The sequence below is a fragment of the Chenopodium quinoa genome, unplaced genomic scaffold, assembly GCF_001683475.1.
Source record: "Chenopodium quinoa cultivar QQ74 unplaced genomic scaffold, ASM168347v1, whole genome shotgun sequence".
Lineage (NCBI taxonomy): Eukaryota > Viridiplantae > Streptophyta > Magnoliopsida > Caryophyllales > Amaranthaceae > Chenopodium > Chenopodium quinoa.
In genome coordinates this window covers 2,717,017-2,771,929 of record NW_018743175.1, presented here as the reverse complement: position 1 = coordinate 2,771,929, position 54,913 = coordinate 2,717,017, and the positions used below count along the sequence as shown (strand labels likewise).

The following is a 54,913-nucleotide window of genomic DNA, read 5'->3' as shown; positions in this document are numbered from 1 at the left end:
GTCAATTCTATGAACTTCATCAATCAATGGCTTTTTTAAAGTTTGTGAGAATGAAAATGAAATTTTCTCATCTCCCACATTCAAAGTCAATCTTCCTTCCTTCATATCAATCACCACTCCCGCGGTGTTCAAAAATGGTCTCCCCAAAATGAGGGGTACTCTTGAATCTTCTTCCATCTCCATTACTACAAAATCACATGGCACAAATACTCTTCCAACTTGAACCGTCACATCTTCAAGAATCCCCAAAGGTATCCTAACCGTGCGGTCGGCTAGTTGTAAGGACATTCTTGTTGGTTTCAAGTCTCCAACTTTCAAGGTCTTTGCAATAGAATAGGGCATCAAGCTCACACTCGCCCCAATATCACATAAAGCATCCATAGCTTCCAAATCTCCAATCTTCACCGGTATTGCATAGCTACCGGGGTCACCAAGCTTTTGGGGAAGCTTGTTTTGAATGATTGCACTCACCTCCTTAGGAAGGGAGATGGTTGCACTCTCTTCAAGCCTACTCTTGTTGGATAGAAGATCCTTCAAAAATTTTGCATAGGTAGGAATTTGTGACATAGCATGAAGAAAGAGGATGTTCACTTGAAGTCCTCTCATGACTTCAAGAAATTTTGAAAACTTCTCATTCAACTTCTTCTCTACAATTCTTTGAGGAAACGGAATGGGGGGCTTATATACTCTCATAGGGGGCTTTTCTATTCTTTCTTCATCTCCCTCTTCTTTCTTTGTGGCTCCCTCATTACTCTTTTGCTCTTTTCTCTCAACTTCAACTACTTCATTTTCAAAATCATCCTCACTTCTCACCACAACTCCCTCATCTCTCTTTTGTGGATCCTCTTCACTCATAACCGGGCCCTCATAACCCCTTCCCGATCTCAAAGTGATAGCCTTAGCTTGCTCCTTTGGGTTCACTACCGTTGAGCTTGGAAAGTGACCACTAGGATTAGAGGATGAACTTCTAACTTGTTGTGCAATTTGAGCCAATTGGCCCTCCATTATCTTATTATGTGCTTGGAGTTGTTGGATGTTTGCATTCATCTCCGCATTGTTCCTTATTTGTTGAGTCATGAAAGTTTCAAGAACGGACTCAAGGCTAGTCTTTTGAGGAGGTGGAGGAGGAGGAGCGGGTTGGTTATATTGTGATCTTTGGTGGTTTTGATCCCTTTGGTTGGGATGGCGGTATGGAGCTTGTTGGTTTTGTGATTGAGGTTGGTTGTAGTGGTTTTGAGGTTGGGGTTGATTTTGGTTGTAGTTATTTTGTGGGGGGCCTTGGTTGTATTGCTTCCATCCCGTGTTATGTTGGGGCTTCCAACTTTGATTGTGGGATTGGGAGTATTGTTCATTCCTTTGCCCAATTGCCGCCGCTTGCTCTTGATTCGTTGAGTTGCAATAAGAGGACAAGTGATCATTTCCTCCACAAGTCTCACAAGACATGACTTGCGAGGAAGAGCTTGAGGGTGTGAGGGTGGCTTGATCTAGCTTGTGAGCTAGCATATCAAACTTTGATGCAATAAGATCTATTGCACTAAGATCATGAATTCCGCCCTTCTTTGTTTGGGGTTGCCTTCTATCACCTCCATATGCATAATGCTTGGCCACTTCTTCAATCATCTTGTATGCATCGTCCACCGATAGCTTTTTGAGGCTACCACCGGCCCCGGAATCAAGGTTGGCCCTTGAAATAGGAGTAAGACCGTCATAGAAGCTTTGTACAATGATCCATGATGTAAAACCATGGTGGGGGCATTTCCTTGTGTAATCTTTGAAACGTTCCCAAGCTTCACTCAATGTTTCATCAATGTCTTGATTGAAATTGGTGATCTTTATTCTTAATTCGGCGGTCTTTTCCGGAGGACAATACTTTCCAAGAAAGGCTCTAGTGACTTCGTCCCATGTACTCAATGATCCCTCTTCAACCGTTCTCAACCAATGTTTTGCTTTATCACGGAGGGAGAATTGAAACATGTGCATACGGATGAACTCTTCCGAAATGTTGTTTTGCTTGATGGTTGTACACAACTCAAGAAAGTTGTCCAAATGAGCGAAAGGACACTCATGAGGGCTACCTCCGAATTGATCGCTTTGAATCATACGGATGAGTTGAGGTGAAAGTTCAAAGTTGTTTGCATTTGTGGTAGGAAGACGTATGCCACTCCGAAGTTGGAATGCGTTGGGGTGGTCATAGTCTCTTAACAATGGTTGAGGAGGATTCTCTTCCATGTTATCTTCTTCGTTAGTTCCAAAAACCTCTTCCGGATCGGAATCCGAATATACAATGGAAAACTCGGGTGTGCCTTGCAAGAGTCTCCTCACGTTTCTCAAAGTCCTATTTAGCTCTGGATCAACGGGAATAAGCGGTGATTGCTTACTCTTTCGTGTCATGCAAAGACAAATAAAGCTAAGAAAAACGTTAGCAATGACTATCACAAGTTAAACACACATAAACAAAAATTAAGGTAAGAAAACTACTATACATATACACACATCTAGTCTCATTCAACAATAATACATTCAATGTGACTTTGCCTCCCCGGCAACGGCGCCAAATTTTGATAGGCCGTCGTCGAGCCTACCAAAGATAAAGATTCCTATCTTGGTCTCACTAACAATAGTAAGGGTAAGAAAGGGTCGAACCCAAGAGAGGCGTTGAATCAACCACCGAGTACTACCGTTTAAATAAGCTAAACGAATTCTAAATTGGGTTGGTTTTGAGTAACTTCTTCTAACACAATTCAACTAAGCTAAGAGGAGGTTAACAATATTTAGAGGAATCTAGGGCTTGGGTTATACCACTCAACTTCATCACAAATCACAATTAGCATGCAACAATCAAGGTAAATTAATGGGATAAATTAGGGGAAGTCATCTAAAGCACCCAACTACTCTCTCAAGCTAGAGGGATTACTTGAATCATGAATACAACCTACTCTCGTGGTTACATAGCATAAAACAAGTGTTAAAGCATAATCACGATGACATAAACATTCCCTTGACCGGTAATCCCTATTCTCATGGCATTTCGGGTCAATCAAGCATAAGGGAGCTAACTCAAGTTCATCTCTCGATCCTTCGTTGAGAAAGCTTGGATAAATAGTTCTAGCAATGGCCATATACAAGAACTAAGCAATTAAACCACTTAAGCTCAACTAATTAACATCCCACAACAACCAAATTAGCACATGCAACAAGTAATTAGTGACTACATTGAGGGTTTTGCCCAAACCCTAGAATTTAGACTACTCACAATCCATGGGGTTAAAGCAATTAAAGATTTCAAGCAATTCATGAACAAATTCAAACTAAGGATTAAGCTAATTAACAATCCAAAACATGCAAGAACTAGCAAATAATCAACAACAAAGTAAAGAGAAGTAGAAAAGATGGGTAAGAAATGGTTACTATGAAGCTTCAAGGTGAGCAACAATGGTGGATTTTGTCTTCTACAATGATTGAATTTGAATAATTCCAAGCTAATAATTGAGAGCTAACTAATGATTTGAGAAATTAATGTTCTAAGACTACAAACTAAGAGAAAAGCTCTGAAAAACTGCCTCTCCTTCAAATGAGCTCTAAAGGGGTATTTATATGACCCCCAAATAAAAAGGACGGAGAAAACAAGGAAGAAGCTCGACTGCAGGTCTGCACGGACGTGCCAGATTTGGCACGGACGTGCAAGGCTAAGCACGGCCGTGCCAAGTTCGGCACGGACGTGCAGAGGGGGCAGAATTGAGGCAGAACGTACTGCTAAGAATTGAGCAGTTCTGCACGGACGTGCAGATATTGGCACGGACGTGCAGCTACATCTGCACGGACGTGCTTAATTTGGCACGTCCGTGCAGGCCTTGGCAGAATGTTCTGAGTTTCTGGAGCACCCTGCACGGACGTGCAAAGTCTGGCACGGCCGTGCACCCTCTTCTGCACGGGCGTGCAGGCCTTGGCAGCTTGCTGAAGCTTTCTGGAACCTCCTGCACGGACGTGCAAGGGCTGGCACGGCCGTGCAGGGTCTTCTAAGCCCCTCTTTTTCATCTTTTCTTCTATAATGCTCCTTTCCTTGGCTTCTTTCATCCATCTTCTTGCTTCTAACCTCGGCTTTGTATCCATGGGCTCCATTTGGTCGTTCTTTTGAACCTAAAATCTCAACAAAAACACCAACAACCCGTGAAGCAAAGGATACACAAAAATTGCATAATAATAGAGTAAAAATGAACCAAAACGCAATTTATATCAAGTAATCTAGGTTCAAAACACCCTAAAATCGTATCAAATAGCAAGTTATCAGATACTTATCAGATCCTCAAAATGCCAAGTCACAAAATGGATATGTGTTCACTTATGGCAGCACTGCAATATCATGGAAATCAACAAAGCAGACATTGACCGCGACATCATCAAATCATGCAGAGTTGATAGCCCTCTATGAAGCAGGACGGGAATGTGTGTGGCTGAGGTCGATGACCAGTAATATCCAAAAGGAGTGTGGAATGAACACAATAACAGAAGACCCAACCATCATCTTTGAAGACAATACAGAATGTATCGCTCAAGTAACTGAAGGATATATTAAGGGAGATAAAACGAAACATATTGCCCCAAAACTGTTCTTCACACATGATCTGCAAAAGGACAAGGAAATAAATATCCAGCAAATTCAGTCTTGTGAAAATCTTGCCGACCTTTTCACCAAATCACTTCCTTCGAAGAAATTTGAACAGTTAGTTCACAAAATCGGAATGCGACATCTTCGTGAACTATGCTGAGATCAGGGGGAGTATTATATGTACTGCACTCTTTTTCCCTTCGATCAGGTTTTTATCCCACCGGGTTTTTCCTGACAAGGTTTTTAACGAGGCAGTATACCAAAGCATATAATACTATATCGTTGTACTCTTTTTCCCTAGCTATGGTATTTACCCCACAAGGGTTTTACCTAGCAAGGTTTTTAATGAGACAACTTGTACCCCATTCCATGTGAACGTTCAAAGGGGGAGTGTTGAGAAACATGATTGAATTGAACTTCACATGTGACTAAGTACAATAATTTGTATAAAGTACAATAATGTATATTATTGTATTCAATTATTTTGGCTATATAAATGAAAGTTCACGTATTGTGAACTTAAGTTGAAAAACAAGAAAAGAGTTTTCCTACCATTCTACTACTTACTTCCTATCTTCATCCCTTCACTGATAAATATCTTACCATCAGTAAAATATTTTTAACACTCCAATATTTTTTTCAACCCCTATGTGACAATTTATAATTGGGCCTAGTGTAAGACATTAGCATAACAAGAAAAAAACCTAATTTTAATTGCCCACACACAAATTTGTTGAACACAAAAAGCCCACTTTTCTCATACACTACTCTTTCTCATCTCACCTCCTCCTGAAGAGAGAGAAAATTACATCACTCAGAAAACACAAATTTCAGAGATAGTCGCCATTTCCAAATTTCAACCTTTTTCAGAAGAATAATGTATCGTCAAGCCACCGCCCGCCTCCTCCGATCCGCCAAATCAAAGGCTTTTTCAACGTCGGCGGAAGTTCCGGCGGAAACACCAGCAGGTGTGACAACATTTCTGGAAAAATGGAAGAAAAATGTTCCAAACATGGATCCTCCCAGTACCCCTTCTTCTTACATGAAGCTTCGTCCTCCTACTCCTTCTACTATCCCTTCTAAGCTCACTATTAATCTCGCTCTTCCTTACTCCACCTCGCTTTCTACTAAAGAGGTTCGCTTTTTTTGGTTTTCTCTGTTTTTTGGATTTGATTGTGGTTTAATTTGATGGTGTTTTGATGAAATTGGGATTATTGGGATCTGGGTTTTTTTGGATTTGACGTTAATTTTTCTGGGATGATTTTGTTTTTGGTGGATTTGTGATTTTTTTTATGGTCAATGTAATTAGGGTTTGTGTTGATTTGTTTGCTAATTGTTGGTAGATGTTAGTTGCATTTGTATTTTTGATGAATTAATATGGAATGGATTGTGAACTTTATCAAAATTATCTTTGTGTGGAAGGAGATAGTTGACATTCAATTTGAGTGGATTCTTCTAATTAGGATATGGGTAACTGGCCTAATATTCTTAATGCTAATGGTATAATTTTCCTTAATTTTTGCGTACATTGAGAAGTTGACATGAATTTCCATAAGCTTTAGCTCACTTATTGCTGCAAGAACTTGTTGCCTGTGCCTATCAATTATTGGTCAGCTTTCCTGCCTTCTCTCTAATGGTTATTTATAGGGGATTCTGCTTGTTTGGAGGAAATAGGTCCGTTGCCGAGAGGGTTAGTGTGTGGTGATCTTATAGCAGTACTTGGTAGAGAAGATAGTGTGACAGACTCTTGAGGAGGGTCGCAAATGAGAGATAGTTGCCGGTGCTGAAAAAAATAATTAAACTGCTTTTTTCTTAGGGTGCAATGGGTGAGTTCGTGCTAATGTACACTATAGATGAACTGATTATATTTCAATCAGATAGAGTCCTAAATCGCCAAATGCTTATTAAAGTTAAGTAATGATGGGGAAATAGAGAAAGGGGTTTTTGTGGATTTTGGTTAATTTTGGTTGATTTTGGATTTTAGGGTAATACGAAATATATACTTTGGATTGTGCCCATTTCGTGATTCAACACCTATTTTACTACTCCCTATAAAAAGATCCATTAAAAATCGTTGTATCTTTATTGTTTTTTTTTACATGGATTCACAAGCTAGAGTTTGCATGTTGATGAATGCTGTCAAAAGGAACTCACCAGATATTGTAATCATGTCCGAAGATTCACTGTACTTGAACCTTTGGATTATTTATTCATGATGAACTAAATAAAAATGGCCCATTAAAGTGTCTGTACTTATAATTAATTATGCTGAAGTAATTGACGGTTGTTGCATATTGGATGAAGGCTCAATTGGAAACAACCTTAGTGTTATTACAGGAGTGTGGCTTCAGGCACCTTAACCCTACCCAGGGTGGAATCTTTTTTTTAAGAAATTGGAAGTAATGTTGATAGTGGTGGATTTTTCTTTTGAATGGACATCACATATCAATGATATCATAGAAGCACCCTTATGAAATTCTTTATACTGATTACTTACTGAGATACAGATGATGTGAATCATATAATTTTTGAATGGTTCCAACAGAATTCGAAAGTGCAAAAACATGGGTAGTTGGCTAACTCTCTTTGATCTTTCAAACCTTCATGTTAGAATTTATCAAATTTTGTGTTTGGTTTCATTAGCCTTATACATATATAGACAATTTCTAATTTCTGAAATCTGCTGGACATTTTCCCCTCCTTGGTAGTTTATGCCCTGACATTATCACTTAATTAATTTATGTTGAGGCTCCAATGTGACTGTGTGGGAGTGTGTTTTTGCACTTTTGACATTTATTTTCTCCTTTGGGGTTGAGGTGGGAAAATTGATCTGTCTTTTCCCTGTATTGGAGAACTTTCTTATGAAAAGTGTGAAAGTAGAAAGACAAGAAACACAAATCACACTGCTCAACGCTTCTATTTATTAACACCCTCCCCCCCCCCCCCCTATCCTCATCCTACACTTGAACTAGTTTGTATTTGGTCTGCTTTCAGGTTGATATGATCATAGTACCTGCAACCACTGGTCAAATGGGTGTGCTTCCTGGTCATGTTGCAACAATCGCTGAGTTGAAGCCCGGGGTCATGTCAGTTCATGAAGGGAATGATGTGTCAAAATACTTTATAAGCAGTGGGTTTGCATTCATCCATGCAAATTCATATGCTGATATTATTGCTGTTGAGGCTGTACCTGTTGATCAAATTGACCCTGCTGCTGTTCAGAAGGGCCTTGCAGAATTCACTCAAAAGCTCAATTCTGCATCCACTGATTTGGAAAAAGCTGAAGCCCAAGTTGGAGTTGATGTCCACAGTGCTCTTAATGCTGCCCTCACTGGCTGATATTTAAGCTGAATGTGATTTTTCTTCCATTTTGATTTACTCTTATAAAGGCATGTTGAATGTTTAGGATCATTATACTGTGCAGCTCTCTATGGATGTTGCTGTGTTGGCCTGGAAAGCTTAATAAATTTTATGTGAAACAAGAGCCCTCCTGCCTTTCTTGTTGCAAACTCACAGAAGCGTTGTTTTTTATGCTCCGACTATTTTTTTTGTTTGTATGGCCAATCTTAAGGTCAATAGAAAAGTTGCATCATTTGACATGTATCCTAAATTGTTGGAGTTATTAGCTTTGAATGCTAAAGTATCTTTCTATTGTAACAAATAACATCACCAAGCTGTCCTGTCAAACGCCAAGAATGTTTTTGTTCAATTCATTTTATTGTTCCAAGAATTGTTTTTTTTTTTTTTTTTTTTTTTTTTTTTTCCGTTTTTTGTAAAACATATAATTTCCTTATCCTTCTTCATCAACTTTAAAGGATACTTTGAAAATTTTGATTTCATGATGTTTAGTTTCAAAGCAAATTAGTCCGAGAAGAAATTTAAGGAAATTATTATTGTTGCAGTTTTATATTCTGTTGGAGGCTTCTTTAAAGGTTCTCAGACATGTCCACTTAAATGATTTTCAGTAGCAAACTTGTGCGAAAAAGCATAAATCAAAGACATACTTCGTATAAACTTCATTAATCAAAAGCTGCCAAGTATAGCTTATACTAAAATTTACAAGGTAAAGCTTTAGAGCTGTAATTATGAGACGGTACAGGGCTTCTGTACAATTTACAAGACTAATAATTATAGCTTTCAAAGGTAAATAGAGCAAAAGGAATGATCTAACTCATCATCTCTACTACATGTAGCACTCACTGGTCTTTGTCACGAAGTTCTCGTCTTCATAGACAAAAACCACAGATGAATACACTTAAGCCTTGCAACCCCTCTGCTAGACTGGAATGCCTGACCGGTCACAGTTTGCAAGATAAATAAATCTTTTGGTTCTGTCATAACCTTGAGCGTTGTCTCCATGGGCATCCACCTTCAAAAGCCTGTTCTAATACGTCTTCCATTCGCTTGGCATAAATTATCTGTTGGTTGAGAGAAGTGAAACCATTAGAGAACAAAATCAATGGGCTCCTTTACATCAGACACCCACATTTTACTTCAAGTTATTCTAATTGTGTAAGGCAATAGATTTAGAACTTCAAAAAAAAGACATTACTTCAAGATTAGAAAGAACTGCTGAAGGCACTTCAACCAAATCTTTTGAATTCCTCTGAGGCAATATGATTCTCTTTATACCATATCGATGTGCCGCCAATACCTGTTACATAGCAGACAAAGAAAACTAACAATTAAGATAACCCAACTCCTACACCAAAGACCTTATGCCAAACAATATGCTAAAATTTTTAATGAGTGTCACTTCAATATAGTCATGTAACAGATTCACTTGACAGACAGATAGAAGTTCGGTTTTTGAGCAGAAATTAAGTCATAGACTTAAATTCCACTAATACAATCTAATTATCTACATTAGAACATATGCACTGGTGGATTAGCAGTACTCTGGTTATTCTACTGTTCATGATTAGAGTTTCACAAATTTAGACTAATGCAGCTCCCATAAACAAAGTGAAGAGCTGATACAAATAAAGGGAACACATATCAAGTTTAAAATTGAAGAATCCAACACATGTGATACAAAAGCAAGGGCACATACGTGGATTGGTCTCTCAGATTCTCACATAATGACAGTTGGCAGTTTAGGCACTCAGTAACCAAGACCCGTGATGAAGACATGTAATGATCAAACAAGTCCCAATGATTCAAATATAAGGACCAATATAAAAACTGCTGAAAGGAAGTGGTATGAAAATTGGGGGGGTGAGGGGTGGGGAACATTGCAAGCCAACCTTATCCTTAATACCACCAACAGGCAACACAAGGCCCCTCAAAGTCATCTCCCCAGTCATAGCCGTATCTGCTCTCATTCTCTTTTGACTTAACAGGGAGACGAGTGCTGTCACCAATGTTACGCCAGCTGACGGACCATCCTTGGGAACAGCCCCAGCAGGAAAGTGTATATGAATGTCCCTTCCCTCCATTAAGCTGATTTCACCAGTAGCAACTAAGCTCAGCTCCATGGCCCTCGCTCTCACCTATTTACATTTAGATTGTAAAAATTATGTCAAGTGCCATTATTGATTCAAAGATCTTGAACTCGTAGAGAAAAAAACATTCTTACCCTCTATATAAATTTACAAAACCTGGAAGTCAACAAAATTGAAATATAGTACTCTCAACATTCTATAATCTATAGTACTACACATATCTAACAGTAGCAGCTAGCTATACAATGAGAAAATTTACCCAAGTAAGAGCTATTTGTGCAGACTCCTTAATAACATCGCCAAGCTGTCCTGTCAAACGCAGTTCACCTTTTCCCGCCATTGTAGTAGCCTCAACAAACTGAACCTCACCACCAAAAGCTGTCCACACCAGACCAACAGAGACCCCAGGATTTGAAACCCGTTCTGCAGTTTCTCTATCATCATACTTTGGTGGCTGCAATCACAAGGAACCCTTTCTGAGAACCTTCGAAAGATTAGTGTGATTCGAAGTAAATCATGTGTTACTACCAAAGCAAGATGCTTTTAGTATCTAAAACTAATTCTTGATGTAAAACACAACACTCTTGAAGATAGAAATGGCGTTCATGCTTTATAAATTCAGCCAAAACCAAAACCAAAACTGATTAAAAAAAAAAAACCTAAAAACACCACAATCTCTTTCCCACTAGGATGACATGCTGCCGTGACAAAATCAACCAAGAAATTATGGTGACATTCACTAGGAAGCTGAAGACCAGTTCCACCTCATCTGAAAACTCCAGATTTCCTTAACCCAATCTTTTAATTCTCTTAATCTAGTCCTGGCAAGAGAAATCAATTTTAAAAAATACTGGCATTTTCCTCTAAAAATCTAATACGAAGTAGTTGTTTAAAAAAATCACAGAAATACATTGCTGTGAACACATGATGAAACCAATTGACTAAGCAGAAGCTAAGAGACTGTACATCAGAAGAAGCTCATCAACATTGTCAAATCAAAGGTAGCAATGAAAGACAAAAGGCACCCTAGATACTTACTCCCAGAACATTTTCAAGCATAGTTTCATCCACAATCAGAGGCGATATAACCTGCAATGCATTTGAAATTTCTCGATTGTTAACGCCCATTGGAATAACCTCCATTTCAACTTCAGCACCTTCAGCAAGTCTGCTTTCCTCTACTGGCGAAGAAAACTGATGGAAATCTTTACTAACAGCTGAAAAATTATCTTGCTCAGCAACTTTTACAGCTGCTGCACGAGCTAAGGCAGACAAATTCCTTTCCAAACTTCGTACACCAGCTTCTCTAGTATATCTTTGGATGATGAGTTTCACCATACCCTGCCAGAATTTAGACCCCTCATATCATAAAAGCTCATGTATGTAAAATTCATAATATGATCGACTTAAGTCCCAGGTAAACATGACCATAACACAGAAGCAGAAAAGAAATTATTTTATTTTCAAAAACCCAGAACTGAACTGAAACTTATTTTTTAGGGGACACTTGGATTAGGGGTAATATATAAAGAAAGATGAGTAGATTAGGTTGTGATAGATTAGGTGGTGATATAAGTAATTATGTAGTTAATCGAATGAGAAGGGAGGAGAAATATTGATTAACCATTACCCTTGTGTGGTGATGGGTAACTATTGCCTTCAAAATGATGGTAATAATTTCCTCGTTCCTCTCTCCTCATACAATCACTAACTCATTTCTTCTACAACCACCTTCATCCACCTCCATTTTCTTTATTTTTCATTCCATTGCCCTCTTGAATTATCTTTTATCCAAGCATGCCTATATGGTGGAACCGAGCCTAGGTCACCCCAAATCCCATATGTTCATAGGCAGTTGGTAGTTAAGATATAATGTCTCCAAAATACACTTTAAACTTAATTGTCAGCTACTGATTCATTTTAGCAGTTAAACGATTAGTTTAAATTCTTTCATGCATGCATGCGCCTATATATAGAATGAAGTATCAGAACAGTAAGGTTAACTAACTACCTCCGGAATCTGAAGGAACTCAGAACTCAATCCATGTTGGTCCATGACTCTGGGTATAAGATACTGCATAGCAATTTTGGCCTTCTCTTCAGGTGTATACCCAGGCAGCTCAATGACTTCCATCCTATCCAAAAGTGGAGGAGGGATAGGCTGCAACTTATTCGCAGTTGCCACAAAAATAACTTCGGATAGATCATATGGAACATTCAAATAGCTGTATAACTTTGGTTAGGGATGACATCAAATTCAAATCTATAGTCATGAGATTAGAGTGACTTGCTAATGTATACAAAAAATCTAACTTCAAATGCTGCTTCATACTAGCATAGCATTTGTAATCCAAGAGGATGCGGTAGCCTGTGGTCAAAAGCTTCCCAACCCTAATCAAAGCCTGTCCCTCCACTTTGTCACTTTTGATTGAAAAATTTACTGGGATAAGACTTGGAGATATATTTTGAAAGAAAGAATAAAGTCTTGCTCCTGTTCAATAGAATGAAAAGGAGAAGAGCAAGGGTGGATATAGCTTATATAGGAGATAGGAATAAAAAGAAAAAAAGTCAATCTGTCACTTTACCCCCTCCATCATTGACCTATCCACTCTTCATCAACCCCCTAGGCCCCTAACAAAACTTATAATAAAATTTAATTGGATCAAATATTCCCAAATAAAAAATTACTATAATTAAACAATGACATTTGGAGACACTGAGAAACCAAAGCCCCCTACCCCCAAACAATAAAGTTACACAAAGAAAAAAAAAAACTAAAAAGGAGCATTAAACCCCTCTTGTTTCCCTTCTTTCAAAGAGGTTGCGAGGAATGAACAATGGGCAATACGATGAGATAAACCATATAAATGTACCATATTAGAAGATCGGGAACGACCACAAGAAGTTACTGTTTAAAGAGACAAAACTTCTGGGGATATTATAAGTCATAAAGGATACTGGTCATTGAAACTCTTGTTCTGTTCAGGATCAAGGACTTCTAGCAATGCTGAAGCAGGATCTCCACGGACATCAGAGCCAGTTTTGTCAATCTCATCCAACAGCATAACAGGATTGGAGACACCCACTCTCTGGATACCCACAAAAGAACGTGATAACGACATTAGATAGCAAGCAAAAACAATAAACAATTGAAATCAGCATGCAGATGTGACTTTCAACGATGGAAAATGTGATTCCAAGAGAAGCAACCACTATTTCCAAATGAAAGTAACATCAAGGGAACAGAAAGCATTTGATTTTGTATTACTCATACAAATTGTTCAACGATACAATTATACAAGTAGTTATATTCTAGACAAGATAAGAAAATATGCATAAGAAACGCAGCAAAGGAACACCCTCTCTATATAGCAAAGAAGTATTTCCTCCAATTCTCAACTGATTATGTGCATAATTACTAACTTACCCTCAACTTTAGGTGGGGAACAAACTCCACCATTTGTGCTTAAAGCCCTTAAAGGTTAGCACGTGGGCTTTTTTGTCAATTACTCCACTCTCCCTACTTATCCGCAAGAAAGCGGGTGTGGCAGGCATTGCAAATAAACTAAGGGAAAATCACCTACGTTGGTTCAGGCATGTAAGACGAAGACCACAGGGTGCACCGGTACGAAGAGTGGAAGAGTGGGATCATGGAGTGGTTAAACAAGGTAGAGAGAGACCGAAAATGACTTGGTTGGAAGGAGTTAGGAAGGATATGAAGCATATGGATTTGCATGAGGTATTTAATCGTAAGGGATGGAGGAGGAAGATTTTTGTGAATGACTACACGGAATAATCATTTTTGGTTCATGTAGTCGACCCCACTTATGGGATTAAGGCTTTGATTGATTGACTCCACTCTTCCCCATTTATTAGTTTGTGACTTTGGGTGCCATTTACAAAGGATGCAAAAATTGAGAAACGGAGGAAGTATTTTATAATTAATCTATTAGAGGTATACTTTACTCGATTATTGTCTAACAGCGTCAGATATGGTTCCAGTTAGTATAGAAAGCCATCATATATCAATATAAATACACAAAATAGGATGAATACACCTGAAACACTTGTAAGGGGATAATAAAACAGCTATTGCCAATGAAAATAATATAGCCATGAGTATTCTACAAAGTCAAAATAAACAAATAAAATAGATAAGACGTATCTACCTTGATTCCATCAATAAGACGACCTGGCATACTCCCAATGTATGTCCTCCTATGCCCTCTAATATCAGCTTCATCCTTTACACCTCCAAGAGATATTCGTATGAATTTTCTGCCTAGAGCAGCAGCAATAGAAGCGGCCAAGGATGTTTTCCCAACACCAGGTGGGCCAACAAAGCACAAAACAGGACCTTTTGCATCTGGTTTAAGCTGCAATGCATACAAATCCTATTATTATACTGCTATTACCACCAATGAGAGAAAGAAAAGGAAGATAATCTACCTTACGAACAGCCAAATATTCGATGATACGTTGCTTGATCTTGGCCAATCCATAATGGTCACTATCCAAACGCTCTTTTGCAGCTCTAAGATCTAGTTTCTGCTCTTCAGTAGCCTTCTGCCAAGGGAGATCAGCAAGAAGCTCCAAGTAGACACGAGAACTGTTATATCCAGGCTGCTGAGGCTGCATCTTTTTAAGTCTCCTGAATTAAGAAATTAAATTTAACTATAAGGAAGCTGCAACATAGTAATAAGAATACAAATCATGCATAAAAAAAACTTGATTTAAGAAATACAAGGTGATCAAATTTAATAAATTTCTTAGAACAGCTACAGAGCTACTCCCTCCGTTTACTTAAGTTCTACTTACTTTCTGTTTTCATCCGCTTTACTAAGTTCTAGTTGCTGTTACTTATGTCAACCTTTTATTCATATTTTATCATCACCCATCCCCCTTTTTGTGACCCAATTATATTTAATAATTCTCTCTCTCTTCCTAAAAGCAAAAGTACCACATGAGTGATCTCCCTTTTTGAGTTATCCTTGGTTTCTGTTGCTAAGTAATTGAGTAGAACTAAGGTAAACGGAGATATTACAAAATTTCAATAGGGATAATTGACTACTGCTGATGAAAAGAGAACAAGATTTAGGGACTTGCATTTAAAAATTAAGCAAAAAAAGGGTAAATAAAAAAATTCAGAGAGTTACACACAACTCAATGCACATCAGATCATACCTCAACTCCCTCTGTGCATGTTTCCAAATATTTGCTGGCATTCCCGCACTTTGCATTTTCCGTTCAAGAACGGCAACATCATCCTCATCATCATCATTGTCTCCAAGCTCTTCTTTTATAGCTCTCATCTAAGTACAATTTACGCAAGAACATAGAAAGCAACATACATAAATTTCAGCACATAAAAAGTGGCAGAAAAATTATAGTCAGGCGCCCAGATGTAATTTCAGATACCATATTAATGATAATCAGACAGAAATACTTGAGTTTAGCAACAGTGAGCTCATAATCTAGGGTCAAAGAAAAACAAAAGGCTACAGGTGCGCAGTTTATTATGGATCCTGCCTCACGTAAGCTTTAGAAAGGGAGAGGTGCACAAATACCTTACTATTAAATTTAGAAGGTGGAACACAAAGGATAGAAATCTATCTTTTACAAATACAGGGAAGATAAACGTAAACATGTCTGTGGTCAATTGAGTCCCAATACGCTTTTTCCCTTTTAATTGAAGCAAAAAGGTGTAATGCTCCTGTCAAAACCCTTATCCAACAACAAAAGGGGAGCAAAATGCCAAGATAAATTTAGTTTGCTCTTGCTACAGAAAATATTTCATTTCAACTTTTGGGATCCAATGAGCAGGGGATTTTACCCTTTATGAAATGGATAATAAAAATGTGTTGCATTCACCTGAGATCTGATTCTCACAACTAAATCTTCAGTAGAGGAATGGAATATACCTGTTGCCTCAGAAGGAATTCTCTCTGTGATTTTGACAATTGTCCCTCAACTTTTTGCGTGATCTTCTCAGCTACACGAATTGACTAGTAAGACAATGCCATTCAAAGAATAAGGTAATAAGCACATGAAATATTAAAAGACATATATGACTTGATTATACAGACCACCATAGGACATACCTGCAAATGCCTGTCAACCAATTCAGTGGCTTTTGATAGCCTAACTTTTAGATCAATGGAATCCAACATACATAGCTGCTCCTCGAAGCTTATTTCAAAGCTTGCAACAAATATATCTGCCAGTTTGTGTACAGGGACAGTCTCCAAAAGAACTTTTGTCCTCCCACCAGTCTTTTGTTTCTGTCATCATGAAAGTGTAAGTTTAGATTTAAAAAAAAAAAAAAAAGAAAAATAAAGATAATAAGACAGCAAAGCTCTCCATGATCTCATTCATCCCATATAATATGAAAATCGAAGAGCCAAGGACCAATCTATCTAAACTTTCAGATAATATTATGATGCTTTATATTCTAAATTTGAACGACCAAAATATACCATAGCCAATTAACCATATACTTCACCTGCTCAAGAACTGAGATGAGCTCCATGGCAGTCACTTTGAACTGTCGAGCTAATGAGACAAAATCAGGGTCCTGCTCTGCTTGGTCCATATCTGAACCAGATTGAAAACATATAATTCAACATCCATCATAGACAAGATATGAAAAGATCGAAAGCTATACCTCTACATATAAAATTGAATTAGACTCATACAAACGCATATGTTATGTAGGGAAGAAAAAAAAAAGCAAGTGTAATATCATGTTACGAAGTCAGTAACAGCTAATATGGAGACATCACAACTACTCTTTTGGTTTTTTTGTTCTTCGATTTGTTTCTTGGTGTCTTACATCAATACAAGTTATTTATCCTAATACACTACCAAAACAATATGCAATTCTAAATACTGGATAAGTATAGAACTTATGAGTTCTAAGAAGCAATGCAAAAGTTGACAAAGACGAGACACACATAATTAAGTTAATAAAATATTATAAGAAAAATAGTAATCTCGTAATATAAGTCAAGAAAGAAGTACTACTCCATATGAGAACGCTCCCGTACAAAACAATATCCTCTTAAATCTACCCTACACATATTTTGATATAAATATTTCAAGCACAGATACAACTGCTTTTCTTCACAATTTTTTGATCCAGATTATCCTCTGAGAAAGAAGTAGCAAAGAAAAACTAAACAATAAAAAAATAATCTCAACCACAATTGCAGTACCTAAAAAATTTTGCCTTAAAGAAACCTTACCAAACACTTTGTAACAGAGAACTAGAGAAGTGTATCTAGCAGTTGGGATGAAGGAAGGGAAATAAACACAGGCTGATCATAATATATGAATTAGATTAGGTAAAATCTGTTCAAAGCCCCCCAATATATAAAATAAAAGAAACTGCCATTAACCAACCCACAAGCAACAACAAACAGATCATAGTGATGATGCAAAACCTTAATCACCTAACCTATGTTAATGATACGGCTAAAATTGCGGAGTGTCTGTGTGACACGACAAGGACACGGGATCCGTGTCCGACCCTTCACTATGCACTCGGACACTTCCATTAAGAGTGGAGAGGAAAAACGAGGAGAAGCATGAAAGAAAAACACATCTTGTTCAAAGTCCACCATTGATATAAAGAAGATGGAGAGAAGAAGACTGCCATTTATTGGGAGAGCTTACCGAGGAAAGAATTAAAATTTAATAAAAAATAAAAAATAAAAAAAAGGGGTGGACATAATGAAAAATTTAAAGCTTTTGTAATATATTATGTATTGACGTGTCCCCATACCCGTGTCCGAATAACGGAAAGAGTCCCCGTGTCTAAAATTTTGGACACTTGGACATGTGTCCGTGTCCGACCCGTTCCAGAGTCCATGTAACATAGCACTTAACTGCAACCCTATAATTTAATCGAAAGCCCAACAATGTGATTTCTTCAGTTCCAAATGAGATAATTGAAATTTTGGACACTTGGACATGTGTCAGTGTCCGACCCGTTCCAGAGTCCATGTAACATAGCACTTAACTGCAACCCTATAATCTAATCGAAAGCCCAACAATGTGATTTCTTCAGTTCCAAATGAGATAATTGAAATCCCCCTCTTTCACTTGATCATTAAATGAAGTCCTACCTGTTGGCCTACAGAATACAATAGTGTATACTCTGTCTTCAACGCACACAGATATTAGTTAAACTGCAGTTTGACAGCCATCATCTTTGCTAGGCATGCTGCTATACAAAACAAATTGTATAATTCCTTGTCGATTAACATAAAGAACTTTTGATGTTCATCCCTCCCATTTAAGTTAGCACAAGTTAGGCCACATACTGCAGACTATTTCTCTAGAGAAAAAAAAGCTTTAAAGGTCATATATCAGCGTGAGGAACAAAGGGAGCTCAAAGGTTGGATATCAACCTTAAATTTCCCAAAGATCGCTCCAAAGGTCACTTACAATAAGACTAAAAAAGTTTCCAAGACATGACAAATACGTAAACTTGCTTTAGGCGATATACATGCAGATGATTTACCTGCTTTTGTGATGTCAAGTGGAGAAATTCTTGCAGTATAATAATTCCCTCTGCTATTAAGTTCCAGCACACTGAAGCGGCACAAGCCTTCCAATACTACAGTGTAAGTAACCCTCCCACTTGGTTTCTCCACCCCTCTTGAAAGGTGTAAGGCTCGAGCAGCCACTCCCCTAGTGATATCACATATTTGCTAATGTTAAATACTCACATAATTGATAATGTTAAATATTTTAACACATTTGCCACCAGGGTCCGAATACCAAGCAAGCAGAATCATTCAAACATGGTGCTATATAGGGATAAAAGCATGATGTGAGGGATACCTGCTGTGCCAATGAACAGCCTCTTGTTGACTTTTCCCATCTGCCTTTCGAGAATCTGACAAACCAGAGTGACTTTTTACATTGCGTTCCCCAGAGTCTGTCCCTCCACCTTAATAAAAAAGATCATATAACATACATAATTACACAATGGAGAAACTACCAAAGAATTTAGAACATATTTCACAATAAGTACCTGGATACAACACAGGTCCTACTGATGCAGATTCCGCTGCATCACGGACAGGAACAATGCCAATTAGCCCTTTCTCTTCCCTTTGCCATAACTCTTGCTCCACCAATTTTACACTGTAACAATAAGCATCACATCAGTATGTCCCTCCACTTGGCTACTAACAATTTAAAATAAAAATAAAAAATAAAAAATTAAGCTGACATAGTACGCTCACACAGCATGGCACATGCTCCATATTGGTAAAATCTATTATAAAATCTATTTGGCTAAGCTTCGAGGTTTATCTTATTAACACTTTGTTTGGATAGAAAGAAATGGAAGGAAAAGAAGAGAAGAGAAAGGAAGGGGGACAAATTCTCTTGTTTGGGTAAAGGATTGGGGGAAGGAAGGGGAAGGAGAGGGAGGGATCCATTTCCCCTCTCTCTTTAATAAGCATAATCCCTCCAAAATTGGAGATATTTGGAGGGAAAATGGAGCTCACCTCCCCCTCCCCCTCCCTTTCTTTTCCCTTCCCTTCCTCCTTTTTCCTTCCCCTTCCTTTCCTTCCTTCTTTGGTATCCAAACAAAGCGTAAAGGAGAAAATTTAAGTTCCAATGCCCAGAAAGTCTTTTCTAAATCAACCACTTCCAATAACATTGGGGATTAAGAAAAAAGTTTGGATTAATCTACTATGTTGGTCTACTTGTGAATAATGTCATCACAAGCTCCAATCTAATTCTGACTTATATGCCAAAACCTTAACAATACCATCTAAATTTTCTGTCCTTTCATATGCTCCCTGCATTTATTTTCCCCGAAACATCTCTTCATATCCGCGCTCCCAATTAACCTTTGATCATACTTATCTCTTCATCCCTCCATATCGTTTTCATATTTCGCAAGGATTAAGGTTAACAACATACTGCAAACCTGTATACCATATTAGATTTTCTATAATTTCATAATTTGATAATGAAATTCTCATTACATATACCTATCATTCCTATAAACCCGAATTCCATTCTCAAAACAAAAAAAAGTCCTTTCAAAAGCCACCAAAATCCAACTATTGTATCTTTCACTATAAAACTCATGATCATCGTAATCCAAACAACAAGACCTCCAAATTCAAGCATTCTCCTCCAACCAAATGATCGATTGATCGCCGACACAAAACATATTCATACATCATCAATAACTACACTAAAAATTCTAGTATTCTACTCGCCATAATTCTTGAGCAGCTAAAATTCCAGCTCATTCCAACAGTCAACAACTAAACACAGTGAAAATTCAAGAATCCCCAATTTCCAAAAAAAAAAATTACAAAAACCTACAAATTACTTCATAATTAAGAACACAATCAAACAAAATCAAATTAATAATCTCAAATTTCACAAAAATTAATAAAAATACCTGCTAGGAGAAGTGCAGCGAATACGAATAATAGCACCAGGTAACAAAACTTTGTTTCTGAAAGCGAGGATTCCTAAACGAGTTGGCAACTCAACTGGTTCCGCCATTAAAGGTTTTGATGGTCAAAATAATGGAGGAGGAGAGAGAAAGTGAGGAGAGAGAAAGAGAGAGAGATCAGAGGAAGAGGTGTGATGTGTATTCGTCTCCAGTTTTAGGGGAGAGAAGAAGAAGATGATGAAGAAGAACAACAACCGAACTCGTGTATTTTGTCTTTTTTATCGGTCTATCCTTTTCATGATTTTTTTTTATTATAATTATTTTTATTAATATTAATTGGCACTCAATTTTGCATTGTCTGTTGAAAATTTTGCTCAATAATTTGGGCCATTTGGCAGTATTAAGTCGGTTCATTAATTTATTGAATGAATATTGATGGTGAATTTTTTATTGTTTCGAATTTATTGAATTATTATGATTATTGAGTTTTTACTTCTTGAATGTTATTATTATGGGTTTGCTATCTTTGCACCTATCATGTTTTTTTTTCTTTGGATGAATATCTTTATCCAATATCAAATCATATCCTGAATGTTATCCAACAAAATCATACGAGTAATGGAGTAATAGTAATGTTGTCGATGATATATATATATATGTATGGGAATTGTGTACCAAAATTAAATACATTTTTTAAAATGATATGTTTACTGTTTTAAAATAAATATCCGTTTTAATTGGTATACTTTTAATTACGGAGTATCGATGAGTATAAGCGGTTAATTAGATTGATATTCAGAAGATATACGGTGAGATGTTTTCAAATAAGTATGTGCATGATTGTGTTTACTCTTATGTACGAAACATAAAACATAGCATGGTTAAAGTGGTGTATGTGAAAAGAGTTATAGTCAAATTGACACGTTTATTTTGAAAGTTGGGGATGAAAGGTGTATAACGAGTTTGATAATTTATGACAACGTTCACTTTCTCGTGATAAGGGTGTCCTCATCGTTTTCCTAATAATATTATTATATGAAATAGTAATTGGTACTTGTTTAACAAACTTTTCTTTTATACACGGTATTTAAGTTGCATCATTTGGACTTTTATATTATTCACACAAGTATATTTTAATCATCATTTGTGATTTATAGGCTAAAAAAAATACTTACATAAAATGATAATGTCAATCCACTGCCTTATTGGCTTACCAATCCAGGCCACAACATGATTTATTTCCTAATAGGCTAATAGCACTTTAGTTATGAAACAAAAAGATTCACAGTTGTACTTGAATTCAAAACAACTATTATACTTAGTTCAATTGCTCACGAAGGGTCTAAGAGTTGGAGATTTCAATATACTATACGAACGCTTCATGAAATACACGTGTCATCGAAAAAAATTGGGTGCACACAGTGAGTTCCTAATATTTGACAATAAAATTATAATAATTAATTTTTAATGTCATGTATTAAAATATTATTGTCATATAAGTCAGAATTAGATTGGTATTAAAATGCAGTAGTATGTAGAGTACAAAATATAAAGAATTTCCTCACGTAAACTGATAGACACATGCTAGTGATATTACGAAAGTACGAACCAACAAAAAATGTGCAATTTTGACCATTGTGCATAAAAATTGTGAATCGCTAAATCGCTAAACCACGCTCGGTATTTACCAAATAACGCCCGTATTTTAACATGACTTTATAAACATGCCCCCCATATAACATGTACCCTATTTCACTTTCCCTTCCTTTAACCACTCTCTAACTTGTTACCCCACCACCCACCAAACAGCTATCACCTTCGCACAACCACCACTCCACGTCATAATTTATTTATTTATTTTTTAAAATTGCTTTACTCTTCACCAATTAGCACAAGCGGTGAATGGACGAGTTTAAAGAAGCAACGATGCTACCGGAGAGGTTGTCGGAGCATACGGAGTCAGTGAGTGCTCTGAAATTTTGTTGTTTTTTTCCTCGTAATCACCAAAGGAACGCGTGAAATTTTAGAATCACCTTTGGAACATTCTAAAATTTCAGGTGTTTAGGGGGGAAATGTTTGAAATTTTAGAATGTTCTCGGGGGAAACACCTAAAATTTTAGAATGTTCTAAGAAAGATTCTAAAATTTCAGGTGTTCCTTCCATGGGACATTAAAAAGAAGCAGACGTTTGCCTGGAACGACTGAAGTAAAATAAAAAAAAGTAAAACAAGTACCTGATCGCCAGTCGCAACCCCCTTACCTTTCCGATTTGCCGACATCGTTCCTTGTAGCCGGTTGCAACCCTTGGTGGTGACAGAATTGTGGTGGCTTTGCTTGGTCGTGACGGAGTTGTGGTGGTTTGCTTGGTGGTGGTGGTTTGATTGGTGGTGGTTGTGGATGAAATTGCTAAGGTGAAAAGAGAGAAAGATTGAAGAGTTATTTAAGAAAAGGTTAATAAGGAATGTTCATATAAAGATATGGCGTTACCCGGTAAATACCGGGCGTGATTTAGTACCCAACACGAGGGTATTATCGTCCTTTTCAAATATGTATAGTACGTTAATACCTCAATACTAGTACCAGTGAATGGAAATATTACTAACTCAGAAAAAAAGGAAAAAAAAAAGAGAAGACGAAAGAGGAAGAAGAGGCGCTGAGAATTTGAACTTGTGTAAAAAAAAAATCAGAGGGAGAAGCAAATTTCAATCAATTTCCCTCCAAACTTTCAACACTCAACGACTATCAATCATCCCCAATTTCTTCAGATTTCATGCCTTCAATTCGTTAGGGTTTCTAATTCTCTCTCTTCCTCTCAATTTTCTGCAATTTTTCCCTTAATTTTTTCGATTTTTTTAAAAATTATTCCATCTACTTTGGAAATCTCAGCAGCAACAATGGCGGCAGCAACTTCATCGCCAGTTCTCAGCAATAATGGGTCTGAAACGAGTGGTAATAACGGCATCTCTACTCCGCCGCCGCCGTCAGCGACACCGCCAGCCGCCGTGAAAAGTCCCGGACTTCCGACGATTACGTTGCAAAGACCCGACCCGCCCAAGAATCTTCGGGGTCTCAACAAACCTAAGTGTATTAAGTGTGGTAATGTCGCTAGGTCTAGGTGAGTTTCTCTCTCTTTAAGATGTTTACTTTGGAATTGCTGAATTTGTTTGTTTGTTTGTTTTTTTTAAGAGTTTTATTTGTAGCATTGCTCTTGTTTTTGATGAAATTAAACCAATTTATCGTTTGATGTTGAATTATTGAAATAAGAAGCAATTTTAAGCAAAATTTTACACATTAAAAATTAGTTAGATTTATTTAAATTTGCACAAAGTATTGTAAAGTGATAATGTTGTATAATGTATACGGAGTAGATGGTGTAAAATGAATTATAACTTTACAATTATACAAGTGTCTTTTGATGTTATATTCGTATTAAATATCGCGATGATATTGTGAATTGTATGTTGGATACATTAGATCATTTAGATGTATTACATCATTTACATGACGTGTAGTTGTCGTTTGTTGGATAATTGGTTGTATTTTTTATTATACAACTTCAATTTGCAAGTGGTTTGGTTGTTATTTGGATAGATGGTTCTTGGAAATGTTTTCGATTTGTCCGATTGGGGTGATTTTTTCTCAATGTGAAAACGGGGCAACTAAAAGAGGGGGGGGGGGGGGTGGGGGGGTGGTGAAGGTAAGTGTTCTTGCTACTTAGCTTTGGGCTAAATTAACAAGCATGTCATAGCTTCCCAACAGGCCTTGCATAGTTGCATGCATGGGGTAGAGGTTTGATGCATATTGGAGAAGATCTTGCCTGGTGTTAGCTACCTAAATCTTGGCACAAAATTATTTCCTTCAAAGATCTATGTTCTAGTGCGCTGAAATCTTGAGCCTTGTAACTTTTTCCTAGGTATCCCCGGGTCTATGTCATCTTTTCTGCCAGCCCTTATTAAGACCTCTCATATCCTCAGTGATGCATCGAGATGCCACCTTCTAACATAAACATTTATATCTTGTTTCTTTCATCTTGCCATCAATAAACTGGTACTCTAACCTCAATCCTTATTTACACCATTCATTATCGATGTGATTGCACATCCAACTCTGCATCCTCATCTGTGATAATCTGCTTCTAGGCTTAGGTTTGATTGATTGGTAAGGCCAATGGCGATTGCAAGTTTCTGTAGGCGATTAGATTTCCTACTTTCTCCATTTCAGATTTTTTTTTTTTTTTTTTTTTTTTTTACTAGGGATTGAGTGTGCAATCTTAAGAGGATAACCCAATTGAATATATTAATGACTAATTACCAGTTACTCAAGATTACTGTGATATCAGTGATGGGGGTAACTCCAAATGCTCCTGTAGGAGGCGAAGAACGTAACTTGTGCTGGAGCATAAGAAATCTTCGTAAGAGCTAATTACTTTCTTTCTATTTGTTAGGGGGGGGGGGGTTGAAAATTGGATATCAACATCCTAAGGGGACATTTGTTTCACTTTCCGGCCCTATGAGGATAGGAATAGCCTATGGGTTTAAACCTAAAGTATACCTGAATGATTGAAAACCATTACTTAAAGCCAAACGTTTGGTTGGAATAACCCGACATTCCAACTCTCACTGCATTATTTTTCTCTGCCTCCTCTCCACCCTCGATTTCCTCTCCAAATCCCTCCCTTCCACTTCTCTTCTCTTCCTCGTCCTCGTCCTCTCTTCACCTTCAACTTTCTCTCTCCATCTATTGCCTCATTCCTACCGCCTCATGTCTCCACCATGTCCTGAATTCAAAATACCAAATCTGGAATGTAATTGGTGCAAAGTTCTTGCAATGTAATTAGCTCCCCTCTACCACATTTCTACATGAATTCTCACTTTCCTTCCTGCTCCCTGATCTTGTGAAATTGGAAGTTTAGCGGTAAAATCTAAAAATGACTGTCTAAGGGGTAGATTGAATATATTAGCGGCAGTTCTAGCAGTGGCAACGGTAAGGGTGGCGATGGTCAGGGAAGGGATACATGGAGCAAGTGATGATGATTTTGGTAATGGCTGAGGTCGTTTCATAAGTGTGGATGGTGTAAGGGGCAGTGCTGGTAAATATGATGATGATGGTGGATGAGGAGAGAAGGAGAGCTACATTGAGGGTTTGGAGGATGAATCCTTCAGATTTGATTTTAGTTGAAATCTGAACCATATATGAGACACGGGTTTGGATGAGGCTCCAAATTCTTCTCTGATATCTAAATCAGTGAACCAAACGCCCCATCCAAAATCTACTGATTTATTTGGGTAAGAAATACTTTTTCCAGTGTGTATCACGGGCTAAGGAAACTCAATAAATGAATTATACAGGTATTGTTCTTTCACTCTTAGGGTTCCCGGCATATTTTGAAAATTTGAAGTTGCATGACCTTCACATAGTTTTTCATAGTTTAATACTTATTATACTTGTGCAAGTGCATCTTGTTTTATGCTAGAAGACACCTTGTGTTTACAGGGTTTTCTGAATTTCTGATATATATATTGTTAGTAAAATTCGGTCCTTACCAGTTTTTGATTGTTATCTATGTGCTTGGATGGCTTTGTGAATTCGTGTCTTCTGTAGAATTAATTTATTGTTATTATTATTTAATACAGGTGTCCTTACCAGTCTTGTAAAAGTTGCTGTTCTAAAGCCCAGAATCCTTGTCATATACATGGTAATTTTCTAATTTCTTCTCTTTAGTTACAATTCTTATTTCAACGTGAAGGTGTTCCTGGAAAAGAAAGTTGTGAAACTGGAATATGATTACTGTTTGCTCAAATGATTTATTTCAATGGGCTCCATGATCAGAGCTCAGTTTGTTGCTTTTCAGATTCGTAACGAATGAGTTTGAAGAACAAGTAGCTTGATTATAGATTCCTCTTAAACCTTTATGCTCAGAAAATTGTGGATTTTATCATTAATTCTGGGCTCTTTCTGCAGTTTTGAAGCCAAATTCAACTCTAGCGGATAGGGGAGGAGCTTCTCCAAACTCCACTATACCTGAGCAGCAGCCTAATGAAGCAGCAGCTCCCGGGTATTGCCTTTTTTTTTTGCTTATAGGATGTTTTTGCAAAATGGATCAAAATTTCTGGTGTAGCTTGAGATGGAACTGTTGACATATGATCTGGGACCTAGTTGTAGCTTATGAAATATGATGCAATTGCATGCACCAGCACCATCCCAAATACTTTTCTTGATCTTTGAATTTCCTACAATTATTTCCCAATTTTTTCAATGATCTCATCAACTTTGTTTTTTTGAAAGGAATCTAAATTTGGAGGGGACTGTCTTCTATTCTTTTGCATTTATCTTATCTGCATTTGGTTGGTTTCAGGCCTCAGTCGAAAGCAACTTCACTTCGACAGCTTTCTAGCACTTTCTCACAATTCAACAATGTGCATATTCCAGTCCGGTCAAGGAAACCACCAACTAGAAAGGTGCAGGTCTTATATTAATCCATGTTAATGTGATTGTATTATACATGTGTGTATTCTGAGCTTTGATGTGCAAACTTCAGGAGGCGTTGATTACAAATGAATGGAGATTTGCCAAGTTAAAAGAATATAAGGAGGGAAACATTGAAGCAGAAAATGTAGCTTTTAATAGATACATGCAGAATATCAGTTTACTAAAAGAGGTATTCAATGTTAATTCTGAGAGGCCAGATGAGAATGGCTCCATGGTGTCAAATCCTCCCACGACTTCTGGTGAGAGAATGGAGATTATTTCAGAGACCAAGGTAATGCTTAGATCCAATCCTGTAAGAATTGATGCGTTCAGGAAGAGGATTCGGCAGACAATAGATCAGGGATTAGAAAAGCTACAGAAGTGTAATTCAATTGATGTTCCTAGCAACTTAGACAATGAAGATGATCCAGCCCCAAAAGTAGCTAAAAATTGGTGGTCTGAAAAGACCTCGCCCTTGACTGAATTGAACTATAAGTTGGATAAAGCTCGAAATGAGGAGGATTTGAAGCACTGTATCAAGATGAAGTCCAAAATTACAGGTCAACAAAAATTAAGCTCGGGAAAGAAAACCAAGAATTTTGAGGTATTGGAGGAGCAGACCATCCAGAACAATTTGCCTTCAGCACAAGAATCTGATGTTTCTTTAAAACTGGTGAGAACTACTGAAATTGATCAGGATGCTTTGAATCGCATGGATTCTCGTTTTTCATCCCTAGAGGAAATAGAAGATTTATAATTTTTGAACTCTCCTTATCTCATTAGAGGGTTGTGGATTATCTAACAGTTGATGTAATCTTGTTATGATCTTCAAGAGTATAAATTGTTATAATTCAGCTTTACTGATAAAGCTGCTAAGGAGTTGGGATATCTGCGACTGGTTTGATAAGGTTGTGTGGGCATGGGAATTTTATTGAATGCCATGTCACTTATTGTTTAGGTTAAGGTCATATTGTTGACTTCATGCATGATTGATTAAATAATTAATTGGGTTTATAAATTATTCTGATCCATTTTATTTATTTTAAATTAAACTCATTTAATTACACTGTAAAATCCAATTATTTCGATCCATTTTTATTTATTTATTTGAATTAAAATACTCATTTTATTAAATTGTTAAGTCCAGCAACGAGTAACAATAGTTTTAAAATGGGTCGTGGGCTCATGGTTATAATAATCTCTTCGAAAAAGGCTCTACAAGGAGGTTTTGGGCTAATTAAATGTGTAGTTATTGTCATAAGGTTCATTCATGTAGAGCTCCCATACTCTGGAATATGCAACAAGTCATTGTGTGTTAATGTAAAGATGCTTTGTAAAATAGCATATATAGAACAATAGAACGTGCTTCCTTCATTTTATTATATTTGACACGTCTTTTTGATTTTTTATATACACGTGATATATGCTTTAAATTATCTAGATATATATGCACCAATTATTTTAAGAAACAAGTAAAGATTAAAAGTATTTTAGGTATTTTACATGAAACCTCAATTCGAGACAACGAACAAAATTACCTACAACCGTTGTATGCCATATGCCCCATATGATACAACACCCTCCCTTTCAACTAATTAAAATTGCAAATTGATTTTCATTTTTTAAAAACAAATTCCAAAATATCCCTCTATTTTTCCCTTTTTGTAAGAGGACCGTTGTACCACTTGATATAATAGCTGAAATTCTCTCACCTCATAGCAACCTAGGTTGCACCGATACGGACACGGACACGGGTACGATACGGACACGGCAAAACGGCTATCCTAAAATGGGGGACACGGGTACGACAAATAACAAGACAAATAATATATAAAAAACGAAATTTTGACAACCTATTCAACAAAACACTAAATATTTAACCTTAAAACAAGTCATTTACCGTAGCTAATAATATTCTCCTAATTCACATACAATAATGTGGTATGAAATGTGTTTTGAAGGCGCTCGTATTATAAGTCTTATCTTTTTCTCTCATAATTTACCTTAACTTTCTAATTAAAAATAGCACGAAAAAATGAGGTGACATATCAAAATGCAAACCGGATCGTATCATAGTAGGATACGATTCGTCTCAAAGTGTCTAAATATATTTAAAAACTGGAGCAGTTTTTATGTGTGTCCGTCGTGTGTCGAACGAGTGTCGGTGTCCGACACGGTGTCGGATACGGACAAGGTCGTTGGACTAAGTGTCTGTGCATCCTAGATAGCAACAACAATGATGTAGGTGGCTAATTGTAAAACCCATTTTTGTAGTTGTGGAGAAGGCCGCAAAAACCTCTCATATGTCCTCCCAATCCTGATTAGCGAGTTAGGTACTTTGGGAGTGGGGGGGAAAGATAAGAAAATCCTGACCTTAAGGTGTCTTTAGTGAGGTTTGATCAACAACCTTTGTGAGATGTAAACTTTCCTGCTACGACAAGCTTTGTTTGGTTTTAGCTTCTCATAGACGCCTAAGCATTTTCCATACAGAAATTGGTTCTCTCCTCCTTACTTACGCCGGTACATTTACTCCTCCCGGACGACGGCTTTCCAGCGTTCTCTGCAGCCACCGAGTAAATACGCTAACCTATCCCCCTCACATTTTCGTAAAATTTAATAAAGAATTCGTTGTAATTTAAGGGCGAATTCGGTGTAATTTCTTGTTAATGATGCTCTAGGGCTTTTTTTCCCTCTTATTTATGTCATGGAGTTTTTATTTTAAGGAGTTATTGTTTGAATAAAGTATTTTAAATTTGGTTTGATCTTTGTAATTGTTCAATTAGTTTGTTAGTAACTTGATTGGTTGTATGTGGGTGAATTTGGTAAAATTTTTCTTGAATTATTTGTGCATATGTTATGTTGATTGATGATTTGTTGTGGAACTAGTATTATGATTGTTGTGCAAATTGGAGTTATGAATGTTGTTGCTGGTTGATTCAATTGAAGATTAGTTGTAGAACTAGTAACATGATTGTTGTGCGAATTGGAGTTGTGATTGTTTTGGTAGGGTGATTCAATTGAGAGATAGTTGTAGAACTAGTATCGTGATTGTTGTGCGTGTTGTAGTTATGAATGTTGTGGTTGGTTGATTCAATTGAGGATTAGTTGTAGAACTGGTATCATGATTGTTGTGCGAATTGGAGTTGTGATTGTTTTGGTAGGGTGATTCAATTGAGAGATAGTTGTAGAACTAGTATCGTGATTGTTGTGCGTGTTGTAGTTATGAATGTTGTGGTTCGTTGATTCAATTGAGGATTTGTTGTAGAACTGGTATCATGATTGTTGTGCGAATCGGAGTTGTGATTGTTTTGGTAGGGTGATTCAATTGAGAGATAGTTGTAGAACTAGTATCGTGATTGTTGTGCGTGTTGTAGTTATGAATGTTGTGGTTCGTTGATTCAATTGAGGATTTGTTGTAGAACTGGTATCATGATTGTTGTGCGAATTGGAGTTGTGATTGTTTTGGTAGGGTGATTCAATTGAGAGATAGTTGTAGAACTAGTATCGTGATTGTTGTGCGTGTTGTAGTTATGAATGTTGTGGTTCGTTGATTCAATTGAGGATTTGTTGTAGAACTGGTATCATGATTGTTGCGCGCATTGGAGTTATGAATGTTGTGGTGGGGTGATTCGATTGAGAATTTGCTGTGGAAGTGTGGAAATGCTTTATTACTTATCAGTACGAGCTGTGTCAAAAATGCGCTTGCAAAATAGGAGTGGTATGGGGTATCAATTGAATTGACCTCACTTACAGTAAGAACTTCTTCTTTCTACTGGTTTTTGGTGATGATGTGTTGTTTCTTTGCAAATGAAAACTTTTTGGTCGCTAGTTTAATTTTTATTGAATATTAATATGTTATGTATTTGGGTATGCTAATTTCAAAATCTTGGATTCGTCACTGCCTTAGTATATAACTAAATCTACTCTTTCAGCTCTCCAAATAAATCGTTTGTTGCTGCTTTGACCTATCTGCAAATCAAACATTAAATTGTGTTGTTAGTCTGGTCCTGTTTTTTTTGGTTGATTTAATTTCCAGTTCATACTTTATTTATTTATTTTTATTATTATTATATACTTTCTGACAAGTCCAACAATTTTTTGTAGATAAATTGGCATTATGTTATTTGAATGACATTGTTCTGCCTGCTACATAGTTTTTGGAAATTTTCATTTCTGTGCCGTTATTATTATTTATCTATCAAGGCATGAAAAAGTACATTAGGTTAGCCATTGTTGTGCTGCTTAGCTTCATGCTTTGGTTCTGTATATTTCTTGGAGGGGCTTTAATTTTATGGCGGATAATAATATAACTTAACTTATTTGCCCAACAGAAGCTCCACTATGTACTGAGCTTTTTAGCTCAAGCACCCTTCTGCCATTATATTCCTTAGCTTCATAGTATACGAAGTATGAAGGAATGTGAAACAAGGTCATATTAATTGCTTCTTTATTAGTGTCACAGGATTATTTTGGTTGTGCTAAACTACAATGACCACTCATCTACCTGCTATTGCTAACTCCCTTGCGCTGGCTTTGAAAGCAAAGAGCGTAGAAGAGTCTATTTCAATCCTACAGAGAGTGCTTGGGGATCTTTCTTCTTCGCCTGATAACTTGAGCATAAAGGAACAGGCAATTACAAAGCTCACTGAATTTCTGACGCAAGAAAACAAGGCTGAGAACCTTCTGACCCAATTGAGGCCCTACTTCACTTTGATCCCCAAAGCTAAAACTGCAAAAATTGTACGGGGAATTATTGATGTAGTGGCTAAAGTACCTGGTACAACTGAACTCCAGATCTCTCTTTGCAGAGAAATGGTACAGTGGACCCATGTTGAGAAACGAACTTTCCTTCGCCAGCGGGTTGAGGCCAGACTTGCTGCTTTGTTGATGGAGACCAAGGAGTATACTGAAGCATTGTCTCTCCTCTCAAATTTGATAAAAGGAGGTCAGAAGACCAGATGACAAACTTCTCTTAGTAGATATTGAGTTGCTTGAGAGCAAGCTTCATTTTTCTTTGAGAAACCTCCCCAAAGCTAAGGCAGCAGCTAGAACAGCAGCCAATGCCATATATGTGCCTCCGGCTCAACAAGGGTGACTATAGACCTCCAGAGTGGAATACTCCATGCTGAGAAAGATTATAAAACTGCTTATGGCTACTTTTATGAAGCTTTTGAGGCCTTTAATGCTCTTGAGGATCCCAGAGAAGTCTACAGTCTAAAATACATGCTCTTGTGCAACGTGATGGTGAATCAAGCTGATGATGTTGCTGGAATAATATCTTCCAAAGCAGGCCTGCAATACTTGGGCCCAGATCTTGATGCGATGAAAGCTATTGCTGATGCCTATTCAAAGCATTCTTTGAAACTCTTTGAGGCTTCATTGGAGAACTTCAAGGCTCAACTAGGAGAAGATCCTATTATTCACAGGCACTCATCGTCTCTTTATGGTACTCTATTATAGCAGAACCTTTGCAGATTGATTGAACCATTTGTATAAGTTGAGATCGCCCACATTGCAGAATTGATTGAGCTTCACGTTAATCATGTGGAGAGTAAACTGTCTCAAGTGATTTTGGACAAAAGATTTGCAGGGACTCTTGATCAAGGTGTTGGATGCCTCATTATCTTTAATGATCCCAAACTGATGCTATCTATGAAACAACACTAGAATCCATCTCTAATGTTACTAAGGTTGTAGACAGTCTTTTTGACAGATCTGTAAAAATTATGGCCTGAGAGTAAAAGGCTTTGGGACCTTGTAATGTGCCTGTTTTGGTGACATGAAGCATTCTTTCTCGGATAGTAGATCGACCCACTAGCTTAAAAATGAAGAGCTGTAGAAACTGGTGTTTATTTTACACTTCGAATATTGTCTGAGTTCTAGTCTGGTTTCGGATTACTACCAGCCAATTAGTCAATCAGTTTCTAACTCCATTCCAACCCATTCCAAGTGATCCAACCAAACGACCCCTTAGAGAGTTATATGACATCAGAACTTCAAACAATTAGTACTGATTTTTATAAGCTGAATCTTATGTTAATAGTTGATACTTGTATAAGCTAGTTGTGAGTAACAATTAGTCTCGTGTTATGCAAATTGAAGTCTTATATTGACAATGGGTTGGGTAAAAGTAAATAAAAATTGTATATTACCTGTGACCTATGTGCTAACCTATAAATATTTTGTGTGCTTATCATTTATGGGCGCCTCAAAACGTTGAAACTTAGTGTTGTCTATTGATATGAAAGCTACCTTTATCTCCATGTATTCCATTTCACATTTAGTTTTTTAATTATTTTTTTATTTTTACAAAGAGCCATTTCACATAATTTGAAGGAATTGAAAAGATGATTTGAGACAATGGGAAGGCTATGAAGTGAATATGTTGACAGCCTAGCTAGCAAGCTTCAAAAGGTTAATTGGCATAATAAGCAAGATAACATCCACAATGAGAAGTGTGGGGTTGATAACTATTTGACACTAGGAATAACTTATTAATTTATTATGCATGCTATTAAAACTATACTATAATTGTATATAAAGAACTTTACTCTTGTAGAGTCATACTCTCGCATAAAAAAAATGACTTGCGGACAAATAATTAAGGATGGAAATAGTGTTTTTCCCCTCATAATGGCTTGTTCCACTTAAGCTTGTCTAGTTTAGGTAATCTCTTTTCAATTTTAACCACAAAATGAAATTTCCATAGAACATGATCCACTAGTTGACATTTTATTAATTGCATGCCATGCATTGATATGTCTTTATTTAGCTTTATTTGCACTATACATTTTCTTGCTTTGGTTTGGAACATTTCGAATTATTGCAACGCATTGCATAACTCTAATTGTCAACACCATCGAAAAGCTAAGTGCAACAACCTCATATTATTTATCATGGTCTAGAATTCTAATTGATCAACTACCAAGTAGGTTTTCTTTTTTAAACTCTTTAAGTTAAAAGATTTACTTTATTGATGACAATATCTTACTTTTTTTTTTTAGTTTGTTAATAGTTCTTTTCTTCGCTGCTTAATTGGTAAATGACTGTTAGCAGGTGTTATTTGTGATTGAATTTTAACTTTTAGCTTATTCAAGTAGTTAAGCACCCTTTTTTTTTTCCTTCTTTTTTTTACACATTTTTCTTAAAATTTTTTTAATACTCGTATTTTTTGACAAAATGTAGTTAAGCACTTAAAGAAAAACTTGTTTGTTGAAAGTCATTTCAGTTAATGACTAGCTAGTTGGCTGTTTGTTGCATGCAAATGAACACCTAATTAACAACCAAGAGTTGATTTCATCAAACATCACATTGTTGTAGATAGCTAATACAAATTGCTCAGTTGTCTCACACAACCAACACATGCATATATACAAGTTTATGCAATGTATTAAAGTAAGTGTGATTAGTTATACTAAATTAAATTATGTATTGCAAATATATTTTAGTGTGTATACATATCGTCGTTAACTTAAAAATAAAATTTGGCTAAAAGTTTCTATATATAAATATAAGAGTGTAGCCTTTAATTTATATTACAGTATTGGTTTATTTGTTTTGTTCACTATGGACAACTTTTAATGAGGATGAAATACATGCAATGACTAATAAGATAATGAAAACAATAATTAATTAAAATTTTAGTTTGCCAAGTTTTGTATTTTATAAGTTTAAGCTAAGTCTAATTTTGTACCCCTATATCCAAATTCATGAATCCACCACTATATATAGCGCATTGACTCGTCTTTATCCTATACAACTCATTTTTAGCCTCTCATTTTAGTAGTTCTTTTTTGACTTCTAAAGTTATTACAATAGTACTCTCAAATAATTAATTTACTAATTATTGAAAGTTATTTATTGCAATATAGTCTGATTTGATTTACTAATTAGTACATGAAAAATGTGCTTTAAATTGTTCTTATCTCTTTGATGATAGCTCTAAATTAGGTGAGTGAAGGTTGACGTTTATTGAGTAACTCAGGATATGTCGTCTAGGAATTATTAAGTGGGAAAGCTTATTTTGTAATGAGAATGTTCTTTGCATGGTTAAAATTGTTAGCTTTTTTGTTGGTAATTCAATTTGTTGTGAAGAGAGTTATTTTTAGTTGATACATGAATTGAGCAAAAATCATGTTTGCAAGGTCTATAATGAATGTAAATTCAGAATAGAATGATTTTAATTCATGACTCGATAAAGGTATAGTAAATAAAATAGTTCGATTTGCTTTTATAACTACTTAATGCAGATGAAAAAAAAAAGTTGTCAAATTAGTTTTTTTTTTTTTTTAGCTAGACCTTATTCTCCCACCATAACACATAGATTATTACTAGTCCGTTTAGATTTGTCCACATAAAAAGTTTAAATAGTTATTATAATTTGTTTATTTAGTCACTTATTTTTTTTTTATTTTTTTTTTATAATTTTATGTTAATTGAATAATTATATGTCCGCTTTATTATTAACAAAAAGAACCAATATAACATTTAATATTGTTTAATCACCTATTTTAGTAAACTATAGATATAACACAATGAAAAACGTAAATTTAAGCTTGAGCACGACAAATATTTCATTTTCCTATGAGAAAATTTGGGTAGGATAAAAAAATATCAACCCTTAGTGGGAGGAATACTAGATGCTTAATAAGGATAGATAGATGGTACCAAAATAACAAATTATAACTCCTGGATTTATTCCACTTTGCCAAATAAAATACCATACCATAAACTTTTTTATTAATTATTATTTTTTAATTCTAAAATTTTTGAATAATTTTTATCCCTCAATCTTTTCTGTCTCTTCCTGTTAAGTAAAAGCCCTAAAAAGAAAGGGAACCTATATTTAGTAGTTAAAAATGTTGGCCTTTTAAATTTATGAACGAGCTCTTATTTACAAGAAAATGACTTGAACCAACCATTTTGTTTGTGTTGTCACGTTTATATATATGAATGCTAGTGAGCTAGTGACTTGACCTCATATTATTAATGTCCTACTATGTAGTACTTCAATGATTTCATTTAATTTTGACAAACAAATAGTAGTGGTTTTCAATTTTCATCGCCATTAATTTATGCAATATGCTTTCAATCATCGACTTAATTATGTCTCATAAGTTATGGTACTTCATACGTCACAACTTTCATCAAAGTTGTTACAAATTCATTTCTAAAGTTGTTAAGATTATTATCTTATTGTTATGATACTTATTATGCAATATATGCTCTCAATAATCGAGTTATGTCACATATATTATTGTATGTATATCTCAACTTCAGCAAACTTGGACAGTACAAATTCATCTTGTGAAATTGTTAAAATGATACACAATACTAGCATAAAACAATCACATACTTTGTATATTAGTACGGTAGGCTGATTAACCTGAACATCAAAACGAAGGTCAGATTCTAATTCTCAATAACATTAGGCATTAATGATGTTGAGTCATCGAGATTTGTTTATGGTTGGAACATTTACATATCAAAGAAGCAATACATATGAGAGATAGTTATATACACTCGGCCGGTGCACGGTACATCTATGAGCATTTTGTTTTCATTTTGATGACTATTTTTCATTTAATCATCAAATGAATAGCGAAAACTAAATTTGGGTTAATTGGATGCACGGTACACCCGGATGTGTATAAAATATTTCAATACTACGGATTAGTAAATTGGGTGAAGAGGTTCATGTTGATGTTTTAGATTATCTTTTACTTAGAAATAATAATTGTTATAGATGTGTATGATATGCTAAATTTTCAGTTTGTTAACATGAAATAAAAAGTTGGTCTCACAAAATAAAAAAAAGTCAATATCATTGGCACAAAAAATTTTACACCGCTAGCCACACTCCCTACGTTTCTTTACGTTTCTGATTTTACTTTTTGCACTATTTTCAATGTAAACAATCAAACATAAATAAATATCTATAAAGATAATCATAATTATTTTTAAAAGAATAAATCACATATTGGAATCATAGACCAGAACGAATTTTATTTTTTTTTGACAAGAAAACGAATTTAACAAGTTCACACACTAATATGTTATTTAGTACTACTATATATTCGTTAAAGGTGTATTAAATATTATTTGTATTGTAATATAAAGATCTTAAATCTTAAGATCTCAATCCAAAACAGCATAAAGAAATGGAGGAATTTGCTAAGTAGTATTTTTTTAAATCAGTGATTGTCAATCTCTCAGGCCACTGTTGCCAAGCCCACCTAATGATGCCAAGGAATACAGTTGGACATATACTCATATGTACTATCCGTTACTCTGGCCCAATCAATCGATCATATGTCCAATATCTAGCTAAGTTATGGCCTATATATCTAGGAACATGGATACTTATTATTGGGTTACAAAGACCACATTACTTTATTCACCGAAACACATTATAGTTAGTTATACGAGTAGATGACAACTAGTTTGGTTGAGATCGAATCCTGTATGTATCATTGTACATTTTTTTATTGGGTATGGAGAAGTTAGCTTCATTGAGGATGAGGAGAAGTCAATAAGAGATCTTGACATCACCACACCAAAAGTTTCTAGTAAGATTTTATTTCATAACCTTCAACCAAGTCATGAGCCCAAACTTTTGCTAGTAGGTCAAGCTTTGTTTGATGTTTATTATATCATCATTTCACCACTTGCATTTGTATAGTTGTATTTCCTCCATGCAACATAGAATATGTATGTATGACATTTTTTTTATTTTATTTTTATTTTTTTTTGGAAAAATGTATTGACTAAAATAACTTTTAGAATAAAGGAACTTGAAGCTAGGTTACGACATGCTCTCTGCCTCTCTCTTTACACGAAATAAGAATTTAACGATAAAATTAAGTTACAATTAAGATTACATATATTTAATTGAGTCTAATTAATGGAAAAAGATCAGAAAAGAATTACCAAAAAGACACGCCTAATTTCTACTAACATCCAATGGTCCTCTTGATAGAGGCATCTCAAGAATCAAAATCTAGCTACCATACTTCATGTCACATTATAATCCAAAATCTCAATTGATGCCGTCCAAGAAAAGAATAAAAGGTACACTTAGACTTAGACTATTCAAAAATCATTAAAAAGCATAGGAAAGCCAACCAAAAAAAAAAAAAAAAAAAGAAAAAAAAAATTTATAAAAACCCTTTATAGAATCAATCCATTTCACACAGACAAAATTGAATAAAATAGTAGACCGTGTTTATTCTTGAGAGAAGACCTCGCCTCCCTAACCTATAAACGTATCAATTACGAAGTATATATAGATGATGTCCATGATGATGGCTTACTGATTCGCAAAGTATAGCAAGTCCTTTTTGCTAACCTAGCTAAGGCATTATTTGATGGTCCCATGCATGAGTGAGAGAGTTGGAATAATAGTTGGCTTCTAAGTTAGAATGCATAATAATAATAATGTAGCTTTGATCAGCAAATAAATCTGTCGTGCTCCTCATGCTATGTGTGCTAGTGGTTAGAACGTAAAGTTCCTTATTTCATTATAAGGTTGGCTTTACATCATACTCATTGTTTCCTAGCTTAGACTCGTCATTCATCTCTCTCTCTCTCTCTCTCTCTCTCTCTCTCTCTTTTTTTTTTTCTTTTCTATTTATATAATCATTTATTATTTTAGCATTCCTCTATTATATTTAGCAACAATGGCTAATTATAGCATGGATTTTATTGGAGGCCAGGTGATTAGAAACAACCCATCTTGTGTGTGGCCACTTATAACAGAATGAACAAAATAAACTCTATAACACTGACCAAGTAACCCCTGTACTACTGACCGAATAACCCTTATAACACTGACCAAGTAACCCTATAACACTGACCAAGTAACCCCTTTAACACTGACCAAGTAACCCCTATTACACTAAGGAAGTAACCCCATTAATGAATATGTGATAATCATATACATAATTTGATCAGAATTATGGTTGATATAATGGTATTCGTCTTTTTTGATTTAGTAATTATTTTCATCCCAAGATATTCCTTAGCCATGATGTACTAAAATTAACCAAGGTTATTGACCTTCTTAACATTCAACTTATAAATTAAGTTTTATTAGGAGTAACAAGTTTAAAATATTAAATTTGTATAGCTAATAAATTGATAAGGTTACCAAATTCAATTCACAGCAAGAACCAGCTAGTTTTAATAATTTGGATGAATTTGGGTGAATTCTTATAAATTCTAAAATTTATAATGTGAAAAGAATGAATACTGATAAAGTGATGACAAAAGTAAGGAAACAATCAAATAAACTTAATATTGTAGTGACTTCATATCATACAAATTGCTAGGTAGGTTGTAAAAAATATGCAAACTATTCACTAAAAAAATATAAACCAATAAAGAATTTGTGCATCTCGATCCTCAAAGAATATCACTTTCGTTACATATACATTTCCATTATTTGATATATGCACATTATCCCCTTGCTTGTGCTGTCAATCGAGGCTTTTCTTTCACCAATAAGCAGTTTATAAAATTAAATTAGTGGAAGTTCCTTAGGAAAACTTATATTAAATCTACCTACAATAGTCTAATTAAGATGATAATGTTGTTAAACCTACTCCACAAGACCACAAGTATAGATTAAGTGGTTGTGCTGGTAGGGTGTAAGGTATGAATGTCTATGATTACATTAATCACATAGATTTCGGATTTGGATAAAATTGATATAATCTAAGATTCTTTACATTTTCTTGAAATGGCTAACTAGTACTCGTACATGGATATATAAAAGTATTTGAAATAATTGGAAGGAATTCACCTTTAAATCTTAAAATAAAAAATTTAATCCTATTAGTTCCAACGAAATGGTGATAGGAGACTCTTCGGTATTATTTTCCCTCTTCTCATTTTCAAGAATCACCCTAAATAGCTAGTGCAAGTAAAGTCGTTAATTTATTCTTACTAGAAAATAAAATCTACTTGTATAGTTGTATATTATTCCATCTATATGTTGATAAGTGTCACTTACATAGTTACATACATGTATAAAGTTAAAGTGTGACAAAAAAAAATAGAGTGTATAGCTTATAATGTAAATTATAGATTTTTTTATTTTATTTTATGTATTTATTAATGATTAAAAATTGACATTATGAAAAATGAAAGTGAAAGTTATACGCAAATTTATAGTAGTAGTCCTAGTAGAGTAGTGGCATACGAGTTTATTAGATGAGGTTGTATTCGACTTTTGAAGGTGTTGGCAGATAATTAAGAAACATAAAGAAAAAAAAAAATTGTTATTAAATAACCATGCATTACCATTGAAAATTAAAGGTGTTTCCAAATATAGGGAAAAATAACTAATGGTAATAAATATTGCAGGCTAAATTTTAAATGGCTTAGGTTGTTTTAGGAAAACTATAAATTGAGCATTTCCTTCATTTGTATGTAATAATTTCAAGAGAAAATCTGAGAGAAGAAAAATAACTCAGAGAAAAGAGGGGTTGTGTTTTTTTGCACTTTGGTATAAATAGACATTTTGTTTATGTAATTTATTTCTCCCTCAAATTTGATTAAATAGAAAATTTGCATTATTTTCTTAACAATTGGTATCAAGAGCTTGGTTGACAATTAGTCCACATTACGATAAAAATAAAAACGATCCTAAAAGAAAAAGTCAAATTTGAGTGGGAGAAATGGCTGCAGACAAAGGAGAAGTTAAACTTGAAAAATTCGATGGTAAAGATTTCGGATTTTGGAAAATGCAGATTGAAGATTATTTATACCAGAAAAAACTCTATCAACCTCTGGAAGAGAAAAGGCCAGATGGCATGCAAGAAGCAGAATGGAAGCTTTTAGATAGACAAGCACTCGGAGTTATTCGATTGACGTTATCACGCAATATGGCGTTTAACATTGCAAAGTAAACCACAACGGCAGGTCTCATGAAAGCTCTCTCTAATATGTATGAGAAGCCATCAGCCTCCAATAAAGTTCATTTGATGAGGCGGTTGTTTAGTTTGAGGATGTCGGAAGGTGGATCGGTAGCTCAACACCTTAATGAACTCAATTCTGTCACAACCCAATTGAGTTCTGTTGAAATCAAATTTGATGATGAAGTATTAGCGTTAATACTTTTATCTTCCCTGCCAGATAGTTGGAATGCTACAGTCACAGCTGTGAGTAGCTCATCGGGAAATAACAAGTTGAAGTTTGATGACGTTCGTGATCTGGTTCTTAGTGAGGAGATTCGACGAAGAGAATCAGGTGAATCTTCATCCTCTTCAGTATTGCATACAGAGTCAAGAGGAAGAAATTTAATCAGAAGGAATGAACGCAGAAGATCAAACTATCAAGGACAATCCAGAGATAGGAGGTTAAAATCCAGGAAACCAAATAATTTCCAAAACTCAAAGACTGTGGAGTGTTGGAATTGTGGAAAGATTGGGCACTATAAAAATCAGTGCAAGGGAACACCAAAAGGCAAAGAAGTGAAGGCAGAGGCAAATGTCACTTCTACCGGAGAAGGTGATGATGCGTTGATATGCTCATTGGAGAGCAAAGAAGAGTCTTGGGTATTAGACTCTGGAGCATCGTTCCATGCTACTTCTAATAAAAACTTTTTTGAGAAGTATGTCCATAGAAACCTTGGACAGGTATACCTTGGTGATGACCAACCTTGTGATATTGTTGGTCAAGGTAATGTCAAAATTAAGTTAAATGGGTCAGCTTGGGAGCTGAAGGATGTCAAACATGTTCCCGACCTAAGAAAGAACTTGATCTCAGTTGGGCAGTTGGCTCGTGAAGGTTACACTATAATCTTTCAAGGTGATAATTGGAAGATTTCAAAGGGAGCAATGATAGTTGCTCATGGTAAAAAGAATGGTACTCTCTATTTGACAGCTGGAGCGTGTTATTCGATTGCAGTTGCAACAGAGAATGAAAATTCCAAGTTATGCACCAAAGACTTGGTCACATGAGTGAGAAAGGAATGAAGATCATGCATTCAATTGGAAAACTCCCTAGTCTAAAATCTGTGAATTTAGACATGTGTGAAGAATGCATACTTGGAAAGCAGAAGAGGGTAAGCTTTCAGACATATGGAAGAACTCCAATGAAAGAAAAATTGGAGCTTGTTCATTCTGATGTGTGGGGACCAACAACCACCCAGTCTATAGGTGGAAAACAGTACTTTGTGACTTTTATTGATGATCACTCTAGGAAAGTATGAGTTTACTTTCTAAAATACAAGTTCCGAAGTGTTTGAAGTTTTCAGGATATGGAAAGCTAGGGTTGAAAATGAAACAGGTCTGAAGATCAAAAGATTCAGGTCCGACAATGGCGGAGAATATGAGGACACCAAATTCAAGAAGTTTTGCTACGAGCATGGTATTAAGATGGAAAGAACTGTGCCAGGTACGCCTCAGCATAATGGCATAGCTGAGCGGATGAACCGAACATTGACAGAAAGAGCCAGAAGCATTCGTATACAGTCAGGTCTACCAAAACAATTCTGGGCAGAAGCAGTCAATACAGCAGCTTACTTGATCAATCGAGGACCATCAACCCCATTGGAGTACAAATTACCAGAGGAGGTATGGAGCGGCAAAGAGATCAAATTGTCACACTTAAAGGTATTTGGTTGCGTAGCTTATGTGCACATTAGTGATCAAGGCAGAAATAAGCTTGATCCTAAATCAAAAGTTTGCACTTTTATCGGTTATGGCGAAGATGAGTTCGGATACCGCATTTGGGATGATGAAAGCAAAAAGATTATTCGTTCAAGAGATGTAATTTTCAATGAGAGAGTCATGTACAAAGATAGGCATAAAATTGAGAGTTATGAAACAAATCAAAAAGAATCTACATTCATTGATGAAGATTATGTCCCAGACAGTACGATGCAAGAGTACACTATCATAAGTACTCCGCAACAAGAAGAACGGACTGTACAGGGCAGTGCATCGCAATCAAATGACATACAACAACCTTCTTGTCTAACTCCTACACTAAGAAGGAGTACTCGACCACATATGCCTAATAGAAAATATATGAATTATTTGTTATTAACTGATGATGGGGAACCAGAAGATTATTATGAAGCATCCCAGACCAGAGATGCTAGCAAGTGGGGGCTTGCAATGAAAGATGAAATGCAATCCCTGATTTCAAACCAGACATGGGAACTAACTGAGTTACCCATAGGTAAGAAGGCCCTTCATAACAAATGGATATATCGAGCAAAAAAGGAGCACGATGATTCCAAGAGGTATAAGGCTCGACTAGTTGTTAAAGGTTTTCAACAGAAAGAAGGAGTTGATTATAATGAGATATTCGCTCCTGTTGTGAAACTCAATTCCATTAGAACAGTGTTGAGTATTGTTGCAATTGAAGATCTTTATCTCGAGCAGTTAGATGTGAAGACTGCATTTCTTCATGGAGATCTTGATGAAGAAATATACATGCACCAGCCAGAAGGTTTTATAAAAAGTGGGAAAGAGCAGATGGTATGCAAACTTAAGAAAAGTTTATATGGGCTAAAACAAGCCCCAAGACAATGGTACAAAAAGTTTGATAACTTCATGCACAAGGAAGATTTCCAGAAGTGCAACGCTGACCACTGTTGCTACTTCAAGAGATATCAATCCAGTTATATCGTCCTATTACTTTATGTTGATGATATGTTAATAGCAGGTTCTGATATGAATGATATTATAAAGTTGAAGCATCAATTGTCAAAGGAATTTGACATGAAGGACTTGGGTCCAGCAAAGAAGATTTTAGGAATGCAAATCACAAGAGATAAGCAGAGAGGCACTTTGCAGTTATCACAATCAGAGTACATCAAACGTGTTCTTCAGAGATTTAATATGGATGCTGCTAAGCCTGTTAGTACACCGTTGGCGAGTCATTTTCGTCTATCAAAGGATCAGTCCCCTCAGACAAATGAAGATAAAGAATATATGGCCAAGGTTCCTTATGCCTCGGCTATTGGAAGTTTGATGTATGCAATGGTTTGTACAAGACCAGATATTGGACATGCAGTGGGAGTTGTAAGCAGGTTTATGTCCAATCCAGGAAAAGTCCATTGGGAAGCTGTTAAATGGATTTTGAGGTATTTACGAGGTACAATTAATAAGTGTTTGTACTTTGGTAAAGGTGAATTGAAAATACAAGGTTACGTTGATGCAGACTTTGGCGGTGAAGTCGATAATAGAAAGAGCACAACGGGTTATGTATTTACAGTTGGAAATACAGCCGTAAGTTGGATGTCCCAACTACAAAAGATTGTTGCTTTATCCACTACAGAAGCTGAGTATGTGGCAGTGACCGAAGCTAGTAAAGAGATGATATGGCTTCAAGGTTTGTTAGATGAGCTGGGGTTCAAACAAGTGAATAATATTTTGTATAGCGATAGTCAGTGTGCTATACATTTAGCAAAGAATTCGGCGTTTCACTCAAGAACAAAGCACATCGGTATTCGTTATCACTTTATCAGGTCTCTTCTAGAAGATGAATTGTTAACTCTTAAAAAGATTCTTGGCAGTAAGAATCTAGCAGACATGTTAACGAAAACAGTGACGATTGACAAGTTGAAATTGTGCTCAACATCAATTGGTCTTAAAATGACAGAAGACTAGTTGAGGTTCTACTCCTTGGTGTGAAGACAGATTGAAATCAGTCTTCAAGTGGGAGATTGTTGGCAGATAATTAAGAAACATAAAGAAAAAATAAATAAATTGTTATTAAATAACCATGCATTACATTGAAAATTAAAGGTGTTTCCAAATATAGGGAAAAATAACTAATGGTAATAAATATTGCAGGCTAAATTTTAAATGGCTTAGGTTGTTTTAGGAAAACTATAAATTGAGCATTTCCTTCATTTGTATGTAATAATTTCAAGAGAAAATCTGAGAGAAGAAAAATAACTCAGAGAAAAGAGGGGTTGTGTTTTTTTGCACTTTGGTATAAATAGACATTTTGTTTATGTAATTTATTTCTCCCTCAAATTTGATTAAATAGAAAATTTGCATTATTTTCTTAACATAAGGTAGGTGGAACCTCATATTGTTATACGAAGTACATATGGAGGGATTTTGGAGGTGGTGTTATGTAATTGATTGTGACTTAAGCTCTCAAATGTTATTGATTTAATTTAAGGGTGTGAAAGGAATAAAAAAAAAGGCACATTTTTCTTGGTTTGAAGTAATATGAATCTTCTAATTATATCTTTTTTTACTAACAAAAAATTGTATTCTATCTAATCTAATAATTAAGTATGATGTTTTCAATCCCATCTCATCCATTCAAAGTGGAAATCCATATTGTATTCCCTTTCTTCCGGCCTGATTGATTTGAAATAATGATCATATTATAATATTCACTTTTTTCTTTTCTTTTTTTTTTTTTAAAAAAAAAAAATTGTATAGTATTCACTTAACACAATTTATTGGGATTTCGCACCCAATAGTTCATGCGGCGATAAGGTATCGGTAGCGGTACTTCATTTCCATTTCTATTACCATTTCCGTTCAATTTCAAGCTATCTACTCCATTAATCACCGGAATTTCTCTCTCCTCCGTCGACGGAACCGTATTCTCCCTCACAGCTCGAATTCGCCGAAATTTAGGGTTTCGAGAACTGCAAATTCTAGAAGGCGAAGAATATAGTTTAATTCTGCGAAATGCATGCTGATTAAACGAGAAAGTGAAGGATCTAGAATGAAGCTTCAATGTCGATTTTCATGGAGTTTGATGGGAGAGAAAGAGAAGTAGAGGTATGGTTGCCGTGGCTGGGCACTCCGCCTGGCTGCGCGGCTGGCCTTGGCTGCGGCAGGATCTGCGGTGTGGCTGGTAGGGTGCTCGTAGTAGGTCTGGCTTGGTGTTTAGGGGAGAGGTGGTGGCTGGACGGTGCAGCGGTGGTGCCCTGCTGGGTTGGTGGTTCGGTTTGTGGGTTCTGGGCAACAGGGGAGTTGCGTGAGTGGAGTTTTTCTTTGGGGCAACAGGGGAGTTGCGTGAGGAGAAAATGGAGTAAAATTAAACTAATGATGCATATAAGCTAAAAAAATCAACATATCAGCTAATAAATGTCCGATATCAGTTAATATTAGAGACATATTAAATTTTTTTTCTTTCCTTTTTTTTTTTTTTTTTTTTTGTGTTTATTTGGGTGGCATAATCCTATTGATGCCAACCTCTTTATCTCAACATTCAACTCCTTTATTTTTTTTTTTCCCACTTCCTTGGTTAAAAATTTACTAGGGAGTATTTGTTTGTATTATATGAATATTAAAAATTTAATAATAGGGAGTATTTATTTTTATTATATGAATATCAGCCAGCTTAAGTACGTACATAATTATATTATGAGTTTTTTTATGGTGATATTAAGAATTTAGATTGAATCTCGTTTATATTATTGTTTTTTTATGGCTTTTAAATATCTAAATATTACTATGATCGAAAATGATTGCTATGAAAAAAAAAAAAAAAGGTTAGAAAGATTCTTTACAAAAATTAATTTGTAGGGGAGCTAGAAAATTTGGCTAACTTTTAACCATTTGCGGAGGGTTGTAGAGTCATGCATCAAATCTTGTTGTTTCGATATTTGATTGAAAAGTCCAATAACATTTGCCAACTTTTGATTTTAGCTATTCTAATCAACTATTATATTGTATTGTAAAATTATATTATATGATTGAAAAATTGGATAGGGCAGTCAATGTCGATGTGTCATGTATATTGAGTGTAATTTGTTTGTTCATGCCATCTTTGAGCCAAAGCCAACATGGTGGGCATATTGCCTTTGAGAAAAATGGTAAGAAAGAATTATGAGAGATTGTAATCAAGACATACATGCAAAGGAAAAATTGAAATTGCCTTTATAGCTAGCTATCACATCTTACCCAACTATTGATTATCAAATTGGTTAATTAGATATCATGTTTTCTTATCTTTCAAATTCAATATACATGTAAAAGTAAATTGCTCAATTAGTGTACTTTTCTTTTTTGGTTTAATTTGTAAGATATAATAATAATGTTTTTGAAACCTTAATCCTATCCATTTGATTATTAGTTTAATGACTTATGCACTTTGATCTAATTACTACGTGTCTACGTATATGGTTCGGTTTTTAAGATAGGTTTGCGTAATGGTAGGAATTGATTAGTTTAAGGAAGAAACGTTAAAAAATGTTTGTAAATTTTTATTGCAAGACTATCAATTCACTACGAAAGCTAGCTTCATTCAGTGGGTTGTGTTTTTCTTGTTCACATAATGTGGCACTATTGGTTTACATACATTTCGTTTTACTCGTATAAAATAACATACATATTGTCTCATACTGAAAAAAGAATATAGAAGATATAAATCATGCAATAATGTATGATTAATACTACATAAGATCGATAAGATACTTCACATATATTGCAACTGAATTAAGTAAAAGCTTTTGTTAAATTTATGTGTAGTCAAATTCTTCGTTCAAACGTAGACCTACAATGTTCCCACACCGTAGATTTAATGAAATTTTATAATGGAGATTGGTGGTGGCTTATATATATGGGAAGTGCGGCATCAATCCAGAAAGCAAGAACATGAGAATATGAGATACAAAGTATTTAGCATATATAGGTCAATTACTCTTACCTATTGATTAGTAAACATTAAATAAAGAAGGATATTGTATGAAAAGTGATAAGCTCAAGAAAGATAGAAATGTGCATGCTTTATAGTGGCTAACTTGACGAAAAATGATGGAAAGGGAAGACAGAAAAAGGGCCAACCGAAAAATTTCGCCCATACAATCACCTGAAATAAGGCCACTAATAGCTTGTTACATGTATTTATATTATGTAGTCCCCTATATCTATACACGGGTGACGGGACCATCAATATGTATAGGCATAACCCACGTAGCTAGGGTCCATGCCCTAGATATTAAAGATTTATTGTTGGATTGAAAAAAAAATAATATATATATATATATATATATATATATATATATATATATATATATATATATATATATATATATATATATATGGTTTATAATTTATTTTTGTTTCAAAAAAAATCTTAGATTTGCTTTGTTTATTAAATTATGATTTTTTTTAATTTTTTTTTTACTTATTTTAGGAAGGAAAATGAAGTTTTAAGTTCAGAAAAAATTAAAAAAATAAGTCTTGATAAGTTGTGAACTTTATTTTGATAAGGATGATTAAGATTTACAGTTTAAATGAGTTATAATACTTTCCGTTAATTAGCTAATTTAGAAACATTCAAATATGTGAAGTAAATAATAATGCATGTACCATTCTTCGTCCTAACTTAAAAATTATCCCACTTTCCGTTTCAAAGAAACCTTGGATTTCTTCTCGCTCGCTGTTACTTTATTTCATTTCGTAGAAGAAATTCTTTGGGAAAGTTTATGATCATCCTTTGTTGTTTGCTGCATTTGGAATTTGAATTTTTAACCAAGATGATGTGTTAGGATATTAGTGACTTTCTCATTTTCTCATTTCTCATTTTAGCAATTCCTAATATATTAACTATTAATAAAACAGGAAATTGCTGACATCATTATCTCCCCAAACTGTATACGTGTCGCTTTCTCATAAAAAAAAATTCCGCCTAATGCACTTATGATGTCATATATATATTTTCTTTTTGTTATTTTTTTTTAATCATTTTCATTTCAATCTTTTGACTATATCAATAAATAAATAATGATTATATTTTGGTAACTACGAATATATATATTTTTTTTATTTTTTTTCTTTTTAAGGTTTTGATGTTATTTTATTTTATTTTATTATTATTTTTATTTTTTATTTTTTTAATAAGGATTGTGCAAGCAACCTAACTATGAAGTCATGTACTAATAATATGGATGTTTGTTATACAAAAATGAACTAATGTTGTCGGTAAATGTTTCATTGTTTTGTATTTCCAAGGTGCTTCTATTTATTTCAATTACAAGTTTTTTTAATTTGTATTTCGAACTCTTAGATGACATATAACTTCGTATGCATATGGTTTGATTAGATCAGACTGGCCGGCTTTCAGTTTTACATTTTGTTACTTGTGTAATTTATGATGACAGATATGTTTTTATGATCTAATTTATAAGTATGTCCGAAGTAATAAATAACAGAAATAAGTTATTTCATTCCAATAATTTTTTTAATCCGTGCATCGCACAAGCCTAATATATATATATACATACATATATACATATATATATATATATACACACACACATATATATATATATACATACATATATATATATATATATATATATATATATATATATACATACATATATATATATATATATATATACATACATATATATATATATATATACATATATATACATACATATATATACATATATATATATATATATACAAATGGGATCATATGAGACCACATCCCTTATGTGAGAACCTGGTATATGTGAGGACATATTACAACCGTTGGATCAATTGCATCCAATGGCTACCATTTATCCCAATCAAACATAATTTCAGAAAAAAAGAAAAAAAAAATCAGTGTTTTCTCTCTCCTCCATTTTGCAAGTTATTTTCTCTCTCCTCCTTCAATTTCTCAGTTCTTAGTTCTCTCTACTCTATTTCTCTTTGCTATTTACTATGATTCTTCATCAATTCTTCTTCAAACTTCATCAATTTTTCGTCAAGGTGAGTTTCGCTTATGTTCTAATGTGTTTGATTTTCTTGGATTAATTTTTTCAATTTGTGTTCGGTTTTTTTTGGCTTAATTTGTTCAATTTGTGTTCGATTTTTTTGGCTTAATTTTATCACTTTGTGTTCGATTTTTTTCAATTCCATCATCAAATTTTACGAATTTTGTGTTTGTGTCGATAATTTTGATGATATTTTTCTGATTTTGTGTTTTTATGGACATTTAAGTCCGTTTTTGCTCAATTATTTCATGTAAATGTGTTTATTTTTTGGACATGTAATGTTTTGATGTTTGCTAGTTACTTGTTAAATAATACAGTGTAAATGTTTTGTGTATTAAGGTAATACTAATTTAGTTCTAATTTAGGGAATGTAATGTGCACACCAAGTGTTTGATAAAAGTCTCTGATATGATGTTACATATGTTTGAGTTCTAATTAACTAAATACATATCATTTAGTAATGCTAAGTATAGGTGTGGAGTTGTATGTTGAGTTCTCTAGCATGATTTGGTAATGCTGCTCTATGCATATTTGTGTTTCATTAGTGATAGAAATGGCTGAAATGATAATTTACTTCTTTCGAATAGTGTCAATATTGTAGCTCATTTGTTTGTTGTTCTTGTGTGAAAAAATAAATAAATTATATGTTGTTCCTTGGAAACTAAACTTTTAACATCGTTGTGTGGCAGAAAAGATTCCAGGGAAATTTTTTACTAGATTATGTGGTGGATGTCAAACTACCATCAATAATGGAGGTCTTTTTAGTGGTTCTGTACGTGTGTCATAGCTTCTTCTTTGCTTTAAGTTAGGGAGGTGAAAACAAGTTGTTCTTTGTTAGTTCTATTTGTGAGGTGTTCTGGCCTTACCAGCTTTGGCTATGCTCAGTTCTGATCAGGGTTGTGGTTGTAGTACCATGAACAACAATTGAGTTGATTTGGTTACCTTATACATGCTCTTGGTTTCTTTTCGTGTTATTAATTGTGCTTGGTTTTTTTCAGGCTACTATGTTGTTGCTAATCTTCCTTTGTGACTGTTTGCTGTTTGCTGTTTGCTGAGCCTTTAAAAGGTATGGCTTTTGTCTACAATGCTCTGTTAGTCTTCAAAGAGATATCTACCTCATGCTTTTTTTTAACCGTTGCTAAATTTCAGTAATAGATTTACCCTTTGTTCTTATTGTTGTTTGCACTTTTCTGCATACTTTGTTTTATCTGCTACATTGTTCTCTCATTAGTGTTTCTGTTTATGTGGGTCAATACTGAATGCTAGCAGGATATTAGGTCAATGCTGATAGTTGATACAATACGATAAATCACTGTTGTATATAAGGTCAATGTTCACAGTTAATCCTGCTAGCATCGTGTGAACATCTTACTTATTTGCGGTTTGTTCGAGTTTGGGTTTTGTTTTGTTGCAAAAGTGCAAGTGCATTCAGATAGGAGTTGTCTGATAGTGTTTAGTATATTTTAGGACTGAATTGTATGGTGGATGATATATGTGTCGTTTGGGAATGGATCTTTGGTGTCCTTTCTTTTTGGGGTTATGCTCTTCTTTTTTCTTAAGTCACGCTTTTTTCTTAAGGCATTTGACAAATGAGCAACTAAGTTTTTGCTCAAATTTTAAATTAGCAACTAAGTATTTGTTTATTTGACAAATGAGCAACTAATAATTTGCTCATTTGTTAATTGCTCATTTGTCAAATGAGCAATTATTTTTTTGCTCATTTGTCAAATGAGCAAAAAAAATTCAATGCTCCTTTGTCAAATGAGCAAAAAAAATTCAATGCTCCTTTGTCAAATGAGCAAACTATTTAATGTTCATTTGTCAAATGAGCAATTAATTATTTGCTCATTTGCCAAATGAGCAATTAATTTTTTTGTTAATTTGTCAAATGAGCAATTATTTTTTGCTCATTTTTCAAATGAGCAATTATTTTTGCTCATTTGTCAAATGAGCAAAAAAATTCAATGCTTTGTCAAATGAGCAAATGATTCTTGCTCATTTTCTCAAATTAATTCTCATTTGTGAGTGTGTTTGAATGTTTTAAATATGTTAGCCTACTAGCTCAAGGGTAGAGCATTGTGCAAATGCACAAAAGATGTGGGTTCGAATCCCACGTAGGTTCATTTATGTAATGTGGAGACACAAGTTTGTATGAGAGTTTAATTGTAACAAAGTTTATATAGTTATAAATCATTTCAAACCACTTTTTTGATCATATAATTAGTAGGAATTTGATTTTTTTTTTAATTAATTTTGTTTATAAAGATAACCTATGTAGGAATTGAACTACATCCCTTATGCATTTGCATAGTGCTCTACCAATTGAGCTAATAGGTTTTATAATCAATCTAACCAGAGAAGTTATTGAATTCTATCAGAATAGAAATGGTAGGAAACACAATCAAAACACCAATCCACATTTTCTGCTTCACCACTGATCAATGATTCAGCAGCCACACCAATTTGACAGATACAACTCTCCTCATAGACAATGACCAAGGATCTGCAGCATGTGACAGCTGAAAGAGATTGCCAAAACCTGAAAAAAGGGGGAGAATAATGACTGAGCACGAAACCCAAGGCCACCTACATTATTAGAGCTTTCAGCCACCACAATAGATTAATAGATTATATATCAAGAGTAATGTAGTTTATGTACATCATCTCAGTCTTACTTAGTGTGTTAGCAGAGAGAACTGTGTATATTGCAAAAGTCATCAACTTTACTGATATTAGGATGGCATATGAACATAACAGTAGCAAGAAACAAAATAAATCTTGTGCAGATTGCTCATATTAAAAGAAATACTATAGGCCCAACATAACCACAGTTTATTTTAGTTCCATTTAAGAATTATAATGGGGGAATCATACAGAGAGAGGAGGGACCAGAAGTAAAAGCAGGTTATCACATAAAAAAGAGACACTGTCACCAACCCTGCTGTCTCAATCCCAATTACTTAGACTGGGCATTCATAATACCCACATTAGAAATGAATTTAAACAGATAAAGGGCGCAATCTGCAAACTTGACGAGCAACCTTTTCCAGCTTTTCCTTTTCCATTTTCTGCAGAGAACGATAAATAGGTATTAGAATCTAGCATATCAGCTCGCTAGGTAAATAAGGGCAAGAAAAAAAATAAACTCATAAATTAAACAACCACATTCATTCTAGAGCTCTGATCTCAAATAAACAACCACTAGGACAGTTCATAAAGGTCAAATATGAGATTGGTTATAAATGACAACATACCATGTTTATGCAATAGAAAAAAAATGCACGTCATAGCACATTCAATCTACACATCAGATGAAGATACATGGAGAATTAAGAGAAACACTGATAGATGATAACAAGTTCTCTCTCCTAAAAGTCCTAATTTCCATTATTCTTATAAATAATAAGCATGACCATCAACTTAACTACATAGATATAACTTATAAGTTAAAAGTAAATGCATCACCTTGACGTAGACATTCTCTGCAGCCTTTTCCTCCTCACCTAGAATCTTGCCACCACTTGAAAACCTCTTAGATACATATCTTGCAGCAACTCTTCCTGCCATGTTGATCACAAGTATATGATTCAAGTATAAACCTGCATAAAGACAATGTTTAGCTCAAATTTGAGAATTGTATCATATCAATTTAACATCATAAGATTCATAACTCGCGAAACTTGTCGATATTGCAACAAAATGAGTTAAATCTTGCACGTGTGTGTATTTGGTAAAAATCTACTTAAATCTTTCAGATTTCAAGAGCATACTTTTAATATAAAGTAGTCACAAATGACACATAGCACATAAATAGTGGTCTTACAACAAATTTAAACAGAATAATGTTGGAATATTTAGAGTGTCGGAGTGGAGCGTGTTCTACTGTCTGATCGCGCTCGCGCTAGCTAGGCGTGACCCGCGATGAAACCGCGCCAAAACCGCGATGAGTTTCTGGAAATCTGGCAAGTCTTTGGAGGAGCGCCCGCTCCTCCAGGTGGCGCGCCTGCGCCACTATTAGGCGCGGCCCGCGCCTAAATCGCGACAAAATCGCGTCAACTTTCTGGAAAATCAGAAAGTTGGGATTCCAGAAGAGGAGCGCCCGCTCCTACTATAGGAGCGCCCGCGCCACATTGAGGAGCGCCCGCTCCTCCTTGTGGAGTGCCCGCGCCATCTGTTTTTTCGCGATTTTTTGACGGTTAAGTCTCTATTAAAGACTAGTTTTTCCTATATAGGAAAAGATAGAACTTTTCTCTGTGATTCTCCCTAAGTAATTCTCCATTTTTCTCTCAAAAAACTTGCAATCTTTTGTGAGAAATCTTCTTGATTTTAGTCTTTCTTGTGAATTATTCATCATCAATTTGTTTCTTAGTGCAAAGAACAATTGGGCTGACTTTTGTATCTCAAAGAGTATTTCCGGATCAAACCCAAGCACCATTGTGGGGGAAATTATACTCTTTAGGAATGTATTCATACGCCTAAGTCAGTGTGTCAAGGATTGAGACTCAAGTGGTCACCGGTTTTCTCATGTTCATGTTGGATGTAATAGCTTGGAGTAGAGGCAAGTAAAATATCTTTCACAACTAGTGTTTTCATTGTGTTTTTCTGTATTACTTTGATAAATTGGTGTTTGGTTGTAATACATTGAATTGTATTTGGATTTTTGTATAATTCATTATCAATTATACATAGTTAGGTTTTGTTCCCACCATTGTTATAGTAGTTCTTGTTTTTAGAATTACTTGAAAACCTAACAAATAATGCAACGGTGATCAGAATATTAACGACCATATAAGACTTCATGTTATACCCCAAGAAATTGTACACAGGTGGCAGGTGCTGCAAGATGAGTTAAATCTTGCATATGTTGATATCATGATAAATGAGAAAATAATTGCTTGCTCATTTGACAAATGAGCAAACAATAATTTGCTCATTTGACAAATGAGCAAAGAATAATTTGCTCATTTGACAAAATGAGCAAAGAATAATTTGCTCATTTGAAAAATGAGCAAATAATTGTTTGCTCAATGATAAATACCAAGATTATCATCTGTTCGAATATCGCCAACTAAGACATTAACCCAACTACCCCCGACTGCCACACCAATCTGACTACCCTTAATAACAAAGGGCAGTTCATTTTCCGCATCAAAAGTGTCTGAAGTATTACCTACGAACTCATTCAAAACAAACTCATTGATAATAGAGTACCAAGTCACAAGATTTCAAACAAGCATTTTATCAAACACCTTGTATGCACTATCA

General features: G+C 35.1%; 3 protein-coding genes, 1 long non-coding RNA gene and 1 pseudogene across 7 annotated transcripts in view; 3 read left to right on the top strand and 2 right to left on the bottom strand.

Annotated features, from left to right (window-relative positions):
- The first annotated feature begins 5,345 nt into the window (after positions 1-5,345).
- On the top strand, positions 5,346-8,319 carry LOC110732457 (ATP synthase subunit delta', mitochondrial-like). The gene is made up of 2 exons (XM_021912404.1): positions 5,346-5,741; positions 7,601-8,319. Exons 1-2 carry the CDS (start codon positions 5,484-5,486, stop codon positions 7,943-7,945), a joined length of 603 nt encoding a protein of 200 aa, XP_021768096.1. The 5' UTR covers positions 5,346-5,483; the 3' UTR covers positions 7,946-8,319.
- Positions 8,320-8,594: 275 nt separating this feature from the next.
- On the bottom strand, positions 8,595-20,765 carry LOC110732456 (lon protease homolog 2, peroxisomal). Its single transcript, XM_021912403.1, has 17 exons — positions 20,486-20,765; positions 19,091-19,203; positions 18,898-19,006; positions 18,575-18,744; positions 16,553-16,644; positions 16,152-16,331; positions 15,972-16,055; positions 15,235-15,362; positions 14,500-14,701; positions 14,220-14,426; positions 13,009-13,139; positions 12,062-12,275; positions 11,089-11,391; positions 10,310-10,504; positions 9,853-10,098; positions 9,159-9,260; positions 8,595-9,024 (listed from the first exon to the last, which is right to left on the bottom strand). Exons 1-17 carry the CDS (start codon positions 20,590-20,592, stop codon positions 8,941-8,943), a joined length of 2,667 nt encoding a protein of 888 aa, XP_021768095.1. The 5' UTR covers positions 20,593-20,765; the 3' UTR covers positions 8,595-8,940.
- A 1,820-nt stretch (positions 20,766-22,585) lies between these two features.
- On the top strand, positions 22,586-27,809 carry LOC110732455. Of its 4 annotated transcripts, none has more exons than XM_021912399.1 (6): positions 22,586-23,264; positions 23,371-23,596; positions 26,115-26,176; positions 26,443-26,536; positions 26,837-26,939; positions 27,020-27,809. In XM_021912399.1, exons 1-6 carry the CDS (start codon positions 23,252-23,254, stop codon positions 27,704-27,706), a joined length of 1,185 nt encoding a protein of 394 aa, XP_021768091.1. In that variant the 5' UTR covers positions 22,586-23,251; the 3' UTR covers positions 27,707-27,809. The 4 variants fall into 4 exon arrangements, with proteins under 4 accessions (XP_021768091.1, XP_021768090.1, XP_021768094.1 ...); XM_021912398.1 differs by having other exon boundaries at positions 23,368-23,596; XM_021912402.1 differs by having other exon boundaries at positions 22,586-23,270.
- A 1,478-nt stretch (positions 27,810-29,287) lies between these two features.
- LOC110732454 lies at positions 29,288-33,023 on the top strand (annotated as a pseudogene).
- A 19,445-nt stretch (positions 33,024-52,468) lies between these two features.
- The window catches only part of LOC110732232, a 3,313-nt gene continuing 868 nt past the window's right edge, over positions 52,469-54,913 (bottom strand). Inside the window, exons 2-3 of the long non-coding RNA XR_002513453.1 lie at positions 53,114-53,247; positions 52,469-52,716 (exon numbers count right to left, since the gene is read on the bottom strand). This is a non-coding gene — a long non-coding RNA (uncharacterized LOC110732232). The remainder of the gene's footprint in view (positions 52,717-53,113; positions 53,248-54,913) is intronic.

Excerpts from the sequence above, each read along its gene's own strand:
- LOC110732457 (XM_021912404.1), top strand. The coding sequence starts at position 5,484 with ATGTATCGTCAAGCCACCGCCCGCCTCCTCCGATCCGCCAAATCAAAG. Across the intron at positions 5,742-7,600 it reads CCTCGCTTTCTACTAAAGAG|GTTGATATGATCATAGTACC; the intron begins GTTCGCTTTTTT and ends GTCTGCTTTCAG.
- LOC110732456 (XM_021912403.1), bottom strand. The coding sequence starts at position 20,592 with ATGGCGGAACCAGTTGAGTTGCCAACTCGTTTAGGAATCCTCGCTTTC. Across the intron at positions 19,204-20,485 it reads CGCTGCACTTCTCCTAGCAG|TGTAAAATTGGTGGAGCAAG; the intron begins GTATTTTTATTA and ends TTATTGTTACAG. Across the intron at positions 14,427-14,499 it reads AATATTTGGCTGTTCGTAAG|CTTAAACCAGATGCAAAAGG; the intron begins GTAGATTATCTT and ends TATGCATTGCAG.
- LOC110732455 (XM_021912398.1), top strand. Across the intron at positions 23,597-26,114 it reads GGTAATGTCGCTAGGTCTAG|GTGTCCTTACCAGTCTTGTA; the intron begins GTGAGTTTCTCT and ends TATTTAATACAG. Across the intron at positions 26,940-27,019 it reads GGAAACCACCAACTAGAAAG|GAGGCGTTGATTACAAATGA; the intron begins GTGCAGGTCTTA and ends TGCAAACTTCAG.